General features: G+C 46.0%; 1 protein-coding gene across 3 annotated transcripts; it reads right to left on the minus strand.

Moving 5' to 3' along the window:
• Positions 1-50,140: 50,140 nt before the first annotated feature.
• Positions 50,141-60,457, minus strand: NR4A2 (nuclear receptor subfamily 4 group A member 2). Of its 3 annotated transcripts, none has more exons than XM_033165199.1 (8): positions 60,307-60,457; positions 58,362-58,488; positions 56,331-57,334; positions 54,342-54,471; positions 53,098-53,261; positions 51,673-51,875; positions 51,223-51,401; positions 50,141-50,412 (listed from the first exon to the last, which is right to left on the minus strand). In XM_033165199.1, exons 1-8 carry the CDS (start codon positions 60,325-60,327, stop codon positions 50,156-50,158), a joined length of 2,085 nt encoding a protein of 694 aa, XP_033021090.1. In that variant the 5' UTR covers positions 60,328-60,457; the 3' UTR covers positions 50,141-50,155. The 3 variants fall into 3 exon arrangements, with proteins under 3 accessions (XP_033021090.1, XP_033021080.1, XP_033021097.1); XM_033165189.1 differs by having other exon boundaries at positions 60,301-60,457; XM_033165206.1 differs by lacking the exon at positions 60,307-60,457 and having other exon boundaries at positions 58,366-58,473.
• Between the last annotated feature and the right edge of the window lie 491 nt (positions 60,458-60,948).

The raw sequence follows: 60,948 nt of genomic DNA on the forward strand, positions 1-60,948 counted from the left end.
TTTGGAGTGGGTCAAACCTGTTGGACAAGTTTAGCCTGGCAGCTTCCCACTGTTAGAGAAATCTAGGCAGGTGGTTCTGAAGAGCCGACAAATATCTGAATGGGATGCCTCTTCCACCTCCCCCTAAGCAATGGCTGTAATCCAAGTGCCTCTCTGAAAAAGGACAATCTGCAGTGTGTGCAACTGAGAAAAGGACAGAACTGAGTGTTTGTTTGTTTTTTAGCTCTGAAGGCCCTAGAAAGGTGCCCTTGGGTCTCAGATGTTCTTGCACCACAACTCTCATCATCCCTGACCTTTGGCTAAGGTGAATGAAAATGACTGACTTTTTAGTTCTGTGGGGTCCTAATGTTGAAGAGCATTGCCCTAAACCAGGTGTGGGTGCAATGAATTTGGGTGGGGGGAGCTGTGTTAGATAGTTTAATGCTGTACCTTCACCTATGTATGTAAGTAAATACAAATATTACAAAATGCCAGTAAGCCCTCAACCTCATTCCGAAGGAAACTAAACCTAGGTAGTGGGTGCTGTGCCCCTGAAATCTCTTGCTGTGTGGAGACTTGGGATCATTATAACAACACGCACAGCAACATGCAGAAGGTCAACCCCCTAGTAGGGGGAATAACCATTTAGGTCCTTTCACAGCTTGAAGGGCATGTGGCCATTGTCCCTGAATATTGCTTTGCACGTGCAATAAATCCAGATGAGTGCTCCCAACACCATGCATAAGGAACCAATCTGGATCCAATCTGAAACCTGAAATTTCTGGGCATCCATTGTACATGCAAGAAATTAACCTTTTTACTCCAGATTATTTCAGAAAAGGATGGTGAGCAGGGTTAAGAAGACAGGTTGCCCATCTCTACTGAAGTTGTTGATGTAGAGCAGATGTTGTCAGACTCCCAACACCCAACCAGCCTGGTCTATAGTCAGGGATGAAGGGAGTTGTTGCAGCCCAATCACACCTGGAGGGAACCCCATTAACTACCTCTGATGTAGAATTTTAAATCAAATTATAAACTTTGTTGGCAGAAGAAGGGGATGGGGGGAAACACATGCCCCAGTACTTTGTTATCCAGATAGTCCAAATTGACAGGAATAGTCATCATACTTGTGTCCTGTGGTTTACCGTGACTTAAGTTTACATAAGTCATGACCTGTTTCATCAGATGCAGTTAAGTAGACTTGGAAGGTGGCAAATGCACATGCATGTCTGAAGCACATAGGAAGATAAATCAAGTTAACAAGGCTAGAACTAAAAATAGCAAGAATGCACATCACACACCCAGAATTCAGATCATAACCTTTTGCTGCAGCATCATATATGATACAGAGCAATTATGCCTTAGCATATAACTAATTATAAGCCAACCAGGAAACAGAATGCTGAACAAAACAGACCTTTGGTCTGATCCAACAAGGCAGTTCTTATCTTCTAAAGCCATATGGATCTGTGTGTTTGCAAATGCAGCCTAAGATTCTCAAGTCTCTTTCCAAACTCTGTTGCATTGTTTAAAATCTATTCTCTACCTTTTAAATTTTCATGCAATTGGCTGCCAAAGGCTAGAAGGCTACAGATTATTGGATGGGTTGCTTCTCTGTGTTGGTATCTTTACCATTAGCCATCCCTTAAATCAGCCTCCTGAAAAGAAGTTGGAGAGGAACTGGCTTGCCTTTACATATTAACTGCAAAGAAGTGAACAGCAAGCTACCGGTACTTTGTAGACTAGGAAAAAGGTGACATCTACCAGGAACATCTGCACTGCCACCTACCAACCCTATCCATCAGCCCACTCCATTTCCACACTGATTGTGGAGGAAGATACATTCCTTCCTCCACAGTGAGCATGGAATCGACTGGCACAGGAAGAACAGAGCAACCCATTACTCATTCACCAGCTTGCTTACTTTCCAGCAGGTTCTTAAATTTAAGTACTGTAGACTTGTAGAAGACCGCATTGTATGTAGCTGCCTGCCAGATATCAGAAGAGATTGCCATAAACACCCCAATGTATCCCTAATGTATTGTATTTTGGTTGGTTTGGTGATTTGAGCCCATATTTTTTTTCTGTTTATGAATATAATGCTGTTGCTGTTGTTTTAATATACCAGTCCTCAAGATAATAACTGTGAGCACAATCCAGCAGAAAGTTTTCTTGACAAGCTCCACTGGATATAATGATTATGTGCCACCCTCATTTCTTTCTAAAAAGCTTGCATTGGAGATCTTCCTAATGCAGGCAAGTGCCTAACAGACATTATCAGACTCCACCTCCCATAAGCTGCAGATAACATGGTCATGGTCAATGGTCAGGGAATTATGGGAGTTGTAGTCCAACATCTGGAAGTCACCACACTGGCTACGCCTGTCTTATTGCATTATTGAGTCCTTGCTGCTTACTTCCCATTTCACCTCTCAAATGAATTACATATTTACAAAGCTGAGCCGGGTTACGTTATTTCAGCAGTGTTCACTACGGAATACACAACAGCGTGGGGGCACAGTCACATGCATAACATGCTTTCAAAGCAGATACTTTTTTAAAAAAAGATAACCCTTCATGACGAATATTAATTTGTCGGAGGATGCTCGCTTACACCGTGTAATATACGAGTACATAAATGTACAATAAGATGGTACAAAATACACCAACGCAATGGCTCAGCATCCACCGTGTATGAAATTGGCTTTAAAACACACACACACACACACACACACACGCACACACACACTTTAGATTAAGTAGCATATGGAGAATGTACATTATTAACTTGCTCGGGGGCTGGAATGGCATTTAACTGTTAACAAAATATAACATGCATGCATATAGTTTTTATTAAAATGGGAAACTAGGACGACATATCTCGACGCATGCAAAGCAAGCTAATCTTTGTAAATCCTGACTGCAACAGAATGACGTGGTCCCCTCTCCCCTACCACCCACCTCCTGGACTGCCACCTGCCAAAATAGATCTCTCTCCCTTCCATCCCTCCTGCTTTAGTACAGAAGGAGCAGCAGGAGCATTCGCAGGCTGGAACGACATCAAGCATCGCCGGTGGGTGAATATATATCTCCTGTTGCTCATAGTTACAGACCTGCAGTCTGTGGATAGTCTTTCTGAAATAGTACACACAATTAGGAATTTTATTTATTTATATCATAGATATAGATGCACACACAATCCTAATAACCATAATTCAGGGGTGTGATAGGAGCCTATTACGCCAGCGTCACTTATTCTACAGAAAAAGCAATGGATTTTGGTTGAGATCATCTGACTCCACCTATTCTGCTGACAATCACAAGATGTGATGATGATTATGACAGCTGTCTTAAATGACTTTTTTTTAAAGGGGGGTGAGACAAATTCAAGGTGGATAGGCCTATCAATGGTTATCACTACAATAGCAAAATGAGATAATCCAGTTCAGAGGCAAGATGCTGCTTCAAATGTTTATTCCTCTGGATGAGCTCTGGTTACAAACCACCAACAACAAAACACGAGAAGCTTGTATCTTAGAGCAATCAATTCCTTAGACAGGAAAGGTGGGTTGTCAACTACAGTGGTACCTCGGGTTAAGAACTTAATTCGTTCTGGAGGTCCGTTCTTAACCTGAAACTGTTCTTAACCTGAAGCACCACTTTAGCTAATGGGGCCTCCCACTGCTGCCACGCCACCAGAGCACAATTTCTGTTCTTATCCTGAAGCAAAGTTCTTAACCTGACGCGTTATTTCTGGGTTAGTGGAGTATGTAACCTGAAGCGTATGTAACCTGAAGCGTATGTAACCTGAGATACCACTGTACTTGACAGCCTTCAAAACAGGGCACTATCTGTGGTTAATTTATCTAGGAACATGCATTTGAGCCTGTCTAGACATTACATTTTGTGACTTGGAAGATCTGCCCCCTACCCTCAAAGGAGCATGGACTTACCACTGTGGTCTTCTCGGTAATGAAGGGGCATTGTTTATTGCCACAAAGTTCTCCATAGCTAAAACAAACAAACAAAAAACCTCTCTGTGCATGTTCAGAGACTGTCAGTTCTTTACAATTGCATACGCCCGTTCCATTAATTTATATTATATTACTGTCTCAAGGAGATTCCCTATTCTCACAAAGGTCAGTCAGGAGCATAAGAGAAATGGGAAACAGCTGGTGGAGGGAGAGAAAAGAGACTTCAAGAGCAGTCCTTGCCTAAATACACAGAAAAGTCTCAACAGAAATGGGAAGCTGTAGTACTCTTGCAGATATTTTTGCAAGCAAAAAACCCAAAAAGGTCTTAATCGTAAGTGCTGCGAAACTTTAGGCTGACTCAACTTTTGCCTGTTGTAAATTATGAGATTTATCACTTATTTTGTACATATGAAATATATTTACTTCCATTGGGGCCTATGACCATTATGGAAACAAACCCCTTTTAAACTTGAAAAAAAAGAAATGAAATTATTTTTTTACTTTGCATATACAATGGATGGGTGTATTGCAGAATGCTATGCTGGTGAGACCCTAACCACCGACTACCTTGATTACCCAGAGGCACCTATAAGCAAATTTTGTGCAAATTTGAGCCATGGCCTGTTTATGTACCCAGCAACTGCCCATGCTGATAACCTATTAGGAATCACCAGTTCAATGGTTCAGATAATCCAGGGGCCACTGACCTATTCCTTTGCTAGGGCAACATATTGAGATCATCACATGCTGGAAGTCCTGGTACCTTCTCACTGGCTCTTGCTTACACTGTCAAGCTTTTTCTTTGACTGAGGAATAGGTAAGACTCTGTGTTGCTGACTGTTTTTGCAATCTGGGCTTTTGCCCATCTACCGGTATATTTCCTTCCTACTCAGCTCTTCCTCCTCCTCCCCACCAAATGCACTTCCAGTTCTCCTTTGGGCTTCCAGAGCCAACACCCTCTGTCACATTTTTTTGTGCCCTCTCAAAACTAGTCTATTACTTCAAAACTCCCAGGCCGGATCCCTGCTTCAAATTATGAGGGGAGAGTTGCAGCTAGAGGGAAGTGAGGGAAGCATCCGCTATGGAGTCAATTAAGCCAGATGATACACCAATAAAAAGGTTGCTAAAACATGCAAAACAGTAGCTATAAGGAAATGCCCTTGGCTATTTTGCCAACGTGGTGTAGGATTCAGTAATTAACTATTACTTGTCTAATTAACTAGGACTTCAGTGACACTTGGAACTATTAACCAATTAACAATTCTACTGCTAAGCCTGAATCAGTATGTATGTATTTAAAAGAACCAGCAGTAGAAAGCATCGGCAATGCATAGCTGAAACAGATTGGAGTATTAACGAAAATATGGAGCTTCCAAATCAATCCATGGGTCCATTTAGCTCAGTATTGTCTATTCTGACTGTTCTATCCTCAACAACACACACTGGGCTGTGGGTCTGTCTCACCTTCAATCCATACTTTTGTGTACATCAATCCTCAGCCTTGTTAACTAGAACAAAACTTGAAAAGCACGCAACTTGTCAATGCAAACTATCAAATATTTGGTGGCAGAAGGAGGATTAATGCATGGTTGGATCTGAGTGAGACAAGCGAGCTGGTTATGGATGAAGTGAAAAGACAATGTAAGCCAAGCTGTCCAGACTGCAGAGTGGGGGAAAGGTCAACAAGATGCCCATCTAGCCCAGCATCCTGTTCTCACAATGACCAGACTTAGGACTTGTGCAGGTCCTAAGCACAAGAGCCCTCTCCTCACTTGTTACTCCCATCAACTAGCATTCAGAGGACTACTGCTTCCAACCGTGGAGGAGGGCTGTTTAGGAGAACTGCTCTAAACTGGGTTAGATATTCTACATAATCAGTGCATTATAATAAATACTGTGGCTTGATCAGTTGCTAACAGATCAACAATGGGGAGATTAAATGAGATCTAAATATGGGGTAATATAACAAGCAGCGTTTATGAAACTCCCTGCCAGCTGAGGTGAGTTTCTGATGAATTTCTACTGAAGTGCCTACTGAAGATTTTATTTTTTATTATTATTTATTCCAAAAAGCTTTTAAAATTGAATTCTGGTTTTATGGTTTTAATTCATTTTTAGTTCCATCTTATTGAGTCGCCGGTACACCGCTTAGACTCTACTGTAATTAAGTAGTATATAAATTGTTGAAGCAAATAAAAATAAAATAAAAAACACTGGCAGACAGTGACCTTCCAGGATTCCACTGGATTCCAGGAATCTTTTTCAGCCCTATCTGAAGATTTTGGAGGTTTTTAAATAGAGGTTGGATGGCCATATGTCAGGGGTTATTTAGCTGTGATTCCTGCATTTCGGAGGGTGGGACAAAATGACCCTTTGCTTCCCGCACAACTTTCTACAATTCTGGTTCTATGTTCTTATTCCATGACCCTACCACAAGATGCTCAACATTACAGGAGGGGAGAAAGTCAAAGGAGCAGTAATTTGAAGGCTTGCACATGCACATTTATCACTGAAGACTGCAACATGACATTATTGCTGTCACAGAGAAAACACACCAGAGATGGAGCTTTTCCATCACCTTCTGAAACAGCAATATTTTGCAAAAGAAGGCACTTTCAAGCCAAGCACTGGTACAGAATGATGTCGTGGCCCCCTGACCAAGAGGACTAGTGCCATAATTTATTCTGCTCACACCAAAATCTGCAGAACTTGGCTTTCCCTGCAGCCGATTGTTTGTTCTTGTGAGTTGTCCCTGCTCCTAAATTTCGCTAGAGGGCAATGTTTTACATAAGCTTCCATGCATTGCTGGGTGTTAGGAGCCTCATGCCCTTGCACTCCATTTCAAAACTGAACCACGCCAAATATAAAGCTTGTGATATTCTGGGGGGAAATGTAAAAAGGATGCATTACAGCAACAGTGATTTGCACTGTGCCAATTTACTACCCAGATTTTCCCTTCCTAAAAAACAAAACCAAACAAAAAGCAGCAGCAGCAAGTGCCATCATAGTCCTGAAGTTGTTGCAATCACCAGTTCCACAATTTTCCAGCTCATTTGTATATTGTTGCTTTCTTTAAAATCTAGCCAGGCACTCATCTATCACTATTTTATTGCAACCAAGCTAACTGAATTAGTGATGCTGTGATAATCAATTTGGGTGGCGTGGTCTGAAACTAGTGCTGTTGATCTTCTTGCCATAAGTATCTCCTGAATATTTTATTTATTTATTCATTCATTTATTTATACATATATATTTACATTTGTATCCCACTCTTTCCAGTACGTGGCATACGTAGTCCTTCCCCGTCCCCATGTCATCCTCACAACAACCCTGTGAATTAGGTTAGGCTGAGTGGCCCATGGTCACCCAGTGTCATGAGTTGCCAGGACACCGAGGAACATGAGGAGGATCCCAGCAAGGGGTGCGTCCACAATCGGTACAGATACACACCATGGCAAGTAAAGATGGGAAAGGGAAGGGTGGAGACTTACGAGTTACTCACAGGACATCAGAAGACACTGCAGGGGCAACCAACAGTTCAAGGGACCCAGAGGAGAGGGACAAATCACCAGAACCAGAGGTCTCCCCATCTCTGCAGATATGGGGGGCTCTGAGGCACTGGGAACAGCAGGAATGGCACTTTCTTGAGGCAAGCAAGGAAACACAGCACAGCCCACAAGTGGAGCAGGAGAAGATATGGGGCTTGTTAGGTCTGGGAAGAGGTTTGTGATCACCTGGCTGGATTAAGCTCAGGGCAGGTGAGGATCACATGCTTTGTCAGCTGCAGCAATCAAAATTGGGGAAAGATAAAAGGGAAGCAAGGCAGAAACTCTGCTCAGCTTTCTCCATTGATGGACCATGGCTTGGCTGCTTTGGGAACTCCACTGATTTTGGGACCTAGGTTTTCTAATGCTGGATCTTCTGCAGAGGCAGGAACCTGGCCTTACGATTTGACTTTGAACGTTGCTGATTGTATTGGGCCTGGATCAATATATGATCATTTGGACTATCTACTCTCTAGCATTGCCTTTGGGACTTACCCCTAGATGCGCCAGGGTTCAGGACACCCAGTGAGCTTTGTGGCTGAGTGGGTTTTTGAACCCTCAAATTCCAGGTTCCAGTCCTCCACTTGCACCACACTGTTTGACCTAGAGTTTTTCATATATTCCGAAAGATCACTTCACCTTTTCATGGTACCTGTGCCCTGGCTGTAACACACGGATGCACCTTTGAAACAGTGCTTGGGGACTTGAGCAGATGGATAACAGTGTTCAATATTCAGCAGATAGCACCAATAAAGCCAACTTAACTTCGGGCTGATCAGCTTCATGTTTTCTCGCCTTTATTACATTATATAAAATGTAAACAACCATTGATAGTAATCTGATCTATTTATACTTCTGGACAAATTCAGTCCACTTTTTTTTATACCACTAGCTATATGTTGCCATGTTGTCAAGCATGGTTTCTTCATTTTTCATAGCTTCATAGACAGTTTGGCAAATGCAGCTTCTAGACTACAGTGGTACCTCGACATACGAATTTTTCGACTTACGAATGAAAAAAGTGCCCACACGCCTACAAATTTTTCGACATCTGAAGGACATCCGTTGGCGGTTTTAGATGGGGTTTACTCGACTTACGAATTTTAGATGCGGTTTACTCGACCTATGAATTTTTCCGAATTTTTCATTTCCAATGCATTCCTATGGGGAAATCGCTTTTTTCGACTTATGAATTTTTCGACCTATGAATGTGCATTCGGAACGGATTAAATTCATAAGTCGAGGTACCACTGTATATCACGGTGATAATTGCTACCTGGGTTACGATACTCTCTTTGGTAAAGCCTTCTCTTCTGCAAACCCTAGGACTTTGACAAACAAAGCATCAGATCCAATAATATACTCTCAGGCTGCAGTCTAATTGTGTGGGGGGAAGCCCCAAAATCCTTAAAGATATGCTGGAGACAATTCCACTTAAAAATATTGCAATCAACAACAATCCTAGTAGTAGCTTGAATCCAGAGGGTCCTTTCAATGAATGGGAAAGGCTAAGATGCACCGACACTGCACAGAAGGAAGAATAGGGAGGCAATTTTCTGATTTCCACCTTTCAGCTCACATCTCTGCCTCCCACACTGTTCTGGAGAGTCCCCCCTACCTTCCAAAGCAGCTTTTCAGGAAGCACAAGGAGGAGGAGGAATCTGCCAAAAAAAAAATTTAAATGCCACCTTCTTCCATTGGGGATGTCACCTGAGTGGAGTTCGGCTTATAGGAGACTGGATCCCTGCCAATAAATGAATAAATGCCCATACTGCATCGTCAGCATACTTGACATTTTACAGAAAAGCATAAAATAAATGCAGAATAATTAGAAGCAAAATATTCTGTAATCTCTAATAGTCTACAGTTTGAGGAAAATATTGAGTTTTATGCTTCTAAGGCATACATATACAGTCTCAGATAATTGCACAGAAGGCAAATACTTAACTTTTAAGTTCAATTGTGGGAAATGCTCCTTCTAAATAAGTAGAGAAAATGAAATCATTCTACATCTGAAGACCAGTCAATTACAATAAATAGTGTATGAATGCATCTCTTGTGCTTTCTATGCGATACACATACCAAAGCAAAACTGTTGAATTGTTGTAATTTGCATGGGGGAATTATAAATGAGACATATAAATATTCTTTTGAAATGCAAGTTATTTTTATTTTAGAAGTAACAGTGATCAATGGTGATCTCCTGAATGCAAATTTCCTTCAATGATAATTGAGAATTTATACTCTAGGCTGCAAAGAGGAGGCAGCAAAGGGCCTGTCTCTTTTTCTCAGAGTTTTTGGGACTGGGTTTGAATCATCCTCCTGTGGCCAAATCTGGTGAAGGGGGAGGGGGGGATTTTGTCACGGCCAAGGCTTCAATCCTTAGCCTACATACATACTTTTTCAATAAATATGTTGTATTAATTTCCATTCATAAAACAATTTACAAACTAAAAAAAATTTGCACCACATCATTTTAAATGAATCAGAAATATGCATAACTTGAAATCTTTCAGCACTGTTGCTAAAGATTTATAATCAGCTCTGTTGCAATGTGTCTTCATTGGAAATTGAAAATGAAGGTTCAAGACATGAATGCAGAAATGAAACATTGGACTAGCAAGTGTTTCATTAGCTTCTGTGCAAACCAGAAAAGGATTGCACGATAGAAGGAAATCTACAGAATTAGCAAGGCCTATGCTTTCTTCAAATGGATGCAACAGCTTCTCTAGACATGCCTGAAAGTCAATCCCATCCACCCTCACATCCATACAACTGCCCCGAGATCTTATGATGGGCGCTATATAAATCAAATAAGTAAGTAAGTAAGTAAGTAAGTAAGTAAGTAAGCTCTGCGTTAACATGGCTAGTCAGACTGGAAGTCCCAATGAGACTTTACTATTTAATTGTGTAGTTTCATTTCATTTATTTCAACACAACCATCTTGGTTGTGAGAACTGGAAGACCTGCTCCCTGCCTTGCAGGCCTTTTTCCACCTAGATTGTTTTATTTGATGTTTTAATGTAGGTTGTAAACAGCTTTGAGGTTTTTTCTTAAAAATATTAAGAGGTATAGAAATGAAATAATAATAATATAATTTTAAATGGCTAAATGTAGGGGCTGTGGCATGCACAGAAGCCCTGTCTCAAATATCTCATAAGCATCAGGCCTGCACAATCTCTGACCTTCCTGTGTTGAGCAGGGAAGGTTCATGGGGGACTTTTGCCCTTGTGGCCTTCAACATGAGTAGAACCTTCCACATTCCAGTGTACTATGGGCCTACTTTACCTGTATATTCATGTAACATTGACAGTGTGCCAGGTGGTCTTAGGTTTCCTGCTGATAGTCAGCCAAACTTTTAAAATGTTAGTATTAAGAAAGTGCATTAGATTTGATAGCATTCAATTTCACTGCCTGAAGAAGTCAACACTACACTGCATTCGCTTATTAAGAGAATACATTCAACCGATGAGATTTGGGTGCATGAAATATTTTAGGCTTAATGTAATATTGGAGGAGTTTGATTGCTTTTCTTCAGCCACCACCAAAGTATATGGATACTAGACACGTTATATTACTTCAAACGAACCCTTACCTGCACCATTCCATCAACTAGGAATTTTATTACTTTTTAAAAAAAAAAATCATAATCTGTTTCTGTAGCAATCACTAGCCTACCTATGTTTGTTTTCATTGCCGTGGTTGCATATTGGATAGAAAGCTTTAAGGATTTTTCAGCAATAATGCCCAAATCTCTTTCTTGGTGAAGAGACCTAGCCATTTTTTCATGTTGCTGATAACTCTTATTTAAATAAATAAAAATCCACAGAATTATTCCTTACATAATTATGGGTCTTGCATCTTCCATGTACAAAGAAACCCTTTGAAATTGAAGATACTGACTATGATTCAATAATTCTGACATCCTCCAAACAGTTAATATCCCAAGGACAGATAACAGTTAGGGAATGATGTCTTGTATTCCCTATGCTGGCCCACTGAATTTCTAATACATCATCATCATTCATCAGAACCATAGATCAGGAACCTTGAAGGTCATCCAGTGCAGGATCTGCAATGGGGGGATGCAATGGCAGCATCCACTGACAGCTGGCCAACTAGCTTCTACTTAAATACCCCCAGCAAAGAAGAGTCTGCCACAGTGCCACATTCTGAAAGGCTGGCCCATTAGGGCCTACAGGACACTGCCCCACCAACCTCAGTCAGCCCCTACTTGCCTGCCTTCTTTTCTTACAACCTGTCCAGTGGGTGGCACCGCCTGTCAGCCTCTTCCTCTTCCTCAATTCTCAGTGTTACCCTTTACAGAACTCAGAAGCGATGACACTAGGTACAAATCCACAGGTGGCATTCAACTAAGTTTTACTCAGAGGAAACACACTGGAATCAATGAACACGTCTAAGTTAGGTCCATTCATTTCAATGGGTCTGCTCTGAGTAAAATTTTGTTGCATACCACCCTAGGCTTAGTTGGCTCTGCCTGTCATTGGCTCCATTTCCATCTGCTGTTCGGACTCCTTCCAGTGGGTATCAGCCACCACTGGGAGTCTTTTCCCAGTAATTCTTACCAGTGGCAAAGCTGCATGCTCCAGTACCAGGGGCAGACAGCAGGCAGGGGTGTGTCGTGCATCCCAGGGGCATGCCATGCCATCCGTGGTACGTGGTGTGCATCCCAGGAGCATAGCATGCCGCCTGTGGAGGCGTGGCACCACCTGTGGGCGCCCGGCATGGTGGGGTGTGCGGCGTGTGTCGGGGCGGCCACGATGGTACCCCCTCCCCGATGGTGCCAAGGCGGTGCGCTCCCCCCGCCCCTCCCTTCCTCCGCCAGTGATTCTTACTGTTGTGATGTTTCTCCTAATCCGGTTCCCTGCAACTTCCACCCACTGGTTCTAGTCCTGCTCTCTGGAGCAAGACAGAGCAACCAGTGAGTGAACTCCCAGCATCATCAACTGTTCAGACCCCCCTCACCATCCCGGTCACCTTCTTTTGGCTATAACAGGCATGAACTTGTTTGCATAAACGGCCGTTCTTCATTTTGACAATGAATATACCCATTTCTCTCTTGTGCTTTGAGCCTCAACGTATCCAAACAATTTTGCTGAAATGTCACATTTTAGTGGCGCAAATCAAAGCTGTGTAACGCATATCATTGATAGACTTCCGTGCTGGTGTAGCTTAAGATAGTGCAGGGTCAAGACATGAATTCTATAGATAGGATAGATACAGTCATATACTAATTACAGAAAAGCAGCCCAGATGGCTGCCAAGCTATAAGCTTGTCTCTGTGTATGTCACCTCAGTAGGATGTTTTAAGGGCCAGAACTATGCAAGAGCGGCTGTTTAAAATATGGAGCCACTCACCAGATAGGTTATACATTCTCTGTGTCTCTACACAGGTGCAAATTAACTAAAGGAAGGAAGAAGGTCCAGTGTGTCATGGGGCAAAATAATCCATGAATTGACCTCACATGGAGCAATTTAAAGCCGCTTCTGTAAAAGACTCACAGTCGACACGCTAGACCAAAGTCACCAACCAGAATCTAGAACTTCTACATTTCCTCTTTTGCTTCATTGTACCACAGCATATCATGGTGGCTTGGCTTATGTTTTAGCAGTAAGGTAGAACACAGGTCGCTCCGAACAGCCACGTACAAGGGGGGCAAGCCCTTCCTGCAACCCACCATACACACCTACATTCAGACATTCTACATTCTACATTCAGACACTACTTTAGTCCATTTTTCCAATGTTTCGTTATCTGATCATCTTTGCATTTTACATGATCTTTTCACACAATGTAAAAGCCACTTCTGGAAATCTAATGGAAGCTTAGTGCTCATTTCCATGTTAACTGCTTCTGGGAGGGGAGCAGTTTGCAACCCTGTTAACCTGGGAAATTGTGGGACAAAATTTGGGATGGTGGTATTCCAGCATAGACTTCTTTCCCCCACTGTTGTCATGGGTGAATCATGGGAGAACAGAATCACATGTGTGCATGGAGGGTGCAGACACGTCCAATGATGTCTGTTGTTGTGTCACACCACACCCACCCGTGTGAATGAAATTTAGTACAACACGGTGGTATATCAATCAAAAAGCTAGAGTTCTGTAATGCAACAGGTACTGCAGCATGAAAGAAATATTAGAAACAGGGACAGAAGTGCTAGCATTACAACCAGGGAAACTAATCCAGTAATCTCCATGTCTGAATGCAGTCATTGTCTTAAGTGTTGTACATCATAGCTAAGATACTGCTGCCCATTTTTTCCTTTTTGTTGTTAGCTACTATAACACCATATTTCTTCCGTAGGGTAAAGGGTTTTCTACCTTCAGTGAGCACCAAAAACACCTCTGCAACACTCCTACCCAAGTTTCTGTGCCATTAGCAAACCAAATGGAATACAAGGAGAAGGCAATGGGCAAATGTTCCATTTGTATATGTTGGCAATTCTTCATGAAACATAATGAAGCATTAATTTAAACAACTAAAATCTAGCACTTGTTGCACAGATAGTGTTTTGCCTCTGTGTTTCAAAGAGTGTAGTTTTTAATATTTTAATTGAAAGACCCCATCCTAATCATATTAACAGGAAACTAAGTCCCATTGATTCCAGTGCAACTCCCCCCCCCCAATTATTCATGATTAGAACCATAGACAAATACCAGTAAATGAGTACAACAGTCTGCCCAACAAAAAGCTACAGGCATCTCCCAGCAAGATGTCAGACAGAACTGATAAGAACAGCCAAACTTGCCTTGATCTGTTAAAAACAATAATGTGAAAATGTGTATTTTCAAAGCAGGTGACATTATCTAGTAATGCTGCATTACAATGCCTTGATTTTTATGCCAAATGGCTGTTGGCTGTATAGTTCAACGTGTTGGATTATGATGACATGATGCTGTTATTTGGTATTTTATGGTAGTAATGTGCCTTGAAACAAGAGTTCTTCCAGAGATGTTGTTGCCCATGGTAGTCAAGGGGACATCACACAGAAGAACTGCATACATGGGCAATATAGGGCAACAGAACAAAGAACATCCTAGGAAACATAAGACCATTGATTCAACTGCCTCACTTAAAGGATATTATGAGTGTCCCTCAAAAAGAAACATTGCTTGATCTTGCATAGTAACAAAACAAAAAAGCATGGATTAACATAATTTCAGTGATCTTACTGCAAAACCCAGTATATTTTACAGGATGTTACAGCTGAGATACTTTCTGACTAACTGGATGACACAAAAGGTTTAACTCAGCAAACTAGGAAAGATGAAGTTTATTTAGAATGACAGTGAGCAACTGTCATTCTTGTTCAATGATGTACTTCTGTCAAAATTACATTGTCTCCATCCATTTGGACAGCAGAAATAAAGTTGACATGACCTGTTCTGATTAGTACCATGGACAGCAGACCTCTAAAGGGAAGAGGGCTAGAAGGCTTTCCCTTCCCACAATAGTTTCTCAACCCATACACATTCCAGAGAGCCTGCACTCCTGTTGCAGGGGCACAGCATTCCCACCCACCCCAAATTCAGCAAACTTGCAAATTTGCGCTAGGAAGATAGCATTCTTCCTGCAGAACATGTACACTTGAGCGGTGTGATCGCTGTGAGGAATACAGCTGAGTGGCTGCCAAAGACTCTTGCTGAATATTCCTTGTGACATTAAATACACAAGTTACACATACATCCCCTGCGTTATTACTGGGGCTATTATAAATAAATAAATAAATAAATAAATAGGAATACACTGTCATGGCTACTTCCTGTGCCTGCACAACTGCACAGCAGCAGCTTTTTCAAGACCGAGGATTTTGTTTGTTAATGCATAGAGCATGATCCAGCCAAAGCAGAAGCTTTTAAGTCACACTGATTTCAGTGGCAGAAAGCTGAGTACATGCTACATTTAAACCCCATTGGCTTTTGTTTGACTTTGGCTGGACTATGCACTTGTTCTTTTTACCAGCATGCCCGTAAATAAATAGTCCATTAACCAAATACCTTTTGACTACTTCTGCAATGTAGTTTCTTTCTCCTCTCCTCTTTCAAGAGTACCCAGAGAGGTGTATAATAATAATAACTAAGTTGTACCCCAACACTGCCACTTTATCTGACTGCTAGCTAGTCCTGGTTCTTCCACTACCACCCTAAATATATATCTTTACATATTTATTTGGAAATATGTGTTGAATTAGTGCTGACTCAAATATATCCCATGTTTATGTGTTTTGTTTAATGTTTAAAAGAGAAAGAGCGGCACCATTAAGCCCAATGCATAAGGATGTTCTTCCCAAAACCCAAATTACGCCAGTACGTTCCTCGTGATATATCACACAAACAATGAGATGTTCAAGGAACATGCTTTGCCTGAATATGTGGGAAGTCTCAAAACCTGGATGCACCAAACACAGGTCTCCATACTGCGCATCATCTGGTGGCTTCTTTCTTAAGAGAAGACTGAGAATAGTGATATTGTGTGAGCTTCTGAAATGTCCTCGACACCAAAAAGATGACAGCCAAATCATTAGGATTAGCTATTCTGCACCTGCCATCCCACAACTGCAGAAGGAATTAATGTGATTTAAAGCAATGTTAAAGATTCCAAACTTAATCAAAGGAGCCATCAGGTGCTTAATCCCAAGGGTCAAATTGCAAATGTCTCAAGGAGTCTCTAATTAGAGCTAGCTGGGCAGCCAAGTACTAGTTGGATATGACAGCTCACCAATCACATCTCCATTTTTCCTAACCATGTTGCTCTTCAGGAATCAAAACAGGAAGCATCACACTACTCACAGCATGTCTGCACCATGATAAAAATTCACACCATGACCGCTGTTTCAAATCCTCTGTGTAACAATCTGAAACAATTTTATGATAGCACAATTGTCTCATTTTTTTCATATTACAGACAATGGTTTAGGTCCAATGAGATGCTAAGAACCACACTGGGCTTCAGCTAACCCTGTGGCTTTCTGAATTTGGAATTTTAAAAACTTTTGTGCCTTCGATAACCACCCCTCTGCCATCCCCCCCCCCCGCCGGCAATACAATGATTCTGGCTTTAAAAAGCATATACATGAGCAGAAGGGTGCAAATCAGATGCACATTTCAACATAAGGAATGGACCTTTCTTTTCATGCACTGCTAGCACAATTTAGAATGTGTGTGTTCCTCTCTTTCACCAGCATGTAATTATTTCAGCTGTTTCATATACTGAGCAACTGTTTTTTTTTTTTTCCTTTCCTGAAGTACTTTGGCCACCATTCAAGATCTTTCCACCACCCAAGCTGTTCTTGGCAAAAATGCAGGACTGGGCCTGGTTATTGGTAGCGCCTAAGCTCTAGACCAGTCTTCTCAACCTTGGGTCCTGAGATGTTGTTGCACTGCAACTCCCATCACTCCTAGCCAGCATAGCCAGTGGTCAATGTTGTTGTTCAGTCGTTCAGTCGTGTCCGACTCTTCGTGACCCCATGGACAGAGTTGCCATATGTCCAGAATACCACAGACGGAAGCAGTGTCCGGGCAGAAATCAGCAAAATGTCCGGGAAAATAGGAACGTAGGGCAACCCAGGCAACAATGTTTGTCTCCAGATTTTCACTTTTTAAAATATCCCTGACCATCCCTAGTGGTCAGGGATGATGGGAGTTGTAGTTCAAGAACATCTGGGGACCCCCACCCAAATCACCATTCCCACTCCCCCTCTTTCCCCCTTTTCTTCCTAACCTAACATTGCATGTAACACTAATGTCTCACAACAAATGAAACTGATCTGTAGAAAATGCAACTTGAAAAAAAGAGACAATGTACATATTTTTATAAACTAAGGGATATTTAATAAAAATATATTTTTTTAAAAAAAAGAACATCTGGGAACCCAAAGTTGAGAAAGGCTGCTCTAGACAATCTTCTTAGGGAGTCTTGTTTAACTTTTCTGCTGCCAAGCTTTAGAGAAGAATGGCTTTCTTTGGATGTGCTTTTTATGCTGTCTCATCCTCCCAGTTTTATTCTATGATGCTGCTGTTTTAGCTGAGTTAGCCATTTGTTTTTGAACTGGGTTCATCAACATTTTAAACTGTTCTTTTTTTCAAAGTTGTTTTATCGCATTATGAGTCATTTTTGGAACTTCATATGAGGCGAAAAGTACCACCTAAACACACACACACACACACACACATATATATATATACCTTAAATATAATACATGTATCTGCCACCAGGCGTAGAACTCATAACCTCACAGCCAATGAATTATTCTTCTATTGTGACATCAATAGAAGGTCACAATATTTCCTAAAATCTATTATATATGAGCATTTCACAGCAAGCTCTTGTTCCTGACTTTATGTGGCAGATTACTTAACAGTGAGTGTAAGCTGGTAGCAAGTATGAGCTAGTATAGAGAATGACTAAGAGACCAAGTTCCAAATCAAGAAGCCGCAGGTTGGAACATCAGCTTCACCATGAACTTTGCCTTTGGCAAGTCACTCTTCCCTGACCCTCAGTCTGCCCTTCCCACAATCTGCAATCTGAGAGAGGTCAGTAGTATTATCCCAAAAAAGGTTGCTGTAAAGATTACAAGATAAGGAACGTGAAGCACTTTGGAGCACTGTAAAAATGTGCTAAATGTTATTAAATCCTGGTTCAGATATCTCCTCAACCATGAGCTTACCAAGCGGCCTTCAGGGCACATCACAACCTGTCTCAGGATCAGAACTTATTTCCCTCATTTGTAAGATAGAAATCATTAGTTTGTTGTACTGATTTACTAAGGCAAAGTGAGAAACATGAGCACACTTAATATATAAAGTGCTATATATTATTAGTTGGACCCTTATCAAAAATTTATCTGTATTATTTTATTTTCAAACATGATAGATAGCTAGGGTTTAAAATTTGAAGCTTTTATTCATATTGGCTAGTTGTTCTTTTTAAACCACTTCCCTCAAGTAATTCTGCAGTTAATCACTATGGGCATCTTCCAGCCAATATTATGTATTTTAAATCCTATTTATTTCAAATGTGAGTGCTGAGTACTGAAGCTTTCTCACAGGGAAATCAATAGGTCTTACAAGTGTTTAGCTTTGGCATTGCCAGGTCCTACCAAATATACTACTTCATTAAACTATGTAAAGTCATACCAAGCAGAATTCTTGAAGAAACAAAGAACCGGTATAAAACATACTCTTTTTTCAAAATGCAGAGTTTTTCTTATAAGTTGACCTAATTTGTCTGGAGCAGTTTAATTTAGCAGGGATTTCTCAAATTTTCATACTTGGCTTGACAGTCCATTTTTGTACAGGATTATGGCCTCAAATAAGTGTGAGAGTTGCAGGAGAATCATTTGTAATCCTTCTAAAACTGTTTGATCTGCACTGTCTGTTTTGGCAAACATCATATGCTGCAGGTTATTTTTACGCCGACCCAATTTCAGCCATCATTTATCTAATCAGTCACATTTGATCTTGATCTTTTCACTATAAAATGCCTGCATTCTCATACTAGCTCCCCTTTTTACATATTGATTATGCCCAAAGCAAAAACAAAACACTACTTGTAAATGATTGGAATAATCTTACCTACAGGACTATTTCCCCCTCCATTGTAGCCAAAGGGAGAGGACACGAGAAAGTGATGCTAAGCAGTTTGGCACCCAATATATCTCACTATATAATAAAACTGCAAGACTGTCGCCACACTGTAATTTGTGTGGCCACCAATAGGCAGCCCTGCAAACTGCAGCATGACGAGAGAACAACAGGCAAGCAGCTCATGCAGGCAAGTGGGTGAACCACGGAGGAACAACCAGGACAGACACCTCACACTGATGCCGCCATTTTGGCCTCATACACAACAGCAGTGTTGGAGGACAAGGTGAAGGAAAGTGGTAGCAGAGCAGGGTGGTTTCTGAGGAGCTGCCCTAGACTATCCTACCTGTTCTTCTGTGGCTCTCCTGGACCATGGTTTGGCAGATCTGTAAGGGGGAGAGACATAGCTACAGTAGGTTGAGCAGCCAAGGCCAATGAAGAGGAAGTAATCAGAGGCAGCTGAATGAGGACAAACAAAAGAGGATTCTTTCACCCCGGTGTGGCTTCCCTTCATCACATATACAGCCCAACAAAACAACAACCCCTGACAGCATACAAAATGATATGGGTAACCTGACCCAACAACCCCCACCCCCTCGCACATACAGGTGAAACTCGAAAAATTAGAATATCGTGGAAAAGTCCATTTATGTAAGCAATTGTTTTCATTAGCTACTAGAGTTTAATACATGAGATAGACTCATGACATGCAAAGTGAGATATGTCAAGCCTTTGTTTGTTATAATTGTGATGATTATGGCGTACAGCTGATGAAAACCCCAAAGTTGGAATTGTTAATTTGGGGTTCTCATCAGCTGTACGCCATAATCATCACAATTATAACAAATAAAGACTTGACATATCTCGCTTTGCATGTCATGAGTCTATCTCATATATTAGTTTCACCTTTTAAGTTGAATTACTGAAAGAAATGAACATTTCCACGATATTCTAATTTTTCGAGTTTCACCAGTACAACCAAAACTCACTGCAATCAACTCAATGCAATCAACCTGGCCCCGGGCTCCCCTACTTCTCACGCTGCCAACAAGAACAAATAAATAAAGAACCTACTGTCGTGACGCTGACACAAAGCTCCACGCATGAACTAGCATTACCCCACCTCTTTCTCCCACCTATGTCCCCTCACTTCTCCCCCCAACCTCACAATGCCTATGACAGCAACTTCTTGCAGCAAATGTAATTGACCTGTAGAAAGCACTTTATTAACTGAAAAGAGAGCCTGGCATCCAAACAGAAAATGGAGCCCTAAAAATTTCAATAGCCAATCCTGCAAGCACTAAATGCACTAAAGACCCTGCACAATGGTCTTGCCTTGCTTATATGCATTAAACATAATATGCAAATGCATCTGCACAAAAACTTAGCTCCATCTTATCAACGTACATTGAACTTGATGCAAATATGCACTTCGGACATAGCGTACAAGTGTTGTGCAAGTGATGCAGGCTAGCCTGAGGGCGGAACAGGCAGAGGTCAGACTGGACAAAGGATGGAAGCACAACCCTACTGTCTCAACCTGCATGGAGTCTGTGTGTATTAAGGAATGTGAGAACAGCACTAGCAAAGGACACAAATGGGCAGCAAGATAACAAGAAACTATTGCTTATTATCTAATAGTTGTGTGTTGTTTTGTTTAAAAAAGAAATCACTCAACCACCAGTGATAAAAACTGTATTAGCTGAAATATTAGCAAACACCAAACTGAGGAAAGAGCATTCTTCACAAAGATAAGCAGCACAGGGTGGGGGGGTGGGAGTATAGTCACTTAAGATGCAGTATGTCACAGGTGAACAAATATAGATAATTAGGTAATTTTGCAAGAATGGTGTTTGGGTTTCTCCAAAGAAAAACTATACAGGCGAGTTTCTTGATTTATTTTTCTATTTGGCTTTGTTGTCGTTATTGGGTTTTTTGGTAGTATTTGGGCAATCTCGTGTGAGATTTAAGCTGAAACATTTTTTTAAGTGGGCAATCTGATTTTCCATACTGAAATACCAATTACATTAGAAAAGGTAACAGGGGAGGGGAGAGGCTGTAACACAGTGGAAGAGCATGCAGTTTGTATGCAGGTTTAATCCCAAGTACCTCCAGATAGAGCTGAGATGGGAATGTCCCCTCTCTGGAACTTTGAAAAACCACTGCCACTTCATGCTGGCAATACTGAGCTACGGTAGATAGACCAATGGTATGATGGCATAAGGCAGCTTCTTGTGCTCATGGACCAATGAAGTGTCCAGAAAACACACACACAAAAAGCCTTTTCTAATCGCCTTTGCTATTTCTGAGAAAGAGCTTCAGAACAAGTGGTTCTAAAAGGGTAACCCAGTGCTATACTAGCTACTTCATACTATGAAGGAGTTTGGCTATTATACATTTATTTTGCTACAAATTCCAGTATAAACATTATGGTCTGCGGGTCTGGCAGAGACTCGCAGATTAAAGTAGTGAGAATCTCAACACCATGTGAAATAGTTTGATGTTGCTATTGGAATAACCAGGAAACAAGACATCTCCGGCATTGAGCGGTACTACCATGTGAATGAAGCAGGGATGGGGAACCTATGGAACTACTTATTGCTGAACTACAACTCCCATTAGCCTCAGCCAGTAAGGACAATGGTCACTGATGAAGGACGCTGGAGTCCAACAACATCTGGAGGACCACAGCTTCCCCATCCCTGGGTTAAAATGAGCTTCCAGTATCATCACCAATGTACAGTTGGCCTCCTGGTTCAAATGTAAGCCATTCAGTTAAGTAAGTGATTTCTTTCATGCTAAGAAACAAAGTATTGTATACGTATAAAAAAGAGGAGCAAGAACAGACCCAAGGCAAATTTTTGATTCATGTGGAAATAATGAAAAACAAAACAAAAATGAAAGAAATGCATTGAAGAGCTTTCTTCTGAGCATCATAGATCCCCTTAAGGTGATTGATCTGAAGCTTTTGTCTGTGAGTCAAACTCAGCAGAGGGTTGCAGAAGCAGGAAAGAGATATTTCTGAGTCTGTTTGAAGAAATCTCATCCATGAAGAAACCAAATTACCATGGTAATTATCGTCTTACTTATAATTGTAAGTATATCCTTACATGGTTCATACAGCTCTCTTATTCTGAGAGCCTTAATCCTCCCTGGAAAGAGATTATCTCTTATGGAGTAGCTGAATTAAGCATGTTCTTTCAAACAGGAAACTATGGTGTATTTGGGCCCTGTGTGGGTGCAAAGCCGTTTTAACGCATATTTATACATTCTTTTCTACTTCAATACAATGATACATGAGGCACAAGGAGGAAAATCCAGAAAGGTGTGTCCACGCCATCAGTTTAAGAAAAAAAATATTTTGTTTCATTTTAGCTTCAAGATGCTCATTGCAGACGGCAAAGAACTCAGTGCAGACAGAACAGAAAGAGGCAGGCAGCATTCTGGATTGGAAAGTGGCCACAGCATTTATTTTAAAATAATATTTGTCCCTCCAGATGTTTTGAAATGACAACTCCCAACATCCACTGCAAGTATGGCGTCTAGTCAGGGATGATGGGAGTCCAGCAATATCCAGAGGGCCAAAGGTTCCCCACACCCGATTAAAAACATTTACAATCAACGAAATTATTAGCTGTGTCAGAGAATATGTAGAAGTGGGTTAGTCAGGGCACTCTCTCCCTTTGTCTATTCTACTCAACTCTGCCAAGGAAACTGGCCTGGCACTCATTGCTGCAAATGTCCACCAGGTGCTCTACTCACACTTGAACCTTCTAACCTGTAGGGGTCCTGTATCTGGCCATATGGTTAAGATTAGAATAGGTCTCTTCCTCAGCAGTTCCCCAAAATCTGATGGATGTCCCCTACTCGGCCAGACTGTGCCACTTTCCTTTAAGCCAAGGCTGGATGACCACTTATCAAAGACGCTGCATTGACTAGATGAACTTTTTGGTCCAGCTCTGATTTAAAAAAAAAAAAAAATCACAAGATTAGGATCTCATGCAAGTAGGAGAAACCTGTGGCCCACCAGATGTTGTTGGACTCCAGTTCCCATCATCCCTGATCACTGGCTGACACTGCTGGGAGTTGGGAGTCTGGAATGCCACTGGTCTCCCACCCCAATCAATTCAAAGGTATTCCAGAACGTTAAAGGGGAGATATAATTACCATGCAATATCTTGCAAGTTTGATAAATTCTCTTCATACTCAATTTCTGATTGCATGAGCTTCACCATGTACTCCCATGACCAGTTCAGCCACTCAGTGACCTTTGGTCCTTGCACTGTTTTCTACTTACCACCTTCCTCCATAGAATCATATGTTTCTAATACATAAGCAGAGGGAGAAAAAACTAATGAGATTTTTTAAAAAAGCAAACTAATACCATGCACACACATACACACAAGTGGGTAGCTTAGTCCATAGAGCATGAGACTCTCTTAATCTCAGGGTCGTGAGTTCGAGCCCCACACTGGGCAAAAAGATTCCTGCATTGTAGGGGGTTGGACTAGATGACCCTCGTGGTCCCTTCCAATTCTATGACTCAATGAAAACACGCATACACATGAAGAGAAGCTGCCTGCATCACAGGTGTGCCCCCATTAAAAAAAAAAGCTAGCTTAGTAGCAAACCTAAAACCCTTATTTCTATTCCTAGATCAAATCCAGTTGCTAATTAGCATTCCCTCTCAGAGTCAAATTCTCTAGCCTCACTCAAGTCAATGGGAGTTTCATCTGAATAAGAGCTGATTGACTTTAGCCCTTCAGGATCTATTATTTTCCATTAAAAACACCTAGCAAGCAAGCGATGTGGCGCTTGTGAGAATTCGGTGCCACGGCGGTGGGATCAGCCCACTGCTTGCCAGCCAGCCACATTCATGGCCTCTAATACCTTCACATATCATAATCATTTTGAAAGCTTCAACACATGTCTTCTAATGGTGTCACTCTATATAATGAGATATGCAAATTAGAGTGCTATAGAGAGAGTCTTAATTGCATTATATCATTCAGAGTTGTAAATGTTCAGCTAGTTACTGTCCAGGTAGAGCAATGAAGGGGGAGGGGTTGGGAGGTGGGGAGAGAAGACGACAACGAAGACGAAGAAGAAATATTCCCCTCTCTTTTTGCTGCCTGACCCCAAAATTAAATAGGCCTCCATTACTAATAGGCATATTAATATGCTCCTCAGACACAGTTGCAGCAGCAGGTAAACACACAGGGCCTCGCGAGAGAAAGCTGCTTTGCCTCAGAAACGCTTTCTAAGTTGTGGGTTCCTGAGACCCCATCGCACAGAGGGTGGGTTTTGTTTTGTTTTTTGTAAAGCTGATTCTTGACACCCCTCATGCACACACACCCCAAAGAAAGGAAGCTCAGATCATATACAGTTTTGCAGGTAAAGGGGTTTGAAATAAATCATATAAGAGCACTCACTAAAGGGGAAGGGGGAGTCTTCCACCACAGAAAAGAATCTCCATCCACCTCTGACAGGAATTATATCTATATATCTATACGCGTACATATACATATGTATATATTCATGTACATATATGCACATACATACACCGTGTGTGTGTGTAAAGGATGTTAGCTCAGGTACAGAGAATTATCCTAAGGCTTAGAATGAGAAATGAGTTTAACAACAATAATGCTGTCCATGAAATACTGTCAAGGGAGTCAGGAGAAGTGTTTTCTTTTTGTTTGTTTGTTTTTGTTTTAAGTATCAGGATTCCTGCTCAGAAGTACTTTCACCTGTCCTGGAGGGAAGCCACTCTGTGCATGTGCAGAGACACATGTATTTGTGCTATTAGCAGAAAAAGAAATACAGTGATACCTCAGGTTAAGAACTCAATTCGTTCTGGAGGTTCGTTCTTAACCTGAAACTGTTCTTAACCTGAGGTACCACTTTAGCTAATGGGGCCTCCTGCTGCCGCCGCACGATTTCTGTTCTCATCCTGAAGCAAAGTTCTTAACCCGAGGTACTATTTCTGAGTTGGCAGAGTCTGTAACCTGAAGCGTCTGTAACCTGAAGCATCTGTAACCCGAGGTACCACTGTAGCCAGAAAAAAGGTAATGTTAAATAGATCTGGTTAAAGGAGGTGGGCTTGGGCAGTAGGGGGAAGTTTTGTGAGTGTGTGTGTGTGAGAGAGAGAGAGAGAGTGGGGGGAGGAGAGAGAGAGAGATGCAGCACCAAAAGACCAAAGGAAGCAAAAGAAAGGTGCTGAATCAATCTTTATAAATAGTCATAGTCGGTCGGGGGGGGGGGGCATTTTTGTTCCACTAAGACTATGACTATTTATAAAAATTGATCTTACAGCACCATTTTTGAAGAGTCTTTGCCTCTTCTCTTTTGCTTCCTTTGGGCAATAGGATAAAAACCAACATTTCCTGAAAGATTTTATTATTATCGTTACTGCTACTAGCTCACTGGAAGGAAGCAGCAGAATACACTAATTCCAATACATTATGCAAAGTAGCCTCTCACAGTCTTTGTATTATCTAGGACCACTGACCTTTACTCTCTGTGCTCTCAACTGCACTGCATTTTATTCACATAACCATGAATAGCCAGGGAGAACCTCAGCCCCAAGAGGGACTGAGACTCCTATCGCCTTCCCTTTCCTTGCTTCTTGTGGCAACAAGATACCAGGCTCTGCCTAGCAGGCCCGGTTTTTTGTTTTTGTTTTATTGGGCCCAAGTGGTTGCTTAGCAACCACCGTGAACAGCTACCTCATCACCATCCCCCAACTCATTGGACCAATAAAATTATCCAGGAAGGGCAAGGTATTTGATTGGTACCTTCGACCTGCTCCTCACATAATTAGAGAGCTGTCCCCGCCCCCGCAAGGTTCCTGGCACTGCCATGTGGAATCCTAGCATGCAATTTTTAGATTGCTCAGATTGTGTCTGTTGCACGTTGTTTGCAATTCTTCTAAAATAATTCAAAGCAACTCACACACAATCGGGTTTTGTTTTTGTTTTTTTAAAAAACATGAAAATAATAATAATAAATCCAGCACAAAAACCTACCGTATTCAATCAAGCAGGCTGTGAAACTAGACGCTCAGCACAATGGTCAGGTTTTGTTGGTAGCCTCCCAGAGTGGCTAGGACAACCCAATCAGATGGGTGGGGTACAAATAATAAGTTGGTTGTTGTTGTTACTACTACTACTACTACTATTGCTACTACTACTGCAGCCAACTGTCTTCACTTCTATTCTCTACTCCAGTTTGCCACTGGCAACACTATGCTTCATAGGTACATGGGAAGCTGCCTTACACAGGATCAGACCACTGGTCCATCTAGCTTAGTGTTGCCTGCTCTGACTGGCAGCAACTCTGCAGGGATTCAGACAGCGCTCCCTGTCAGTCCTAACTGAAGATGCCATAGACTGAACCAGGTACAAAGCAGATGCTCTGCCACTTAGTGACAGCCCTTCTCAAACAGGCCACAGATGCGAAGTACAGGCCTTGGCTCAGATCCTAAGTTAAGGAAGTTCACAGAAGAAAGTTTCCCCATCTTCTTCTCCCAGCTGTACCACCCAAAAGCCTCTGGAGGGTCAAGGAGTCATCCTGAATACCACAGCTTTACATGTCCCAAAAAACAGCCCTGCAGGCTAAATGGAGAGGTCTGACAGGATGGATTAGGGCTGCAGACCAAAGGTACCCCACCCCTTATTCAAAGCAACCGGAACACCATCCTGTGTGCAGGGTGATCAGTGATCAATACATTTTGTAATGAATCTTACAAGGTTATAATGCCAGTATAATTGTAATGAACCATTTGTTTGGATTAATATATTATGTTTGCAAGTGAATTGACACTAGGTAGTTTAACAGCAACAATGCTATTCTTGTATTGTGAACTGCTTTGGGCAATGTCATACCAAAGAGTAATTCACAAATTAAAGTAGTGAGCAACATTTCTAAAAGGTAAGAGAGGGGAAGTGAAATGTCTGGAAAACTCAAAAGACACCTAGTTCTAATACAGATTTTGCAAATATAAGTGAATATTCATTCTCCAGTTTGGTCTATGCTGCCATTACAAAAAAATATTTTATACAGCTCTAACGTGACAGAACCTAAAGTGGTTTAAGTCAAAGTTACGAGGTTCATAATGTGCTTTCCCTTTAGTGTGAGAATGCATCTTCAGAGGAAAAAAATCAAGCCAAACAAATCCTGATTATACACAATTTGACATGACTCGATCTTTGCCACAACCTAAGGAACATGTGTGATTTAGGGTTGCCATGATTAGTTGGGATCAAGTTTGCCTCTATTACATAACATCTGCTGTATCCTCTCTCTAGAAGATTACACTTTGCACCTGCAGGCCACTGAATCAGTAATCAAATGGGTCCTTTCCATATCTGACTTCCATTAGCCTACAAATTATAAACATAGTGCCATTAGGCAAATCATAATATAGTCATACCTCGTGTTGTGTTCGCTGCAGGTTGCGAACGACACGGGTTACGAACGCAGCAAAGCCGGAAGTGGGGTTCGCCCCGTGCGCACACGCAGAAGCATCCACACAGAAGCGTCTGCGTGGTCTATGCATGCTGCGCGCAGGTCGCGCATGCGCAGAAGCGTTCTGCACAGAAGCGCAATATCACACTTCGGCGCAGTGCAAAATCTCTGCTCAGGTTGTGGAATTTTTCAGGGTGCAAACAGCACCCTGGAACAGATCGTGTCCGCAACCCGAGGTACCACTGTAGTGTGGGGTGGGGAGCCTTTGACACACAAGACTAAGTATAGTCACAATGCAGAATAACACCTAAGAATGACAGCATCATAACAAAGTAATTGGAAATAAAGGCATCCTTTTGCCAGGATGCTGAACAGTAATAAAATCTGGGAAAGCAAGATGCAATTTAAAACCAGTTAAAAGGTACACATTTACACACACATTCCCTCTGCTTCCCTCCAAGTTTGGAATGCGGTTTCAGCTAACTGTGCTGGAAAGCTATGGCAAAACTATACTTTGAATAACTTGGGAGTGACCTTAGCGGAATAGCAGGACACAGGTTTATTATTATTTACCTGCCCTTCCCCCTAAGGTCATAGGCCAGGTTGCAACCATTTAAAATACAACATTAAAAAGTTTTTTATATGTATGATTAGAAAAATATATCTACATACAATTGTTTCCCACCCCAATCTCTGAGCGGTGAGGGGTTCCAGGGGTTCTAGGCGCTTACTCAAGGTTCGTGTTTCCTTTTGGGAATGAGGCACAGCGAAGACTGTGGTGTCTTTATAATATATGGTTTATTTACACATATATACAACCAGAGCCTGCACAGCACTAACACCCCAAAAGGGTTTTGTTTCTCCCATAACTACAGTCTTGGATTCAAACAGAAATCAAACATTGGTCTCAAATGTTGCTCTCACACTCTCTCCAGCTTGCTGCTTTACTGCTAGGTCACTTTCAACTCTAAAATCACACTTTGTTCTTCTAACTATCTGAGAGCCAACCCACCCATCTGCCGTCCCGCACAGAGTCCCCTTTCCTTGGTTCTATTACTGGTCGATCACCCAGACAATCACCTCAACACAGGAGGCTAGTCAGGCTTCTATTTTAACACTTGCTGGATACAGGGGTTAGAAGGATCTCGCACACAACCTACTCTGAAACATTTTCTTTAAAGCTTAAATTTGTTTTATTCTGGATTGCTTTATTTGATGTTTTAATGTGTTGTATACCGCTTTGAGATTTTTTCTTTAAAATATAAAGTGGTACCGAAATGAAAATAACAACAACAACAACAACAGCAACAACAGCAACAACAACAACAACAGCAACTTCATTGGGGGGAAAGGTGCCTAATCATTCAGTCGTGACAACCATATCCTAGGTTTAAGGTGCCATTTGATGAATTGCTTATATATCTAAGTTTCTTACTCTGGATACGATCCCCTATGCAAGTTGCAGGCATACCGTACACAGTGAGGGGTTTATTCTAATTTCTCACAGTGGTTAGGCTGAAGCCATTACACATCAGCAAGCTTTGAAATGTGCCAAATGTGTGGGCAAGAAGCTGAGCCAGCGCAGCATCCACTGAGCCCATAGCCAATCTCAGATTTGTTATACAACAGCATTAGGCCCAATCACTCTGCCCCCCACACCAAACCGCATTGCATCTTGGAAGACATCTTGGGCTTCTACAGTTACGGAGGCAAGCGCTGGCCTTGTGGAAGCACCTTCCAAACACTGCTATGCAAATCAATCCTTTAATAATACCAGTGGACTGCCTTATTCAGCCTGGAACACACATCGAAAATACATTTCACTGACAACTGGGGGAGGTGGACACATGATCCCAGACCTCAGGCCAACAAAGCTACCTATGTCACAGCAGTGATGTGTTCAGACTCCAGGGAGAAAGTGCAGACTAAACTGCTCATGGAACATTCATTCTCAGCAGTTCCATGAAGCAAAGCTATCTTGACATCGTTGCCAAAGAAAGCTACTCACCTGCCCTTCCACCTGGAGGTAAGGAGCTGTCATGGCAGCTGACAACAAGCACAGGGAGATAAGAACAGAAGAAAGATCTGGGACAACGGAATGTCAAACCTCACCAAGTCAGGGGCATTTCTTAAAGAGAATAACATTTTAAAAAATGACCCTAGAGAATTAGCAACACCAGGGTTAAAGGAAATATAAACATAATGGAGGTGCATCAGCTGCCGAAATACTTGCAGAACTTTTTGCCACCCTGGACATGCTGTACCTGAAAACGTTGCACAGCATTCCAGTTTGTCACTGAAGAGCTTGGGCAACTTTTTAACTTTTGTAAAAAGGAGAAAACATCCCTGTAAACCTCTGGTTGCAAGGAATATGGACATCCTTCCTCCAGCTTATGCTTGCATTGCAGAACCCTCTTGGGCAGTGGTGAAAAATTCTTCAGTGTTTTTTTTTTTTTAAACCGTTCTCCGTCAATTAAATGAGAAAATAAATTGCATTGGAAAATTATCTAATAAGGATTAACATTTTGGTGATGTTCAAGGGAAGGTGGGGGGGGGAGGGTTGTGCCCTCTACCTTACTTTCAAGGTGGCCGAGGAAAACAGTGTTTTCTTTCTTTCCTTCCTTCTGAAAATTATCTCTCCAGTGCTCTGCCTTCTGCCATCATTCCAGATGCCCACACCTCCTTGAAAGCCAGTCCTCAACTAGGCTTTCCTGTATGATTGGGAGCCCAAGGAAGGCTGTCTACTGCACTCCTGACGGCTGTTTGATGTTCTTTGTTTTTAAGTGAAGTATTTTTAAAAATATCACTGAGGGAAAATAAAAAAAGGAAAAGGAAGGACTTCCCTTGACAACAAAATCAGTGAGCTCACCACTCTTGGGTACATACTAGCCAGCCCCTCCATGATAAAAGTATAAAATAAAATTTGATACTATTATTAATTTGAAAGGTGCGCAGTTTACCCCCTACAGCAACATTAACCACCCTGAAGTAAGATTGACCCACCACCATGATGCTTGTCACTGCAGGACAATGACTGGTGCAAGAGGAGAACCAAAGAGCAAACATGACATCTCTCCTAATAGATTATCATCTGTAGAAGCCAATTAAAGATTGGTGTTAGCCTTGATTTTCCACGAAGGCTAACTTTGGGGGAGATACACTGTCTCTTGTCTCTTGTGGGCGAGCTCTCCGGGGGTTTTCTTATTTAAAGAAAAATGTATACTGCTTTATGAAAAGAGAATTCTTCTCCAGGTGGTTCACATAAAACAGGGATGTCCAACCAGCAGATTGTGATCTACCAGTAGATCCCCAGCTGATCCTGGTAGATCGCGGGACCCTTATTGTGTACAAAAAGATACGGGGGGGAGCTAAAAAACTCTGTGCAATCCTCCCCAAAAAAACTCAACAACTCTGGGCAATCCACCCACCCCATGAACGCTCCTCCTCCCTCCAATGACAATGGGTAGATCACTGCCAGTTTTTTTTTATATATACTGGGAGTAGATTGCAGTCTCTTGGGAGCTGGACATGCCAGTCATAAAATATGACCATAAAATGCATTTCAATCAAACAATCACATGAAATTAAAATTAGCAATCCAACTTCAAAAATATAGCATAATATAGTCATTAAAACAAGACTATAAAGTTAGATCCCCAGCCACAATTATTTTCTGTAACATTTAATTAGTAATCATAAGCTAGGGGTGGGGAAAATTTTTGACGCTCACAGACGAACTTTGATGGGTGGATGGGACAACCTACCTGTCTGTCACCAGATGCCATTATGACATCATATGATTGAGAGGTTGGTGGGTAGGTGGTCCTGCCCACCTGTCAAAGTTTTCACCAACACCACTGCAAAAACTGAGCTTTCGCCTTCCATTTTAGCAGCAGTTTTCCTGCAAAGCCCTTTGTGCTATTGGAGTTATTTAAGCCTGTAATTTTTCTATTATAGCTACATTTGTACCGGTACCTGCCCCACACCTGATGTCACATATGGCACCAGGCATGCAGTAGGTGGCCATGGTTGACAAGGCCAAATTGGGACCTCCTGACAGGCCAAAGGTTCCCCATGCCTACTGAAAGTCAATAATATTAATATTAATTATTTAGTTTCCCCAGCCACTCTGGGCGGTTTCCAACAAAATATTAAAATACAATAGTCCTTCTGATATTAAAAGCTTCCCTAAACAGGGCTGCCTTCAGATGTCTTCTAAAAGTCTGGTAGATGTTTCTTCCTTTGACATCTGGTGGGAGGGTGTTCCACAGGGCGGGCGACACTACCGAGAAGGCCCTCTGCATGGTTCCCTGTAACTTCGCTTCTCGCAGTGAGGGAACTGCCAGAAGGCCCTCGGTGCTGGACCTCAGTGTCAGGGCAGAACAATGGGAGTGGAGACGCTCCTTCAGGTATACTGGGCCAAGGCCGTTTAGGGCTTTAAAGGTCAGCAGCAACTCTTTGAATTGTGCTCGGAAACATGCTGGGAGCCAATGTAGGTCTTTCAAGACCGGTGTTGGGTGGTATCGGCGGCCGCTCACAGTCACCAGTCTAGCTGCCGAATTCTGGATTAGTTGTAGTTTCCGGGTCACCTTCAAAGGTAGCTCCACATAGAGTGCATTGCAGTAGTCCAAGTGGGAGATAACTAGAGTATGCACCACTCTGGCAAGACAGTCCACGGGCAGACAGGGTCTTAGCCTGCGTACCAGATAGAGCTGGTAAACAGCTGCCCTGGACACAGAATTGACCTGCGCCTCCATGGACAGCTGCGAGTCCAAAATGACTCCCAGGCTGCGCACCTGGTCCTTCAGGAACACAGTTACCCCATTCAAGACCAGGGAGTCCTCTACACCTGCCTACCTCCTATCCCCCAAGAACAGTACTTCTGTCTTGTCAGGATTCAACCTCAATCTGTTAGCCGCCATCCATCCTCCAACCGCCTCCAGACACTCACACAGCACCTTCACAGCCTTCACTGGTTCTGATTGGAAAGAGAGGTAGAGCTGGGTATCATGCGCATACTGATGAACACCCAGCCTAAACCCCCTGATGATCTCTCCCAGTGGCTTCAAGTAGATGTTGAAAAGCAAGGTAAAAATATGTTTTAAGCACCCTTTGAAAATATCCAGGGATTGGTATTCTATTCGAGTCCTTTTAAATACCTGTTTTAAACTACTTTTGTTTAAGATTTTCATGTTTTGATATTTGATATTATTTTGCATTCTAGTAAACTACTTCTTATTTTTTTATAATCGTGTGTGTGTGTGTGTGTGTGTGTGTGTGTAAATAAACATAGGTGCTTGCCCAACATCACAAGGAACACTACAGCTTTCCACAGTTGTATAATAGCCTACCAATAAAGCCCTACCCTTTGCCAGAGGTGTGTTTGCCAGCCTAATTTCCTTTGCTGGTGGATATTTCAACAGGGCTTCAACACAGGCAATCATAACATCGGACATATGTATTAAGGGCCCTGAGGACTGGAATTCGGTGGCACGCTGGTTTTGGGTCTAGAATATTCTAATGCTGTTGACCTTTAAGGCACAGCACAAGATTTATTTGTTTTCCAGACTTCTCTGAACAGTCAGAAAATAAAGGGAAGGAATCTTTTTCTTATGAGCTGTAGTCGCCAAGACCTTGTTCAAAGATGGGTGGTTTAAATCTGCAATAGCTGTGGGATTTAAATGTCTAATTGCAAAAGGTTTGTTTTACAGGCTTAGTGCTTTGCCTAGAAAAAACTGGAACTGTGTGATTGGGAGATATTCAGAATTCAGCCCTACACAAATTTATCTGCAAGTAAGTCCCATTAAACTGTGTAGGACTTGCTACTGAACAGACATGCACAGGATTGCTCCATTGTGTTATATTTTTAGTATGCCTAGACTACAGAATTTGGTACAATTTGCAGAAAGGACACCTACCAATTCACATGCTTGGTGAGATCTGAGAGATGCTTCAGACACTAGCGCAGATGCATTTGGAAAGGCATTACAGTGATTTGTAGCTCCTTAGGAATTTGGAGGAGTGAACCTGCTGTTCTTCCCATTTATCACACAACAGCCCTGTGACTGAGAAATATTGACCCAAAGTCATGACTAAGCAGAGATTTTCTATCCAGGTCCATACCTTCTAACATGTCTCCAACGAAAATAGGGACGCCCCATTCCATAATGATAATTTTACTATTTATACCCCACACATCTCAGTGGGTTGCCCCAGCCACTCTGGGCAGCTTCCAAGATATATTAAAACATAATGAAACATTAAACATTTTTATAAAGTTCCTATACATGATTGCCTTCAGACGGCTCAGGGGTTGGATAACTCCATACCCTCCAACATTTCTCCAATGAAAATAGGGACATCCTAAGGAAAAGTGAGACATTCCGGGATCAAATCAGAAACCAAGACAGCTTCTCTAAATCAGGGACATCCCTGGAAACTAAGGACACTTGGGAGGGTCTGCAGGTCTTCCAAGTCCAACATGGAATCCACTAGTCTGTGTGGCATGTATGCAACCACCAGAACACTAGCAAATAACCAAGGTTTCCTGGGCATCAATATAACTTTTGAAGACACATTTTTCCGAGAAAATATTTTCCGCAACCTTGAGATAGTTTTGATAAGTAGTTTATTTCCACAGCTGAAAAAGCATTAAAAAATTAAAGCAGTATCCTGTTACTCCTTCATATTCACTCAGAGAAGCACAGTGATCTGACAATCAAAAATAAAGAACTTGTGGTCCAGAAATCATTCTTCCCTCAAGTTTGCTTGGGGAGGGGGGAATAAAAAATGTTTAAATGGCCATACTTGTAAAGAGTTAAGCTTTCTTAGCATAGTTCACAATGCATAAAACTATATTATGCATTTCAACACACTGTAAAAAAATCCCTTCCTGATTAAAAGTTCCACTGACATTTTTTCTTAGCTAAATAAAAAAAAATCCCCAGAATTTATTGTGGCATCACTATCATATTATTTACACAGAGAATATATTTCCTGCCCCTTCAGCATTATTTCTGAGGACAGCTTACTGACAACACTGGAGACAGAAGTGTGCTGGCCCCAAGGGTTTGTCCATGAAGCGAGGTCCAAGTCCAGTCCTGGGTCTAGGGGTCCAAAGGAGGTCAGTCCGGCGGGGAGCGAGGCAGGGAGCAGGTCAAGGTCCAAGGCAGGTTCAGGCACAAGGTTGCAGGTTGAGCACACGCTTGCAACTATGTTGCTCACGCAACTTGGGCTGGGTCTGGCTGGCTTTTATCTGGCCCTATGCTTAGGGCCGCCCCGATCCTCTGGAGACTCGCCTCTCCTCCGGGCCTGGAGGCGAGCACTCCTCCTGCAGACACTTAACTCCCTTCGCCTCTCTGCCCTGAGCCTCTGTAGCTCAGGAGAGGCTGGTGGGTTACTGGACCCAGGGGATGCCTCAGCTTCCTCTGAAGAGGCTGGGAGTGGAGCACCTGCAGGCAATGGGTCCTCCCTCCCATCAGGAGCCAGAGCAGACTCTGCTGATGCCTGCACCTGGGGATCCAGCACAGGTGGGGATCCTTCAGGCTCAAGCCCTGGCCCCGGCTCAGCTGGTTCTGGAGGCGGGGAATCCTGTGCAGGCTGGGATCCCTCAGGTTCAGCATCAGAGTCTGACTCCCAGGCCATCACAAGAAGAGAGGAACGAGATAAATATCAAACTTAGGCTGCAATCCTACAAACACACTTACCTGGGAGTTAACTCCACTGAAGACAGTGTGACCAACTTCCAGGTAAACATTTGTGGAATTGTGCTGTAAAATAAATAAGAATGTCTAGTTTGCAGGCACTCTTGCCTTCGGCGAACTGCATTAGCAGCTAACTGAGCAAAGACAAAACACAAAACGCAGCCCAAGCAATACTCCCTAGCATTCAAAGAAAATGTTTTGCCTCTGAACATTACAAAAGGTGAAATAATTGTGCCATCTAATCAACAGGAGACGCCTTTATTGCCTGGCTAATAAGGTGGAAATGATATATTGAAAATATAATCACACACATACATGGATGAGGTGGTGATGCAGTAGGGAGAATCCGAGTCAGTTCTCTTCCCTGAAATGCAACTCTCATTTTCCTATAAAAGCCTCTACATGCATCAGTCTGGCAACAGTCACCTTTTATTTAGAAAAGGGGCTGGGAGGAAGAAGTCAAAAACTAGAGAAGCACACCATATATAAAATGTCAAACCTGTCAAAACCTTCTTGAATACCGTCATCTCACACCACACCACAACTTGCTGCAAAGGTTAGTTAGAGCTAACACTTTGGTACGCACAGAATTTGCAACACTGCCTCCTCCTGTATTAAAATAAGCCATGAGAGTGTGAGTGAGTGAGCAGGCAAGCAAATGTTGTGCTGTGTGTGTGTGTGTGTGTGTGTGTGTGTGTGAGAGAGAGAGAGAGAGAGAGAGAGAGAGAGAGAGAGAGAGAGTCCTTAAAGACATTTCTATGTATATAACCATTAAAGGAATTTCTAAAGCTGACTAAAACAATAAAGAATTACACAGATTCGTTCCAATTTTGACACTCCTACTTCGAATGGGTGGCCTCGTTAACCTAGCACGCACACACCTATAAGAAATGTGAAAATTAATTAGAAGGCTGGAGGCCTCTTCACACAGGATTATTTTTATTTATTGCATTCATATTCTAACTTTTCCTCCAAGCAGCTTAAGGTAGTGTACATGTTTCTTTCTCCTTCTCCTCATTTAATCCCTACAACAATCCTGTGAGGTAGGTTAGGGCAAGAGACAGTGACTGGTGTGGGAATTATAGTTTAGCCAGGCGTTGGCATACCACGCCGCTCTTGTCTAGATAGAATAATTAGAATAATTAATATACAGTGTTGGCATACCACACTAAATTAGGTAAGCTACAGAGCTTCATTTGGCATACCATTTGGCTCTGTGGGCACCAAGTTGGGAAACACATGTTTAGGCAGAGCAGGAGAACAAAGGAATAGGTGGAAAAGTACTGGGGATCATGAGGTGTTTAGAGGAGGGGGTGAGTGATAGAGCTGTAAGCATGCATCAGGTCACGTACTCGATGAAGGGAGGAAAAGGTGTGTTATTAGGAGGGGCTTTCCATATTAGGTATCAGAAGGCACACCTTTCCTTATTTGGTCTTTGGAGTTCTCTGTGTATGTTAATGTTTAACTTAGCTGTGAGTTTTCAATAAAAGGAGCCCCCTAGAATGCTCTGGGCGGTCTTCCCTTCACATCATCCTGTTCATCGCGTCAGTTAATTTCCTACAAGCAACAATATCTAATATTGGTTTTAATGTCTAAAATTCCATAACAACAGACTGGCCCAAAGCTGAGTGAGGATTTGAACCCCGGTCTCCCAGGTCCTAGTCTGACACTTTAACCACTTCACTACCACTGACTCTCACATTACATTTCTCTGTGTGTATGTACGTCTGTACACTTAAAAGTGTAATGTGTGAATGTGTGGTTATTATTACATGTCCATTCCTCAGAGAGCCAGGATGCACAGCCTATTTTTGTCAAAGGAGAACTTTGCCACAAATCCCAATCTGCTGCCAGGTTAAGGGTGCAACAGCCTGATGAAAGCAAACACTTATTTGTATTTCGAAACTCAACAAAGGCCTGCAATAACGGAAAACTCATTTGTTATGTGAAAGAGGGTGTTTCATCAGATAGCACGTGCAGTTCTCTTTCCAAGTCTAAAACATCAAATAACAGAACAAAATATAAGGAGAAAGCCAGAGCCTTGCTCAGATGCACCTGATCAGGAGACCTGATCAGATCGTGTGTTTTTTAATTGTTATACAACCCCAGCAACTTATCATACTATAAACAATAAACATGGAAACTCCATTTAAAGGAAGCACACTACTTCTTCTTCCTCTTGCATTATCTGTTTCATGGTACATTCACTGAAAGATATACCATACACATTCCCCTTTAATAAGAAAATTATCTCCTTATTTGAAGACTCAAGACCTCTCACACCGTGGTACCCATCAGCTGTTTTGCACTGCCTCTCCCATCATCCCTAGCTAGCAGGACCAGTGATCAGGGATGGTGGGAATTGTAGTCCAAAAACAGTTGGATACCCAAGTTTGGGAAACTTTGCCCTAGCACTATGTGCCAAGGTGGCTTCTGCCCATTCGGACTGATAGGGTGGAAGGCAGGGAGTCCAGCAGCAGGCAAAGCACGAACCAATGACAGGCCCAGCCAAGTAACTTTGTCTCCATCCTCTTCCTTGCTGACTTCTACAAGGGCAATATTGAGACTAAGGCGGGGGCAGGATGAGGGCAGACTAAGGTTGCATAGCAGTGACCAGAGGAGAAATGACCCTGGTGCATTTGCAGCAGCACAAATGGATAGCTTCATCTGCAACAAAACATGTCTCTTCCACATCACTCTCTACAGCCACAGCGGGCACTGCAACCTTTCAACAGAAAGGCCTCACCCACAAAGGTGCATCCCTCCATTGTCTCCTGAGACAGATGGATGCCAACAGTGGCAAGCGGTACCACTCACTAGATTGATTTTAAATAAGGAGGCAGAAAGGTACATAGACTGGCCAAGGGTAGAGGTTGGTAGAGCAATGGACCAGTTTCCATTGGAACTAATACTGTAATGCCTAAACACATAAACATCTACATTCTTGACTGGCTGTCTGATGAAACAAGATTACTTCTCACCTCCCATGTAGGGTCATGATGATGTAGATCAGGCATCCCCAAACTCGGCCCTCCAGCTGTTTTGGGACTACAACTCCCATCACCCCTAGCTAACAGGACCAGTGGTCAGGGATGATGGGAATTGTAGTCCCAAAACAGCTGGAGGGCCGAGTTTGGGGGTGCCTGATGTAGATGCTGGAAACATGCAAGAGATCTGGGTTGAAAAGAGAAAAGCACTAGCATGTTGATTAAAGACAATAGTATTTCCATGCACTCACCACTTCCCTGAGCAGGAGAAGACCATAAGAGCCCTTAAAGGAAACATCAAGCACCACCACATCCACTCAAGAAAGTAAAGAGCTCTGCAGAATAGGATGACCGTCGCCAACTAGAGACTTAGAATCAGGAAACGAGGGCTATAGCCCAATACATTTTGGCAACTGAGTGGAACCACAAAATGGTGCCCCACACACCACCGCCAGGGAAGAAGAGCTGACTGAAGACACATTGGGAACAAGAGGGGGATAAAGATCTACACTGGGAACAAGGGTGGGAGGAGACCACAGCACCTCACCCACAGACCCTATGGATTCTGCCACGTGGCAGTCCCATCACCTTACCATATGAGTGAGCCGGCCCTGGCTGTAATGCTGTGCCTCCTTGAATTACCAGCCCTTCCCCAATATTTTAATCAAGTTGGCACCCTTGATACCCAGCCATCCATTAAGGCCTGGTAATTCCGGATGGAGAGAAGGCAAAATTAGTCTTCTCATCTTTGATTTTTTTTTGGGGGGGGGGGGGTCAGGTTTCAAATTGCCTCCTGTCGTCTTGGCATCCACAAGCCTTGCAGGTCAAAACTCTGTTGGCAACCCTACAGCAAAGAGGAAGTGCATCCCCCTGAAATCAGGAGGACTTTCTTCTCGGTAGGCAAAAATACTTGGCCTGTGGTCAGAGAAGGGTCCTTTTTTGGCATGGGGAGGGTGGAACTACTACTTCAGTCTCTCACACACGACCTGGATCTACCGCTGTCCCCTTCCCCCTTCTCTAGTTAGGACCTACCTTGCTCCCCTCCCTCGGATGGAAACTAAGACACACACACACCCAGGGGCAGGGAACTGGCTCTGCAACAGCAGCTGCTAACACAACCGAAGGAAGCCACGAATCAGTATTACAATGGCAACATGCAAAATAATAAGACGCTTAGCCTTCCTCAACCAGCTCCCTTCCGGATGCTGGTTGGATTCCAACTCCCATCAGCCCCAATAGGCAGGGGGGACGATGGGAGGTCCCGTCCAACAATATCAGGGCAACTCCCACTCCTGAACAAAAGCATCCTTAAGGTGCCAGAGGCTCTCCAGAGAATCCGAGGTGAATCAGAGGCGCACTTCTTACGCCCCGCCCTGCCTGGTCGGTTCTCTGTATCTGGTGTGCGGAAAAGATCCCTCTTTCGCCCAGGCGCGCAGTAGGCAAGGCTGAACCTATGGACTTTCAGCCTGTTGCAGGGGTGCCAACGTGAATAAAATAATCGACCACATGACACGGCACACTCACACTATTTGAATGGCAATGCCCATCAGCTTTGAGGGGCCGCCCCCTGAAATATTTTATGGTCTGCTGTGTTGCTCTTAAAGGCTCAAGAGCCCCGTCATTCCCTGGAAAGGAAATGCCAATTCCACCGCGCAGTAGCAGCAGCGTGTCCCACAAATCCAGTGTGGACAGGGCTGCAGTCTGGATTTAGAGCGCCCGCGGCAGGTTCTCAACCTGCTCCAGGTTTCATCTTTCATTTGGTGCAAAGGAGCCCGCAACTCCCAGAGGACATTTGTTATACAGTATGTCCGTTCCTTCTTTAGCTTCCCACTTTTCGGCCGACGGCTGCTTCCAACTGCACGTGAAGCAGATTCAAGGCGAGCAGCTGCGCTTGGAGAAGCGCTCCGGAGCGGGTCAAAAGCGGAGTCGCCTTCTCCAAGCCAAGCGGGGGCTGCAAAGCTCAACGGCGGGTGGCCGGTGTGGGTTTGCAAGGGGTTTGCAAAGTGCAGCGATCCGCTCGCCTCCTTTACTTGGGAGGAAATCCTACTGACTGCAATGGGATTTACCCCCTACCCCGGTCGAGGTAATTTCATGCCACGCAATCCGAGCCTATGCATGCATATTACCGGGGGGGGGGGGCGGGGAGGTCAGTGGGACTTACTCAAAAGTCACAATGCGCAGGAACTGCAACCCAGCAGCGGAAGCCTCTGCATGTTCGCCCAGAACTGAATCCTAGTAATTTCAAAGGGGGCTCAGGGGCTGTTATCCTAACCAGGTTAACAAAACCTAACCAAGTCTACTCAGAAATAAACCCCGTTAAATTCAGTGTGGGTTACCCCCAGGTCAGTGTGGTTAGGACTGCAGCCTTACTCTCCAGGAAAGTGGGAGGAGATTTGGAACTTTTTCTGTCCCCAAACAAACTGACTGAATCGGTGCCCGAGGATTCCAGATAGTTTGCAAGAACTAACACCGCCTGCTTATTCAGAAACTGGATTCCAGTCAGTTCAAGGCAGGGAGGCTTGTTCCCTTTTCAGAGAGCATCAGATTCTGTGTGGAGGCTTATTTGGGAGCGAGCAAGTCCCATTGAGCGGAGCAGATATTAGGGGTGAGCATGCATAGGACCTAGTTGCTGACATTTCTACGGTTCTTCTGTCCCACTTCGTAGCTTTTCCCAGATCTTCGGAAATCTAAAAATGGCTTGCTCGGTGAATGCGCCCCTTTGATTCGTTCGACAGCGGCAAAAGTTTGGGGGACCGATAAAGTTACAGATGGGCGCGATTATTCCAAAATTCTTGGGCAGGGTGGGGGGTGGGTACCGGACAGAAAAGAGCGGATCTCTCCTGTTCATTTCCCCTGCGATCGTGATGTCCGCCCTAGGCTGGTTTTAGACTTAAGCACTTTTGCCTCCTTAGCCTTACGCGCTGCAGAAATTAAGTCTGCTCTTTCCCCACCCCCAGTGGAACTTTTACCCTGGATACAAGATCTCAGCCGCAGACTCCCCCTTTGAAATTTAAATTTTAAGTTAGATGCCATATTCACCAACAAGACCATTTTAAATTTTAAAATGTTCTTGTAGCAGATGTGGTGGGATTGTGACCCACATAGGTACAGCCCGATCCTGTGTGCTTTAACGGGGAAGGCAATCCCGCGGAGTACCAGGCGATCTACCACCCAACGCTGCGGCTTTTGCCACCCGCGTACCCAGCAGGAGCTTCTCCCCTCGCCAAGCCCCATCGAAATGAATTGCCTGCGCAAGAGCAGTGTGTGGCAGGGGGCTTTTTACACGCGCAATCCATTCCCATTCATAATTTTCAGGGGCAGCTCCTTCCCAGGAAAATGTGCTTCGCTTTGACCCGGTCCTGTGCCCAGTTGCTGAGAAATACGCCTCTTCTAGTTTTCAAGTGCATTGCGCAGAACTCATTGGTGGAATTACATTCACCTTTGGGGCGCCCCTTAGATGCTGTTTTCAGCAGGTTATTGGGGCACGATTTGGCTAAAACTGGAGAGACGGCGGGGATAGGAGATTTCCTTAAGAGCCTTTCCCTCGCCCCCTGGTAACAATTGCAGCCTCCTTTTGCAAAGTAATAATAATAATAATAATAATAATAATAATAATAATAATAATAATAATAATAATAATATGGGTGCAACCAGACGAAACAGAGAAAGCTAGGGTCCCCTGGGCCGCAGGTGAGCCGAGGTTCCAGTGGTATCGCTCTTGCTCATCATTCCACTCCTCCCGCTCTCCTTTTCTAACAGATGGGGAACTGAGGCTGCCATTCACCCGCAGCCATACCTCCTGCTTAGTTGGGACTGACATGCAGGCCTCCCCGGGGCAAGCCGGGCTCCCTGCGCCGGCTGTGGTTACGCCTGATGGATGGATGGAGAGGGAGAGCCTTCGATCCGCTCTTCGCCGTGCCTTCGCGGGCCGACAGCTGCGCATCTTACCGAGTACTAGGTGGCAATAAGCCTCCATCTGTCTAAGAACATGAGTTTCATTCCCAGGCATTTCAAGGTTTCAATATGATTTTCCTGTCTGCTTCTTTGCTGAGAAGCTTGACAAACACAGGCAGGTGTCCGCCTTTCAAAAAAAAAAAAAAAAAAGTCCATCCCCAAACGGCCGTTCCGATGCGCCTGATCCTAAAGTACTTTCGGGAGTCCAACGAGACTGACGCGCTGCTGTTTGCGCGATCCTGAACACGTTGACTCGGGCCTCATCCCTACTCAGTTTAGACAGAGTTCAGACCCGAGTTTACAGGGTAACAGAGGCAGGCTGCAAGTCTGGGCGCGCTTACCTGAGAGTAAACCCTATGGGCCTCGGTCGGATTTAAATTCCTAACCAACTCCAATAAGATCAAGCGATGGTGCAACTGGGATTTTCCTTCAAATATCCCCTTGCAGCGGTCATCCAAATTACGGTGACATAGCTGAAGGGGGTTTTAGCCCTGTGACCCCCTGGCATCTGATGCAGGATCCAGCCAAAGTGAAACCCTTTGCAGCAATTCAGTCCCATGCCTGTTTACTCAGAAGTAAGTCCTGTTGAGTTCAATGGGACTTACTCCCAGGCAAGCGGGTCTCGGATTGCGACCTAAATCTCCGTTGATTTCCCTAAGAAAGGTCAGATAAATCCCACCCCGGGTGAACTCAGCGGTACAGTATTTATAAAAGAGGCATAACTCTGAGTGAATTGGGCACTGTGTTGTGAGTACAACATAGTATCAGCTCCGCCAGCATCCAGCCAGATCTGCGAGGGCGGCGGAGGAGAGACTCGCGGATGGAGATCCTCTGCGGATCTCGGAGGGACCTCCAATTGGAAGCGCTCTCTGCAAGCCACGCCCCTCCTCAATTCGAATTGTTCGAAAAGAGCTTGGTTGTAACGCGGCAGAAACAGAAGGCGCGGAGACTTGGGAGGCGGCGGCCAGACGCTAAAGAAAACAGGCCTGCCTCCAGCAACTTGAATAGTTGTGTAGGGTGTTCAGCGCGGCTGTAGCCGGACCCATGGGGTGACAAAAAAATGTTTTGCCCCCGGGTACCAATTTACCTTGCTACGCCCCTGCCCATGCCCTCCAGTGAATACAGAGACGCCCGGTGTTGGACCCGCCGCCGCCAGAGCAGACCTGCCACTCTGATCTCTCAGGCTCAGCCCGAATGTCACCGCTGTCACAATCTCTCAAGCACTTCCTCGTCTGAAAAAAGAGGATTTGCCCTACCTGGACGGGTTTTGTGGCGCCCAGCAAAATGAAGTTGTTGGGTTTTTTTTTGTTCGAGAGTGGGGCCATTTATATGCATCTTCCGCATTGACTGTGAGATAGGAAGAGGTGCCGGGGAGAAGAGCTGGTAGTGGGCAGGACTCAGGTGCTCACCTATGAAACTCATTCAAAGTGGCCTTTTAGAGAGATCGCTAGCTGGGTTGAGATTTAGGAAATGCAAAGCAGTTCGCACGGAAGAGAAGGGTTGCAAATACATATACGACTGGTTCCCGGTGGCAGAAACTGGGAAAGGCTTCGAGACCTTGCGCTGCTGTTCGATTGGGATGTGCTGTTCGACTTGTGCCACGATGGGGGGTGTGGCGCAAGTTTTGAGCAAAGAGCAACGGCGCCAAGTTCTGCGGAAAGGAGCGCTCTCACTTAGGGGTGTATCCTTAAGGAGGTTGAACTCAACGAAAGACTGGCCGAGGAGGCAGGAAAGCAAGGTGGCAAAGGAAGGAAGGAAAAACGGTCCAGGATTTCACTTTCCACAAAGGGAAACAAAATATCCAAATCTGTCAGACGCGGACATCAACTCTCCACCCGGTTTTCTCAGCTAGGCAGGCTACCCCCCCCCCCGCGTGTTGGAAATTATCTGTGTTTAAATTTAAAAAAAAAAAAAATCTCTTTAAAATAAAAATCATAATGGCACAGGGCGAGAGCGCCCTTTTTGCTTACAGAATGAATAAAATACTTTTCCTCGCAGAAGGCCAGGTGGGTTGATTTCTCAGAGGTGGAGGGGGGAGGCCGTTTGGCCCGCCCCCGCCCTGTGTGTTGTGGCCCAGCCTTGCTCATTACGCACATCCCCTTTGGCTGTGAGAATGGAATGGTCCGCGGGCGCCGCGGGGGTCGGGATAGGTGCGGGAGTCTCCGCCGTCGAGCGGCCAGAAAAGGTTGGGCAACGCGGAAGGGTGTCCGGCGCAACAGGTAGGGCAGCCTCAGCTGCGACCAGTTGCCCAATCGGGTCTCCCATTCGGGGGGTGGGGAGGAAGATGGCTCCTCGAGCGCCCGCCTACTCACTCACTGGCCCCCTTTTGCGCCGGGGAAGGAAGCTTCCCTGTGTTGTGATGAGGGCGGATGGACACGTCTCCGGTCCCCAGGGACCGCCCGAGGGCCCCCGCTGTTATGACATGGGCCAAGGGACAGGTCTGCCCAGGAAGAAACAGGCAGCGGGACCACGAAGTCGGTTTCCCTTATCCAGAAATCAGCTTGGGGTCAGAGAGAGTAACTCACCGGTCACACACTTCCCCAAACCCTTTCCCTTCCTTTCCGGGTTAAGTCCCATTCAAGATCATGGTAGTCAGTTCGCACCCCTAAAAAAAACAAAAACAAAAACAAAAAAACCCCCAACACTTCTCTCGGGGTAAATCCCATTCAGGCTACTGGGAATCCGTTTCCCCGCCCCGAGATCGCTTCTCCCGAGGCAAGCCCCCATTGAAGATAATGGGAACCAGTCGTGCCCCCCAATCGCTTCTTCCAATGCAATCCCCATTCAAGATAATGGGAAGCAGTCCCCGCACGCACACCCACTGCTTCCCTCGGGGGTAATCCTATTCAGGCAAATAGGAGTCAATTACCCCGGGGTAACCGCACGCAGGACTCGTGGCCAGGCTTTCTGGCCAGGCTGACAGCCTCTCGAGAGATCTGCGACTGGGAGAAGGGCCTATTTATTTTCAGCCCTTGAGAGCCACGCGCACAAGTGGATCCTTAAATCAGAAGCTCAGGCGAAGCCCCTCGCTGCGTCCCCAGCTTTTAGGCCAAGCCGAGACAGAAGCTCGCTCAGGTACAAAGGGAATTATTCCCTTTGCAACAGCTTCCCCTCTAGCCCCGCCAGAGGAAAGGCTGCGAACTCCCCAAGGCACGGGAGAGTTCAGCCAGCCTCTGGCCTCCAGGAGGCCGTAGCGGTGGGGTGAAGCGCACCATGGAAAGAGCCTCGGGGTCCTCTCCTAGCATTGCTAGGGCTGCCTCGTCCTGGAAATGTAACTTTCTTCTTACCTGTTCAATTGCATTCCTTGGGTTTGTTTGTTTGTTTGTTTTTACAGGAAAGGATCTCCGCGTGCAACAGCTCTCACATGCTTTGTACTCCGCATTAGTTAATCCGGAATACTTGCTACCTGCTCGCCTTCCACGCCACGAATTGGGAAGGGTAGGCAATAGCCCCCTTAAACATAAAAACTCTGCATGCAAGGGGGAGGAGGGAATACCACGCTTTACCACACCATATTCTTCCCTCCTTGCTCATATTACTGCAGTATTTCCGGGGGGGGGGGGATAATGTGCTGTATCCACGCCGCCCAGGCATTTTCTGAATAGGAACCCCTGCTTTCGGTAGGGTGGGTGGCATGGTGGTAGGGGAGATTTCATGGCGATAAGGACTCAACAAAACTCTCCCAGGTCTCTAACTTCCCGGTGTGGACAATTCCCGGAGAGATTGAGGAACTCCGCGGGCTGCCCTCTCTTAAAATGTGTTGTGTAGTTAGATTGCCTTTTTCTTTTCTGGCGGCCAGGAGGGAGGGGGAGATTATTGGGGGAAGGGAACCCCTCGAACTGAAAATGTAATCCGCAGTCCTTCACAGTTTCCCCTCTGCGCGCCCAGGGGATTGCGAGAGGGTGAGGGGAGAGGGGACTACCGGGAGCGCCTCCCTAGGGCTTTGGGGAACTGCGCGCTGTCTCCCCAAGGTATTGCGCCTGGGAAACATGCCTCTGTCTCTCCTTCGCTGCCCTCCCTCCCGCGCCGTGTAAGTAGATGGAGAAGTAAGTGATGGATCGGCCGCCCCAAATAGAACCTGTGTGCTGGAATTGCTCCGGGGCACAGAGAGAGAGAGCCTTGGCGACATTCCATCGGGAATGGAACGTCCCTATAGCCAATCGGGAGAGAAGGCACTGCAGGAAAGCCTTGGGATTGGCCAACAAGGAAAACAGCGCAATCCTATGCACTTCGTGGAGCTCACTCCCGGGTGAGTGAGTGGGTGCAATCCTATACCCACCTACCTGGGTCTAAGCTTCGCTGAACTCAATGGGACTTGGTTCCGAGTAGACGCGTCCAGGAGGTAAATTCCTCGCTCCTGCGCCCAGTTATCCCAAGACCAAGGATGGAGATAGGAAAAGAGGAATCTGAATTATACTGAGCCAGACCCTTCCTCCATACCTAGCTCAGTATTGTCCGCACTGAAAGGCAGCGGCTGTCCACGGTGTCAGCCTGAGGCTCTTCCTAGTTCTATTCTACCTGGCTCTGTCTGGGATTGAATATGGGGCTCTTTCCATGTGGGGAGCAGGTTCTCTGCCACTGAACGACGTCCCTTCCCCCAGATTCCTCTTTCTTGGAATGGGATTTATTCCTGTTCCGTCCCTAGGTTTCCTCTCCAATGTTCACATGCCACATTCCACCTTTCTCCTCTGAAAGGAGAAGGATCCGCTTGCTGTCTGGCTGACATGCCCAGAAAGTGCGCGCGGGCGGAAGCAATGACCACTGCTCCTGTGATCCAAAATAGACGTGCCCATAGATGAAGGGTTGTGGGGCTTATCTTCCTTAGAAGAGAGCAGGGAAGGGAGGGGGCGGGCTCTCTTTATCTTGCTCCTGAAATAACCCACATTCAGTTCGGTAAAAGCTCTTCCCACAAAATTAGGCTAGATACATTTACCCGACTCAAGATCCTCTCGTAAAACCCCTCTCTCTTTTCGCAATACTGCTTCCACGCCCAGAGACTTATTTAGGGTCTGGAATAACTTGCCACCTCATCCCGGAACTCTGATCGATTGAAAGAGGTTTGGGGGGAGGGCGAAGGAAGGGCGCAACTAGTTTTCTTTTTAAATGTCCAAAGACGTCATTTATTTAAATCATTTCTTGCTTTCATCGTAGCGCGCTCCCTTCAGAAGAATCTTTCACTACCACGTTAATAAGCTACGTTGATTCTTTTAAAAATAATGGTAGCATTTTATTCAAGGAGGAATAGAAATGCACATCACAAGACTGGAGCTAAAACTGAAAGCATCTCTAGATCAGATTACTGAAAACCCGGATCCTAAAGACTTCGACATGAGATGCAGCCCGATCCTATATTATGGACTCGGCTTTAAATCCTACTGAATGTAATGAGATTTTATTCCAGAGAAAGAAATTGGAGCATTCATTTCCTATACTCTTTATAGTTAACTGTTTACTTGAGGGCCAGCCCCTTCGAACTCTGTGGAACTTACTTCCGAGTAAAACACGTTAATCATTTCGTTGGGCCCCTGGCACACATGCACACGCCGTTTCCAAGATCCATCTCTCCAAATTTAACCCCTATGGAAAGGGAAATAACTAGGCTACTACATTTCTAAATAAGTTCTCAGAAGAAAGATACAAGCCGATCCTAATGACGTTTATTTTTGCAGCGCAGCCTCCTTGAACTCAGCTGACTGGTAATCTGTTTAGGATCGGGCTGCAAATCTGACTATGACGAGGCGCACGCAAGAGACATACAAGCTCCGTTGCAGAAGCCATTTAACCAAGCGCAATCTATTTCCCTTTATCAACGGGCCATTTAAATAGCAGCGCATGTGACCCCTAGACTTCCAGTGGCGGGGCTGAAATAAGGTGGCAAGAAATCTGCAGAGAAATCAAGCAGGGGAAGAAGAAAGCAGCTCGCGAGGTCTTCGCCTCGCCTCGCCAGTCTCCACTTGAGACTGCAAGTTCCGTCTCCGAAATCACAGCACCGCTTTTTAACATTCAGAAAAAATAACCATCACAAGAGCAACAATCCCAGCAGCAGCAAAATAAAAAAATAGGTGCTGTTTATTATTAATGTCACTGCCGGCTCCCTATAAGGGCGTGGAGGCTGCCCTTTGATTAGACAGAAAGACGACGGGATTCTGTTAGTTTACATGGATTTATTTGCTGTAAACATTAAAATTGTCTTTCTCAAAGAAAGAGTTTTTAGGGATAAAATGTCCGAGGCTAACTGTCATACACCATAACGGAGAGGGGCGGGGGGGGGGTTGTGGGGTGGAGAGAAGGCAGAAACTTAAGGAAGTGCTCTCCTGGAAATATACAAAGAAAAGAAAAACTACAGAATATGGCATTATTTTATATATATATATATGTATATTTAAAAAACTTCCTTACTGAAACGTAAAATAATATATTAACCGACAATTTTAGACATTTGTTTTTCCAAAAAGAAAAATATACACCTTTTCCCAACCCCTCACATCCCCCCCCCAAAAAACCCGAACACTCCCGAAATAAAAATTCAAAGTGCTCAGTTAATTTCCAGGGAGTTCTGTATATGAGATATAAGCACTCTGGAAACGGCCTAAACGCTTGTGGCATGCAAGACTTGGCTCCGCCTCAGACAACAAAATAATCAAGATATAAACTGTTTTCTTTTAATCAGCATCAACAATACATACGACACTTACAAACAAGGAATGCCGGACGGTGTTTACAAAGACGGGAAATAGGGGTCCCTGGCGAAAGGGTGTTTTTTTTTTCCGGGAAGTGGGGCGGGTTGGGGTTTTAGGAAGGAAGAATCTGTTTGGGTCTGTGTAACACGTGTGCCCACTTATTTTACAATTGAGAAAAACGTTCGAGGCTTCTTAGAGAACTACCAATCTTTATAAAATCTAGCAGACTACATAGTGTCTGAAATTACTATTTATATAATATAGACATTACTGAAATAGCAAGTGCCTATAATAAACGTGGTCCTCCTAGAATGGTCCTGCTTTCTCTCGATTAGGTCTTGAATCGTCAACTTCTATCTATTTATTTCTTCAAACTTCTATGATTGATTCTCGTTATTCTTTACTTTCTCTCCCCCCCCCAACCCATCTCTCTCTTTTTAAAAAAAAATTATCATCATTATTAGAATCGGTTTGAATAGCTTATTCATAAATAGGCACAGAATAGTTTTTGTTTTCCTTTTAAGAAGAAAGAAAGAAAAAGCCAAACCGCATCTGGTAAAATGTACAATCCTTCGCCTTCTGTCGATTCATGCCGCCCCCGTCTCCCTCCCCACACCTTAACTGGTCGTCTATATATATATATATTACAGCTTTCCTTTACAGCAGAAAATGATTTTTTTAATATAAAAAAGTCTTAGGTGGGTTCCCTTAGTACACTCGCCTTCTGCAGCAGCTAAGGTTCAGCTTCCTTATCTCAAAAAGTCCTTCATCATAACCATCATCATCATCACCACCATAGTAGCAGTAGGAAATTCTGCCCCCCCCTTTTTTTTTTGTTTCGGGGAGACTGGGGTGTATGAAGGATACTATTTGTCTGTTTTAGGCGAGAATAAAAAGCTTGTACCATGGGATCTGTGTGCAGTCCAAGGAACGGGATCCAGGATGCCTATAGAGAGAGACCCCAACCCCAATGCCCAGTCTCTGTCCTTCAGGAGAGGCCAACCACAGTCTGAAGGGATGGAAGCCCAGTAGCAACCATAGGTGCTCCTCACGGACCAGGTGTGGTAGTCAAGCCCCTCCATCTGCTTCCTTCCTTCCTTCCTTCCTACCTTCCTTCCCCCTCTCTTCCAGGCTTTGAAAGTTATTCACTTGGAAAACTCAGCTGCAAAGAAGAGTCCCTCCCTCTATTTCTTTCTTTCTTTCTCTCTCTGTCTCTTTCTTTCTTTCGTTTTTCCCCCCTCTCTCTCCCTCTCTCTTTTAAAAAGGTAGCGTGTCCAGGAAAAGTTTGTCGATTATTGCCGGCGGTGGCACCAAGTCTTCGAGTTTCAAGTAGAAGATGCGCTGCAGGCCTTGCGTGCAAAGCGTGCGCAGTTCCGGGAGCTTGCCCAGCAGTTTGGACAAGTAATTGGGCCGGTTCAAGCCGCCGTTGTTGAAAGTCACGTGGTCCTTGAGACAATTGACAATCTTGTTCTGCAGTTCCTCCACCCTCTTGGGTTCCTTCAGGCCGTGCCTCTCTGCAAGAGACAAGGGGCTTATTAGACTGGACGCAGTGTGTGTGTGTGTGTGTGTGTGTGGCCAACAGGCCTTGCCTAGAAGACGCAAACTCGCAGCTCCTTAATACCAGGAAGAAGCAACTCTCCACTTTAGCTGTGCCCTAGGCTTGCAAGGGCTAGGCACTTCACCTAGGTGTAAATCTCGGAGAATCTCTTTTGAGTAGGCACGTGTAAAAATGGCACTGTCCAACTTCTTGGGCACACAGTATCCGGTGTCAACAGACCAGATTAGCACTTTTGAGTGTGCAGGAGGGTCAAACTGTGTAGCAATAGCTCAACACAAATACGCACTGAGGATGGTTTTGTGCCTTGCATTTTCTATATTTGCAGTCGTGAGTGCAGAGTTGTTATTCCGGATTCATTCAAACCAGATCTGATAGGGGCTCAGGATAAGAAGTCCATAAATATCCTCGCTCAATCCAGCATAAAATGCAGGAGTTTATTTGCGAAGGAGGAATTATGACGAATGTATGGTAATAGTGTAGTATCATAGTAATCAGTCGGAAAGTGTGTGTGGGGGGGGTGAGTATTGTGGACTTTAAAATGCTGAATGAAAGGTTTCTGGTTTATATGACAATTCTAACTCTGCCTTAGCAAATTGTGCAAATACGAGACAGACCGTCTTGGGTAGTAAGATTGCAAGCGAAGTGGGGATTCTGATCCTCATGCCTCACTTATAATGATGGGTGGGATGACGCAGCACTTCTTCCAAATTAATGAATCTGGAGCAAAAAAAAAACAACCGATGGGGGGTAGGAGCCCAAAGCTCACCTGTCACCATGGCCAGCGCAGCGATGCAGGAGAAGGCGGAGATGTCGATGTTCATGTTCTGCAGGTTGGACGAGAACTCCACGATCGAGTCGATCCATTCGCCGAAGCCGCGGACGCACTGCAGCCGGTGCAGGACCACGCCGTTGCAAAAGATCAGTTTGCCTTCCACCGGGTTGGATCTGCCGAGGAAGTTCACCCAGGGGCGGAGAGACAGAGAGAAAGAGGCAAACAACTAATTACTCGCCGAGCAATAAACTGAGGGCTTAAGAGGCACCTAATTACCGAGGAGTTAATAAAACGCAGCTCAGCAGACCTTGAACGGCTCAGGATTTTCTCATCAGACTGGCAGGCAGGCATCCATCCACACATCCATAGGCGCGTGCAAACACCCAGGACTGCGCCGCCTCCGATCCCTGCCTAATTGTCCCGGCTCTGCCTCATTTTGCCTACCTGTAGGCTAACCGCAGGACGAAGAGCTCCAAGAAAGCGGATTCAAAGAGCAGGTCCTGGTCCTGTTTGGGGAGATCGGTGAAGCCGGGGATCTTTTCCGCCCAGCCTCGGATTATTTCCATGGAGCCAGTCAAGAGATCATAGAACTGCTGGATGTGCTGCGTGTCGTCGCCGCTCATCTGATAGTCCGGGTTAGCCTGGAACTGGAGTCGCCATTCCGGAGAAGGAGGAGAGATGGATGGGGAAAGATGGGAAGGGAAGGCAAGTGGGGGAGGAAGGAGAGAGAGAGAGAGAGGAAGAGACCCCAGCAATTTAATGAGGTTCTCTAAAATATATCGCCCGTGAAATTGCTAACCCCATTCCGAGGAGGGGAGCCTGGTTTTTATAACAATTAAACCTCGCTCTGACCAGTAAGGAAATTAAGATGTTCCAGGGCAATTAATTCAATTAGGGGTGGTGCTAGGAAGGTGGAAATTGCCGTGGCCAAGAAGGGTCGGCTTAGGAGAGGCGCCCTGGGAATGCACCCCGAAGGACCCGCGGCGGTGGTGATCCAAGCAGCCCCTGATTTTATTTTTTGCCTCTGGAAAGGCGAGTGCCGTAGGATGAATGAATGGGTGCGATGGTGACACTGGGAATGAATCCTCTTATACACACAGGCCGTATGTGTCGTGAAACACACGCATACACGCACACACACACACTTGTATAAGCACATATGTCTAAGTAGATAAAACGCAAGAGTCTGTCCCCATCATTTTATTTAATTTTCATTTCTCAGACATATACACGTGTGTCATGTCCCTGTTGGGGCGCAGAAGGACTGAAGGACCGGGTAATAATAATAAAAAGCTAGCGTTATGCGGCATGGACAGGGAAAGAGGGAGAACCCAATCGGCAAACCCTCCTCTCTCTTCCCCCACAAACCAGAATGAGCCCAAATATATACCCAGAATGAGCTCGCATTTCGGATAAGGAACTCCACTAAGGCCAGTGTATGTGTTGTCTCCAACAATGACTTTGAGGACCAGGCTAACAGGTAGGTCCTACTCGCCTTTACTTCGAGAGTAGGTCTTTCCTGATTCACTTTCCTAAGCATCCTAAGCAAATCCTACAGGGATCAAAGGCCTCTCTTAGAAGCCTTAGAATGTGGGCAAGGCGTTGTTTCTAAGGCGTCTGAATCGCTTGTAAACCTCCCCCACTCATCCACCCCTGCCTGCCCCCGACCCACGCCACAATCCTCGGCCCCTCAACCCTGATGTATCTTAAGAGCAGTCCTCCAATATCACCGCGGTTTCTTGGCAACAGTTTTAGGGCAAAGGGTCTCTCTCCTCCCAAAAAGAGAAATGGCCTCGCTACGGACTAGCCGCGTGCTTAACGCGTCCCCCCGCGAGGCGGACCCTTCGGCGAATGTTGTCTCCAGCTTACCCTGGAATAGTCCAGGCTGGTCATAGCCGGGTTGGAGTCGACATGGGCTCTCACCAGGGCACTGATCAGACTCACCGGGGGCGACGGGGGAGAGGGCTCCTGGGGGCTCTTCGGTTTCGACGGCAAGCGACCCCGCCGGCCTTTTAAACTGTCTGTGCGAACCACTGCAAAAAAGAGAGCTGGTCAAATCGCCCGGTCAGAGAGGGAGCAGCTTTTGAACAGGAAAGCGAAGAAGCCCTGACATCCCTTACGCGACCACCACCTCCCCCCGGAGATGCAGTGCCCATAATTTCTTCGACGGCACCAGGAAGCCTCCAACACAAAGGTGTCCAGAGTTTCCACTGAATTAATATTCTTTTATTTGCTTTTCCTCTCTCTCATTGTCTCCTGCTTATGTGCGCGAGGGAGCAAAAGTTGCTTGTTAAAAGGAACCATAAGTGTATATACATCCTTGTTAATCCTTGAAATCTCGACTCTGAAATTGGGATGGAGTGAGTGGTGTAGCTTCTATGAGCCAGGAATGGGCCTCAGCATTTGTTTGGTCTTAGCCAGTGCTATTTTTTCCTAGAAAAACAGGTGCCGGAACTAACTCTAAACACTTCCCAGTTGAGAGGTGCGTGAACTCACCCGAGAGTTCCGGTGACTTACCCCTGGGGGGGGGGAGCCCTGGCTTTAGCCGTGATATGAATGGCATTCTTGTTTAGGAAAGAGTGCATCTGAGCCTTGGCAAAATCCCAACCCTGCCTCGACTCTCTTTGCCCTTCACATCTTAGACGTAAGGAACCACTGCCTGGCTCCCTTCACGTCAAGGATGAAGGCCGTCGGGTTCCAGAGAGGGGCCAGTAACTGCCTCTGCTTCTTCGATGTCATCCCAAGCTCCCTGGGCAGTTAAGTCGTCTGCTTGCCTATTTATTTATTTCTCTGGGAGATTCCAGATTCTGGGAGATTCCAGTGTGTGTAGGCGCTCGACCTGCGGCCGTCGAAGGACCAGGGCTCCAGAGCTCTCCGCTATCTCTGCAGGTTTACTGAGAAGCCTCCCCATGCTTGCACTCGTTTGCATAGGACTGAATAAGGCCCGAACGCTGCTGGGACGTGGACGTTCTCCGACGTGGCGAACGGCAAAGGAGTGCGCGCGTCCGCGATTCCCTTCTTGCAGCTGTTGCTGGTGGCTACTCCGAGGACCAGCCCGCCCCCCTCTCCCGCTCCCAGTCATCCAGGCAGCCCCTCCCCCCCGCAAGCGGTACCTTCTTTGACCATGCCGACTGCCAGGCACTTCTGAAAGCGACAGTACTGGCACCGATTCCGGCGGCGTTTGTCCACGGGGCAGTTTTTATTCGCTAGGCAAACGTACTTGGCATTTTTCTGGACGGTGCGCTGCGGAAAAGAGGGGAGGATATTGGGGTGGGGGGAGTCCAAAGGAGGCGCCCTCGGTTAAATTCCCTGTACAGCGCCTCGCCATTTCCCCCCCCCCCCCGCTCGCCTTCCCCTTCCCCTCTAGCCCTTCTCCTTTTCCAAGGCATTTATCTCGAAACAAATGGGAAGCGAGCGCGCCGGGCCCCGCAGCTCCTTGCCGACGCTTGATATGCCAAGCGGAGGAGAGAGGAGACGTTCGGTAAATACAAATCCGTGGGCATTCATATTATTTACATTCCTCCGAGACCTTCTCTCTTTCAAATGATAAGATTATTCAATCAGAATGGGGGAAATAAAGAGATCACTTAATTTGACCATAGGGAATTCCGTTCCACTTGGTTAGCTTAGACACGGTTCTCTGTCCTAACCAATTTCAATCCGAAGGCAAAAGGAGAGCGCATGCAAATAGCCCCCTTCGCCCGCCCGCTCGGCCTCTGTTCGCCTCTCCTTTAGGGAGAGGAAGGAGGGAAATGGTGTTGGTGTTGGTATTTTAAAAGAGAGTGGGTTGGGCGACGAAAGCTGCCTGGGGAGGACAGCGACTTTCTGACACATGGACCACAGTTTTTCCTTCCTCTTTTCCCCAGGGCTGCCTGTAGAGATTCTGAGCAGGCCTCAGGATGCAGCGTCGAGCGCATTAAAATATATATATAAAAAACCCACCCTCACCCAACAGCGCCTGAGTTCGCTCCTAAATTCCTGGTTTGGCTTGATCCCTCTGGTACTCTTTGAGTCGGGTTAGGGGAGAGAAAGAGGTCTGGGGCTTGGCGGCGCTTTCTCTCCCCTGATTCCAAAAGCACGTTTCCGAAATCCTGACTTTTCCTGACTGCCTTAGTCAAGCAACCGGGCATCCTTTGGTCCTCCGCAGTGCCCAGGAGCAGTGGCAACAATAAACCCTGGCGAAAGAGGAGGTGAGTAGGGTTTCTTCCCCACTTCTCCCACTTTCATAAAGATTATCCGCTATAACGCATTGTCCATCCTTAACATATTCAGCAACAGAGTAGGACAAAAGCGTGGTCAGCAAGAAAATAAATAGATAAAGTTGCGCTTGGCCAACTCTTCCGAGGGCTGGGAAATGCGGGGTGGGGGAGGGGAACCCCAAATCTCTGCTTTTGGTAGAGAGTTTAGACTAAAAGGGGCGATTGTAATATCTGGGCTAGGAATATAAGCGTCTGGCGTTTCTGAAGTGCATGTCAATATTCCCATGTAGGGAGACCAAAAAGGTGGTTTAAACTGTGACTTTCTCAAGTCAAGAATTCGAAGGAGATTTGGGGACAGATGAGTCGCGAACTGGTGGGAGAGTTTATGCCTCTTGAATGGGGCCCGATCCTATCTATGCGCGCTGGGACGCCTGGCGCGATTAACAGAGAGAAGAAGAGAGAGCAAAGAGAAGAGAACCAGGACTGAAGTTTATTCTGGGTTCATGAACCCTGAGCGCAAGGGTGAGGCCTCCCGCCATAGGGCTTCCTTCCTTACAGGGCTGTCCAAGGCCGGGCATCTAATGAGGAGTAATTGGGGGAGTGGCAATTATCAAACCAGGCTAAAACAGCCAGGTGTGGATTCCAATTTGCGGGGGCGGGGCCTCGGCTAAGATTGGGAGAGCGAAGAAGGGATCTATCCATCAGTGCCTTGAAGGAAGGAGCGATGGATAGGCACAGAAGACAGGATATATACAGGGAAGGGAGGGATGCGGGGAGGGAGAGCTGCGCTAGCGGCTCGGCAGCTGGAGAGACGGCAGGCGCAAAAACTGGTCCTCCTCCTCCATCACCACTGACACAGAGCCCCCCCCCCCCAGTCGCGGCTTATTAGCAGCAGCATCTCACCTTGAAGAAGCCTTTGCAGCCCTCGCAGGTGCGCACGCCGTAGTGCTGGCAGGCAGCGTTGTCCCCGCAGACGGCGCAGAGCCCCTCGTTGGAGGGCGAGCCCCGCGAGGGCGGCGACGGCACCTGGGCGTCCAGGAGCTGTGAAGCGTGCCCGATCTGCAGCCCGGGGAAGCCGACGGCGGCGGCCTGCTTGCGGATGGGGTTGGGTAGGGCGAAGGGCTGCCCGTCGTGGTGGTGGTGATGGTGGTGGGGCCCACCGGGCTCGCCGTTGAGCGGCAGGGTGTGCAGGGGCCCGTCGAAGCGCATCTGGCAGCTGCCCACCGGCGTGCCTGGTGGAGACTGCTTGAACGAGAAGAGCGACAGGCGCGGCACGGCCGTCGGGGCCACCGCTTTGTGCATCCCGCCGCCGCCGCCCGCCGCTCCGCCGTAGGCCTGCGCGTGGTGGTGATGGTGATGGTGGTGGTGGTGGTGGAAGCCGTGCAGGGGCCCCGCCTCGTCCCACACGCTCTGCCCTGGGGCGAAGCCCGCGGTCGGGGCTGGCGGCGACGAGCACGGCTTGTAGTAGACGGCCAGCTCGTCGGGCTGCTGCGGCCCAGCGGCCGGCGGCGGCTGCTGGGGCGGCGGAGGGGGGTAGCCGTGCGCGTGGCCGTGCAGGGGCAGCTCCTCGACCTTGATGGAGGGCGGCGGGGGCGGCGGCGGGGGTGGCGGAGGCGGAGGCGGCTGCGAGGGCATTTGGTACAGGCAAGGCGGCTTGACGTCGTAGCCCGCGGCGGCTGCGGCGGCGGCGGCGCCGTAGTTGTCCATGAACGTACTGAAGCTGGGGAGAGAAGTGGTGGCAGTGATTTCAGTGTTGGTCAGGTCCATGCTAAACTTGACAAACTCGGGCGTTAAGAAGTCCGAGCTGTACTCCCCGGCAGCCGCCGAGTGGTGGTAAGCGTAGCTCTGCGTGGCCGGGCTGGCTCCTTGCGGCGAGGACCCGAACTGAGCCTGGACGCAGGGCATGGCTGCAAACGAGACACGGCACAACAACAACAACATGGCTCAGCTGGGGGGTCAGGGTGGTTAGCTCCTGCGCAGCAACAAGCCCCCGAAGGGGAAAACCCAACCGCCCACACCGCCCGCCCACACTGCCAAGCTCCCTCCTTGCGCCTCCCCCTCCCCACCAACCACCGCCCTCACGTCGGGGAAGGGGGTTTGGGAGGAAGAAGAGGAAGGGCGCTAGAGGAGGAGGAGGGGAGGTGGGAAGTGGGGCAGCAAGGGGAGAAAGCCGGGCTGAGACGGCAGGACAGATGAGTGGAGGAAGGAGGAAGTTCGACGTGGCCCACCGGCAGGGCGAAAAAAGCTGGCAGCAAAAGGGAGGCTGCAGTGGGGAAGATGGACAGAGAGGAGGAGGAGGAGGAGGAGGAGGAGGAGGAGGAGGAGGAGAAGAAGAAGAAGAAGAAGAAGAAGAAGAAGAAGAAGAAGAAGAAGAAGAAGAAGAAGAAGAAGAAGAGGAGGAGGAGGAGGAGGAGGAGGAGGAGGAGGAGGAGGAGGAGGAGGAGGAGGAGGAGGAGGAGGAGAGGGAGCTGGGCGATGGGGAGGTGGGTCAGGCAGAGAAAGAGATAGGGAAGAGGTCGTGGCCTGTAGAGGTGGGGATGGGGGAGAGAAGAGGGTCAGAGAGGGGGAAGGAAGGGCCACAGCGGGGACTGATCGTGGGGAAGAGGGATGGGAACGATCCCCTCTAAGCAGAGAGAAGCCCCGCAGGCAAGCCCAACGAGGGCCGTCTGAGAGCTGTCAGTGCTTGAGCTGCGGAGGGTGTAGCCCGCATATCCCTGCCCCCCATCGCCCCAATATGTGTCTCCCCCCTCCCTCTCTCTTTCCCTCTCTCCCTGTACATCAGATCTCTCCTCCCCTCCCCCTCCCCCTCCCCAAATTGTGCCTAAGCCCATCTCTCCGGACTTGCCCCATCTCTCAGCTTTCAGGTCCCCAGGAAGGGAGCGTTTGGGGATCTGGAGGAGGACGATGGACGGATGCAAATAGCCAGGGACTCACCCACCTTCAGCCGAGTGAGAGGCGTTTTCGGGGGGGCTAAAGGCGGACAGCGTCGGAATTCAATGGAGGGACAGGTTGCCAGGACGGGAGGGAAGCGCTGCGGACTCCAGAGTGACCCGGGTGCTCCCTGGAAAGCACAAGAAGAGCGGGAGGGAAACAAACACAGAGAAGAGGAGGGGAGGGGGAAAAAAAACTTGTTACTCTTTCAGCCTCACTTGGAAAGGACTAGGAGGGGAAGATGCGGCTGCCAAGGGACTCGATCCCCAACCCCTGGGAAGAGAGCAGGACTTCCTCGAAAGCCCAAGGCAGGGCAGGTGGCACCGATAGTTTGGGGGCATTAGAATCTTAATATGTGTGAGCAGATCAGGGTGGAGATGTAAGGAGAAAACTTGGTTTGTGTTAGAAAATGTAAAGTAACTGTCACGCGTGTCATTTTTTACTCACTGTATATAACAAAAGTGCAATGAAATATGCTATGATTCCTCCTCTTACTTCTTAGTAGTGTAAGTCTAAGTCTATTCATATATACACGCACACAAGATGCCCCAAGATTGACACAGCTTACTCGGAAGTACTTCAGTCATTAGAAAATTAGACACTTAAGAAAATGTCCTTAGGGTGTGTGTGTGTGTGTGTGTGTGTGTGTGCGTGCGTGTGCGTGTACTATACACACACAAACACACATACACACACATATATAATAATTAAATGGCGACACCCACATCTCCCCCTTCTTCCCTTTCATCTAGAAATTCCGCTGGACTGTAGGAAAAGGAGGAAAACAGCCATAAAGTGAATTAATTAAAAGGCACGCGCGCGCACAATGAGGAAGGCAATTAACGAGCAAAGCAGCTCCGTCCATGACAGTCCCCGAAACTACAGGCGGAACAGGGCGAAAGGGCGCCCAAGGGACGCGCGCGCCGACAAAGTAGCAAATCTGAAGAGAAAGGGGTCCTTCTCTCAACTCTTCCGGATGGCTTTCGGAACTGACCCACGTCTAAGGGGCGTGAGGGTGGCTGGCTTTTCCCGACCACTACATCCCCAAACACAGTTACTCTAGATTTACAATAAAAACAGCGCCGGAAAGTTCGACAACTGAAGCCAGGCAGCCGGCCCGCCAAAGGGACTCTCCTCTTTGCGCCCACTCCAGAACCGTGTCTCCGGCATGCCTTAATTCGAATTCCATCCGAAGCAAAGAGTCTCTTCATCTGTCAGCTAGTTTAACTCCTGGCACCCTCTTCTTCTTCTTCCCCTTCCTCCTGCTCTCCTCGGAATTTGGAAGGGATTTCCCTCTCCGGATCGACTCCCGCGCCGTCCCTGCTAGGTCAGGGGGACGACATTCCCCCCCCCCCGTTACAAAGTCGCGTGCGTTACACTAATTTAAACCCCGCACCAACCTCCGGCAGTAATAAAACCTAGAAAGGCGACAACGCGCAGGCTAAGCTTCTCAACTGGCGGAGATCAAAGTCGTTCCCAAGCAACACACATCCGCCCAGCAACTTTTCTCCCTCTCCAATTGAACCCTGGACCAAAATAGTAATAAAATAGTAATATAAAACCCCGCACACCGAGGATCTTAACCCGCAAGGTTGCGGCACCAAGTCCAGAAGAGGCGAGCAGACTAAACCCAAAGTTGACTTTCCCCACCTTATAATAACTGGAAACAGCCGGTTAGGAATATAGGGGGGGAGGGCGCTGGTTGGAAGAACCCCCGACTTGAAGGCCGAGCAGCGAGGTCTTTCTTTCTAGGAAGAACATTCGGAGCAAAACCTCCTGCACGACGCGTTACTATTTCCTTCCTTGCCCGCCCCCACGTCTCCAGTCCCCCCCCCCCCGCTGCTACTTTCCCTCGCCTTTGAGAAACCCGGGCAGTGCATCCAGATGGCAGTTAAGCCGAGAGTCGTCGTCCTCCCCCCCCGACACGGCGCGATCCACTTACTTGTTGGGCTGTGGCTGTTTCATTCATTCACCGGTGGGGAGTAGTAGCTCCGATTCCCAGGGGCGGATGGGCGAGGTGAAGCGAGCGAGCGGAGAGAAAGCGAGAGCGCGCGATCCCCGGCTGCTGCGGCTGCGGCTGCTGCGGCGTCTTCTCGGTCGCTGTCTCCGCCTGCCTGCCTGCCTGCCTGCCTGCCCGCCTGCTCGGCTGCCGGGCTGCCTGTCTCCCGCACGCGCGCCCCCTCCGCGCCCGCCTCTCCTCTCCCCGCCGGGCGCCACGCACTCCTTCTCTCTCCAGGAAGTGCAGCGCGAGAGCGCAGCGCGGGGCGAGCAAGCCGGACGAACTGGCCCTTGCCTGCAATGTGCCTTTGTTTATGTGGGCTCCCTTTTGCCCAGCCAACATGCACCTCGAGTCTCCAAGCGTCAGTGCACGTCAGTGCCGCCCGCCCAATCAGCCGGGCCAGGGGCTGGATCGCTCCGTACCGTTGGCTAGCGCTCGCTTTGGTAAATTTCCGACGTGACATCACCAAGAGTGGCGCTTTTAAGGTGGGAAGCAACTCGCCGCTAAGCCTGCCTGCCTCCCCGCCTGCCAAGCTGGGAGCTGCTTTGGGCCAAAAGAGGGGCAGGGCTCTCCGCTTTCCCTCTCTTTCTG

The sequence above is a fragment of the Lacerta agilis genome, chromosome 1 (genome assembly GCF_009819535.1).
Source record: "Lacerta agilis isolate rLacAgi1 chromosome 1, rLacAgi1.pri, whole genome shotgun sequence".
NCBI classification, from domain to species: domain Eukaryota; kingdom Metazoa; phylum Chordata; class Lepidosauria; order Squamata; family Lacertidae; genus Lacerta; species Lacerta agilis.

What these genes read in the sequence shown, in the direction of transcription:
- NR4A2 (XM_033165189.1), bottom strand. Translation starts at nt 60,327, where the DNA reads ATGAATGAAACAGCCACAGCCCAACAA. An exon ending in TCTCACTCGGCTGAAGGTGG is followed by an intron (nt 57,335 to 58,361) that starts GTGAGTCCCTGG and finishes TCTCGTTTGCAG; the next exon opens with CCATGCCCTGCGTCCAGGCT. An exon ending in GCTGCAAAGGCTTCTTCAAG is followed by an intron (nt 54,472 to 56,330) that starts GTGAGATGCTGC and finishes TCTTTTCCGCAG; the next exon opens with CGCACCGTCCAGAAAAATGC.